The 72,089-nt window shown below is 41.2% G+C and overlaps 1 protein-coding gene across 1 annotated transcript; it reads left to right on the top strand.

Moving 5' to 3' along the window:
* The first annotated feature begins 39,345 nt into the window (after window positions 1–39,345).
* On the top strand, window positions 39,346–70,081 carry LOC140274045 (retinoic acid receptor alpha-B-like). Its single transcript, XM_072369739.1, has 9 exons — window positions 39,346–40,465; window positions 52,292–52,446; window positions 52,835–52,976; window positions 55,662–55,822; window positions 55,982–56,158; window positions 56,308–56,512; window positions 56,665–56,732; window positions 67,055–67,145; window positions 67,341–70,081. Exons 1-9 carry the CDS (start codon window positions 40,267–40,269, stop codon window positions 67,592–67,594), a joined length of 1,452 nt encoding a protein of 483 aa, XP_072225840.1. The 5' UTR covers window positions 39,346–40,266; the 3' UTR covers window positions 67,595–70,081.
* Window positions 70,082–72,089: the final 2,008 nt, after the last annotated feature.

The raw sequence follows: 72,089 nt of genomic DNA, 5'->3' as shown, positions 1-72,089 counted from the left end.
TGCTTAATGATGCTGGTTTTATGGATTAGGGCAAACTCATCAACCAGTGTTGCAGCCTGCTGGAGTGAAGAGACCTTCTGCTCATTTAGATATACTATGAGGCGCTCTGCAACGCATTTCTTAAATTCTTCAGGCTTTATCTTCGGGCCTGCAGCGACCATATTCGGGGAGCTACTGTATCCCCAGAAGGTACCCACCCGCCCCACTCCTCCTCACCCTTCCTCAGCCCAGAGGACCTCTACAAAAAACAAACAAAAAAAACCCCAAACAAACAAACCATGCAGTCACACCAGTCGCAGCAGCCCGGGCCTGATTTTTCATTTTCATTTTGGGGTGCAGATGCTTAGAAATTCTGCTACACTAGTCAGGAGTTGTAAGTCTGGTTGGTGGAGGATATATTTCTTTGTTATTATAGACTTAAGTTGTTGATATTTTAGGAATTTATTGCTGCCTATCTCATGTTGTGTTATGAGCTCATCAAATGAAATAAAATTTCCATTTTGGATAATATGTTCCAGATGTTTGATTCCTTTGATCTTCCACAGAGTAAAGTTTAGCATTTTTTTGTTTTGCAGGATGTCAGGATTGTTCCAGATGGGTGTAAGCTTACATGGGACAAGTGAGGACTTTGATATTTTAAGAAATTCCCACCAGGCTGTCAGAGAGGTGCTGATGTTAATTCAATTCAATTCAATTCAATTTTATTTATATAGCGCCAGATTACAACAATCGTCATCTCAAGGCACTTAAGTAATATAGTCCAATTCAAGCCAATTGGAAATCAATTCATTGTAATCATAATCCAATTAATTCATATAGAGCCAATTCAAAAATTAATATCCTAGCTAAGGAAACCAACAGATTGCACCGAAACTTGTCTTCAGTCCAATCTCCCGTCCTGAGCGTCCCTGTGGCGACTGTGGAAAGGAACGACTCCCTTTTAACAGGAAGAAACCTCTGGCAGAACCAGAACCAGGAAGAAACCTCTGGCAGAACCAGAACCAGGAAGGGTGGCCATCCGCCTCGACCAGCTGGGGTTTGAGAAGACAGAAAAGAGGGAAAAGAGGGGGGGAAAACACCATAACGCCATTCAAAGGATATCTGTTGGAACAGAGAAACACAAGTTAATAACCACAATAATGTCACATGTACATAATATCATTTGATAAATTAAACAGGGGGAAAAAGAGAGCAAAGTGAGGAAAGGTGTAACAGATGAGGTCCCCCAGCAGTCTAAGCCTACAGCAGCTTAACTATGGGATGTTTCAGGATTACCTGAGCCATCCCTAACTATAAGCTTTATCAAAAAGGAAAGTTTTAAGCCTAATCTTAAAAGTGGAAAGGGTGTCTGCTTCCCGGACATTTACTGGCAGCTTATTCCACAAGAGAGGGGCCTGATAACTGAAGGCTCTACCTCCCATTCTACTTTTAGAGACTCTGGGAACAACAAGTAAACCTGCAGTTTGGGAGCGAAGTGCTCTGTTAGGAAAATACCTTACAATTAAATCTTTAAGATATGATGGAGCTCGGTCATTAAGAGCTTTATATGTGAGGAGAAGAGTCTTAAATTCTATTCTGAATTTAACAGGGAGCCAATGAAGAGAAGCTAAAACTGGAGAAACATGATCTCTCCTGTTAGTTCTCATCAGAACTCTGGCTGCAGCATTTTGGATCAGCTGGAGGCTTTTCAGAGAATATGTGGGACAGCCCAATAATAAGGAATTACAGTAGTCCAATCTTGAAGTAACAAATGCATGAACTAGTTTCTCTGCATCACCCTGAGACAGGATGTTCCTGATTTTAGCAATATTACGAAGGTGAAAGAAGGCAGTCCTAGAAATCAGTTTTATATGTGCGTCAAATGATAAATTCTGGTCAAAAATAACTCCAAGGTTCCTCACTGTAGAACTAGAAGCCAAGGAAATACCATCTAGAGTAACTATATAACTAGACAATTTCTCCCTGAAGCGCTCAGGTCCAAAGATAATGACTTCAGTTTTGTCTGAATTTAAAAGCAGACAGTTCTGAGTCATCCAGGTCTTTATGTCTTTAAGACAGGCTTGTAGTCTGACCAACCTGTAGGTTTCATCTGGTTTCATAGATAAGTACAGCTGAGTATCATCAGCATAACAATGGAAATTTATGCCATGCTGTCTGATAATGTTACCTAATGGAAGCATGTATAAAGTAAAAAGAATCGATCCAAGCACAGAACCCTGAGGAACTCCATGACTTACTCCAACGTGTGAGGAAGATTCTTCATTTACAAGAACAAACTGGAATCTATCAGATAAATATGACTTAAACCAGCCTAATGCATTTCCTTTAATCCCAATAACATGTTCAAGTCTCTGTAACAGCATGCTGTGATCGATCGTATCAAATGCAGCACTGAGATCCAACAGGACAAGCACAGAAACAAGTCCGCTATCAGAAGCTAACAGGAGATCATTGGTAACTTTCACCAGTGCTGTTTCTGTGCTATGGTGCAGTCTGAAAAAACTCTTCAAACAGATTATTTCTATGTAAATGATCACAAAGTTGAACTGCAACTATTTTTTCAAGAACTTTAGACAAAAAAGGGAGATTGGATATAGGTCGATAATTAGCCAACATTTCTGAATCAAGAGTAGGTTTTTTAAATGGTAAATGGACTTGTATAGCGCTTTTCTAGTCTAGCTGACCACTCAAAGCGCTTCACTACATGCCACATTCACCCCACTCACACACATTCATACAGCACGTCTTAGGATATAACTACGTGCTTTCTAAGAATTCACACACATTCATACCCCCAATGATACACTGGGGGAGCAACGTGGGGTTCAGTGTCTTGCCCAAGGACGCTTCAACATGTATCCTGGGGAAGCCGGAGTCGAACCACTGACCTTCTGATTGGTGGGCGACTGCTCTTCCTCCTGAGCTACAGCCGCCACTGAGCTACAGCGCTAAGTAAAGGTTTAATTACGGCAACCTTAAAAGTCTGAGGTACATATCCTATCAACGAAGACCGATTGATCAAATCCAATATGGAAGTGTCAATTAAGGGGAAAACCTCCTTGAACAGTCTGGTTGGGATTGGGTCTAACATACAAGTTGATGGTTTAGAAGAGACTATTGCTGTTGTTAGCTCAGAAAGACCAACTGGACAGAAGCTGTCTAAATACAATTCAGGTTCGAAAGATACTTCTAAAGCTGCTCTACTTGATGATACATCAGTGATAATAGTGGGAAGGATTCCATTAATCTTCTCTCTGATAGAAACAATTTTATTGATGAAGAATCTCATGAAATCATCACTGCTGAGAGTTAAAGGAATACATGGCTCAACAGAGCTCGGACTCTTTGTCAGCCTGGCAACAGTGCTGAAAAGAAACCTGGGATTATTCTTATTCTCTTCTATCAATAATGAATAATAAGCAGTTCTAGCTTTACGAAGTGCTTTCTTATACGTTATTAAACTATCTTTCCAGACTAATTGAGACTCTTCTAAATTAGAAGAACGCCACTGTCTCTCCAGCTTTCTTGCAGTCTGCTTTAACGCACGCAACTGTGAATTATAACAAGGAGCCAACCTCCTCTGACTTGTTACCTTCCTTTTCAGAGGGGCAACATTGTCCAGTGTTGTACGCATTGAAGCTGTAGTGCTGTCAACAAGAGAGTCAAGTTCTACTGGAGTAAAATTTAGGTAGCCGTCCTCTGTCATATCAGCACATGGCAGTGAAGAAAAGGATGATGAAATCAACTCTTTAAATCTGGTTACAGCATTCTCTGACAGACACCTTCTATATGTAGAATTCTTCTCAGAAACCGTGTAGTCAAGTAATGTAAATTCAAAAGTTATAAAAAAATGGTCAGACAAGACAGAGTTATGAGGGAACACTGTTAACTGTTCACTCTCAATGCCATAAGTCAGCACAAGGTCAAGGGTATGATTAAGGCAGTGAGTAGGTCTGTGGACACTTTGAGAAAATCCAATAGAGTCTAATATAGAATTAAAGTTAATATTTAGGCTGTCATTTTCAACATCTACATGAATATTAAAGTCACCTACTACAATGACTTTATCTGTACTCAGCACTAACTGGGATAAAAACTCTGAGAATTCAGACAGAAACTCAGAATAAGGGCCAGGTGGACGATACACAACAACAAACACAAGAGGTTTTTGTGATTTCCACTTTGGGTGGGAAAAACTGAGAATCAGAGATTCAAAAGAGCTAAAACTAATCTTGGGTCTAGGACTGATTAGTAACCCTGATCTGAAGATAGCTGCCACTCCTCCTCCTCTGCCTGTGGTTGGAGGAACGTGAACATTTAAATAGTCAGAGGGAGTTGATTCATTAATGCTAACATGATCCTCCTGCTACAGCCAGGTTTCTGTAAGACAAAATATATCAATATGATGATCACAGATCAAATCATTCACTAACAGAGACTTCGAAAGGAGAGATCTAATATTCAGCAAACCACATTTAATAGTTTGATGTTTTTGTTCAGTTAAAGTTTTTGTTTTAAATTTTTTTTGCACAAGAGGATTTGCTCCTTTTGTGTTTTTTGATTGAGGGGGGGGGGGGGGGGGGGGCAGCATCAGGTGGGAAGCCGCAGAGAAGTGTGTAAGACTACAACTCTGCATCCTGGTCTCAACCCTGGGTTGTCATGTTTTTGGATGACTAATAAATTCGTCCATACTTCTAGAAATGAGAGCCGCTCCTTCCAAAGTGGGATGGATGCCGTCTCTCCTCATCAGACCAGGTTTTCTCCAGAAAGATTGCCAATTATCTATGTAGCCCACGTTGTTTGCTGGACACCATCTAGACAACCAGCGATTGAATAAGGACATGCGGCTAAACATGTCATCACTGGTCAGATTTAGCAGGGGTCCAGAGAAAACTACGGAGTCCGACATTGTTTTGGCAAAATTACACACCGATGCAACATTCATTTTAGTGACCTCCGATTGGCGTAACCGGGTGTCATTACCGCCGACATGAATAACTATTTTACCGTATTTACGCTTATCCTTAGCCAGCAGTTTTAAATAGGATTCTATGTCGCCCGCTCTGGCCCCTGGAATGCATTTGACTATGGTCGCTGGTGTCTCTAATGCCACGTTTCTGACTATAGAGCTGCCAATTACCAGGGTTTTCTCCTCAGCGGGTGTGTCGCTGAGTGGAGAAAATCTATTAGAAACGTGGACAGGTTGATGGTGAACCACGGGCTTGACTTTAGGACTATGACTCCTCTTCCTGACAGTCACCCAGCCACTCTTAAGTCCCGGCTGCTCGGGATCTGCTCGGGGACGACTAACAGAGCTAGCTACGCTAGGTGGCTCCGCACTGACTAAAGGGGCCTGGCTCGCTATCGGGTGGTTTTCAACAGTGCAGAGCCGAGCTTCCAATTCAGATAACCTTGCCTCCAAAACTACAAAAAGACTACATTTGTTACATGTACCATTACCACTAAAGGAGGCAGGTGAAAGCAGGAGATAGAGGAAGAGAACTGGTAGCCATACTAAGCTAGAGAACCCGACACACTGCTAAAAAGTGAAAAATAAAAACTAAAGATCTGTAAGAGTGAGCGTTAGAATATAACAAGTATGAGATAGAGTTAACTATGCAAGATGTGTAAATTATAGGGAGAAATAAGGTGATTTTTAGTAGTTCAAGAGGAGTGAGAACTGTCACAGTGCACACACAAAGCAACAGGAAGTGATGCAATACGTCTTACCGCAAAGCAAAGCCGTCACTCTTTGAACATTTGGGATTTTTTACGTTTTGACTAATGAGTGGCAGGTCAGAGATTTCCAGATTATCACACAATGCTTGTTCTATATTTATCTATGGTTCATCTATTGAGCTAGGTTTAATCCATTTTGATATATACTGTAACCTATTGGCTAAGGAATAGTACTGAAAATGAGGTAAATCTAATCCACCACAGTCCTTGGTCTTCTGTTGGGTTTTTAAACTAATACGTGGTGGTTTGTTTTTCCACAGAAATTTGGAGATACATGAATCTAGTGACTTAAACGAAGTATCAGATGATTTTATGGGGATCATTGAGAACAACTAGTTAACTTTTGGTATTATTGTCATTTTAATGGTTGCAACTCTCCCCATAAGTGATATAGGTAATGACTTCCAACGAGAGAGATCGTCCTCTACTGTCTTTAATAGTTGCACATAATTTAGCTTTGTTAGCTCTGAGAGCCTGGAGGAAATGTTTATGCCTAAATATCTAATGTTTCCTGACTGTAAAGTGATCACAGGTATATTCTGGACCCTACAGTTAATGGGCAGAACTGTGGTCTTAGAACAGTTGATAGAGTAGTCAGAAAGTGCTGAGAATTTATTTATGAGTGTGATCGTGTGAGTCAGAGACGTTTGAGAGTTCTGAAAGAAAAGTAATACATCATCAGCATAAAGACTTATTTTATGCTCAATATGTTGGGGTTGGATGCCTTTAATATTTCTATCTTGTCTGATAGCAGCTGCTAAAGGTTCGATGAAAATAGCAAAAAGTGAGGGAGAAAGTGGGCAACCCTGTCTTGTACCTCTCTGCAGACTGCAGCTTGAAGAGGTTTGATCATTTGTCCTGATACACGCATTTGGGGAGCTATATAATATCCTTATCCAGTTGATGAAGTGTGACCCAAACCCAAATTTGTTTAATGCTGCGAATAAAAATGTCCAGTTCACTCGATCAAATGCTTTTTCTGCATCGAGAGAGACTATTGTGGTTTCCAGGTTGTTGATGGTAGAATAGTCTATGAGATTAATTAGCCTGCGAGTGTTAGTGGATGAGTGTCTACCCTTTATAAAACCTGTCTGGTCGGGATGTATTATAAGAGGATTTATTTTTTCTATTATTGTCGAGGGCTTTACAAATTATTTTGAGGTCTGCATTTATTAGAGATATTGGGTGGTATCTGGATGGAAGTACGGGGTCTTTTTCTGGTTTCTGATTTCATGTGTGGGGATAATCTGCCATTCTACTTAACTTGTAATACCATTTTGTGAAATGCAGGTGCCAAAACAGTCCAAAATTCTTTGTAGAACTCTGCTGGAAAACCATCTGGTCCCGGGGCTTTGTTACTAGGCATATGTTGAAGGGCTTCATGGAGTTCTCCTATTGAAAGAGGTGAATCCAGAGCCATTGCCTGTTCGGTTGGTAATTTTGGAAGGTTGATATTACTAAGAAACTGATCTATGTTACTGTCTGATGGATCATTTTGTGATGAATATAAGGTTTTATAGAAGTCCCTAAAAGCATTGTTGATTTCATGGGTGAAATTTCCTTTTGAGTCTTTAACAGAAGTGATTGTTGTTTTCTCTTTGTTTCTCTTTAGTTGGTTAGCTAGGAACCTTCCAGATTTATTGCCGTGCTCAAAGTTCTCCAAGCGAAGTCTTTGTATCAGAAACTGTGTTTGTTTATCAATAATTTTGTTTAATTCAAGTTTAGCTTTTCTTAGTTCATTCAGTATGTGTTCCTCTTTGGAGGTACTGTAGACAACTTCTCACGATTTAATCCTGAGTTCTAAACCTGATATCCTTGAACTTTCCCTCTTTTTCTTATTTGATGAAAAAGAGATTATTTTGCCTCTCATAACTGCTTTTCCGGCTTCCCAGAGAGTACAAGCTGACATTCCTGGCAGGTCATTATTTTCTAAATATACAGACCATTCCCTTTTGAAATAATGAATAAAATCAGGGTCTTTTAGTAATGATGTATTAAATCTCCAATTCCTAGCTGGTGGTATAACTCTTTTATTCTTCAGTGTGATAGAAACTGGGGCGTAATCACTGATAGTGATGGGGTGGATTTTGGAGTCTGAAATATCACTCATCAAGGAACTGCTAACTAAGAAATAATCTATTCTTGAATATGAGTGGTGTACCGTTGAGAAGAAGGTGTATTCTCTAAGAGTGGGGTGGTGGGAGCGCCAAGCATCACAAAGACCAAAATCATTAATTTACTGTTTAACAATATTTGTGGATTGCCAGTTCCGCTGACTTCCTGAAGTACTGAGTCTGTCTACTCCTGAGTCAGAAACCATGTTAAAGTCCCCTCCTATGATGAGTGTGTTATCTGAGTGATCAGAGAGTGAAGTGAAAAAGGAGTGAAAAAATGAGGGGTCATCCACATTTGGACCATATATATTTGCAATGCATAAATTCATATTTTGAATAGATAAATTAACTATTAGAAATCTACCTTCTGGATCTATAACTGTGTTGTTTACAGTGAAATTTACTCTTCTATTTATCAGAATGGCTACACCTCTTTGTCTGGAGCTGTAACAGGCTGAGTACACATGAGGAAACTGTGCTGTGGTGAGAACATCAGCTGCAGTCTCTGATAAATGAATCTCCTGTAATAAAACAATGTCTGCCTGTAAATCCTTCAACTTATTGGAGATTTTTAATCTCTTCTCCCTGGACCCAGCTCCATGCACATTCCATGAAATAAACCTTAGCGTGGACATGCTCAGACTAACGCAGTGAGTGCTGGATGCTTGCTAAAAGCATCCCGTGCGTGTGTGTACATATATGCTTGCATGAACCTGCCATTGTTTGTGTTTCTGTTCGTCAGTATGGGCTTGCTACAATATGTACACGCGCTGTCAATGATGAGTGGTATTTGATTGCGTGCTCTGCTCAAATCTCTATGTGCGCCGTGCTCGTTAGCATTACTTATTAAGGTGGAAAAGCAGCGGGTTGGGGAAGAAAGACAGAATAGAAAAAGTGGAAATGTGAGATAGAAAAAAAAACAAGACAAACCCAAATAAACAAATATGACCTGCATACATCCTATGCTGGTGAGACTGGCAGTGATCTGTATATTTTGCTTTGACAGATAACTGTGAATTGGATAGACTATTTCAGAGTTACTTATGTACCATCTACAGTGAAATGATTCATACAAGTTAATGAATTCTGATCACCTGGGGCCTCATGTACAAAGACTTGCGTGAATTTCCTACTGAAACATGGCGTACGCTCAAACCAAAATGCCCTCCAACGTACAAAAATATCCGGATGTATCAATGTTTGCGCACGCATGAATCCAAGCACATTTCTTTGGTACATCCCAATCAACGTGGAATTGAGCGCACATGTCGGAGTACCCGACTCCTCCCTGTCCACAACCCTACTTAAATATGCAAATCATATTTAAATGAGCCCTGCACCTGCGATTCCTGTCTCTGCACATCAGAAAATATAGAAAAAACGAATGACTAAGATGGGAAAAAAGAAGAACTTCAAAACCGAGATGGAAGTGCTACTATCCGAGGTGGAGGCGCGCAAAACGGTGCTCTTTGGCACCCTGTCCTCCGGCATCAGCAGCAAACGGAAGAGGAGTGGGTGGGAGAGAGTTTGCGAGGCTGTGAATGCGGTGGGGTCGGAGAACCGCACACAAGCGGAGGTCAAAAAGAAGTGTTCCGACATCAAGGTAGATGTGAAGCGGAGACTGGCTGCCCACCGTCGAAGTGTGGTTAAAACAGGCGGTGGGACAGGAGAAGTGGGGCCCACTCTGTTTGAACAGCGAGTCGGTGCAATTATGGGTGACACTGCTCTCTCAAGGGTGGTGGGAGCACGTGTGGGTGACTCCGACAATCCCCAAGGTAATACCTATGTATTTGTGTAACTCACAACAAATGTGTTCATACAGTAGCCTGCTCACAGCCCTATAAGCTAGAGTTTCATGCGTAAATGCTGTATGTGGTTTCAAATTTGTTCAATTAAGGACTTTAACTCATGTTTGATTGCACAATTTATTTTATTGTTACACAGGAGAGGACATGGAGTTGCAGCCACGTGCCACGGGCTCCACCGATTCCTCTGACATTCCCAGTGCCTCCAGCGCCAGTATGCTGTGACCACCAGCTGCTGCCGTTGTCCCTACTGGTCGAGTCCTCACCCGTGCTGTGCTGGAGTCACAGGAGGAGATCGTGAGGGCAATAGGCGGCATAAATGATTACCTCGATCAACTAATAAATGTCCTCACAAATATTGGGGAATCAATAAATGCATTGGTGAATAAGTGAATTCTGCGTGCTTGCCTCTTTTACATAGTTGAAATCAACTGTTGCCGGGCCCGAATGGCCTCCAGGGTAGGACACACATTAATGGGTCCAGCTTCTGGTTCATCTGGTTGGAGATGCGGATAATCCCGTCCCACACGGCTGGCATGGCTCGGCTCAGGGTCGACTGGCACAGTCCCGATCGGTTGGCCAGCTCCCTTTGAAATGCCCCGGTTGCCAGGAACCCCAACGTGGTCATCACCTGTATGGGAACAGGCAACGCATGGCTCCTCACTGTGTTGCGCTCCAACGCCGGCCGCAGCTCTGTGCATAGCTCCATGAGGATTGCCTTCGGGAACCTAAAGCGGCTGATGAGCCACTTGTCCTCATGTGCCAACAAATCATGTCTGTCTCTGAATACACGTTCTCTCCTTATTGCACCATTTGCTATGTCTTCTAACACCGCTAAAGCAGCCATTGTTTTTAATAGTATGCATTGCACCACTTTGCGCATACTTTTATATCCACTCGTGTAATTGCAGACACATGGGTGTGTTAATTGTTAATCAGTGTTAATTGTTCATGTGTCTCAGATGTGCACGTCGCTCATTCTGAGGACAAATTGTGTTTAAATTTATTCATTATAACAGTTTCCCAACATCACCTGTAAGTGTCGCCAAAGAAACAACCGCTGTAGAAAAGTGCGTACGACAGCCCTGACATTTGCATGAGGCACCGCACATTTCCACGGTCATTTCGCTCTTGATACATCTGATCGTTGACGTGAAAAAGTGTGTACGCCACTTTTTTGTGCGTACGTACCCTTTGTACACGAGGCCCCTGGGGTTTAGAAGAGCCAAGTAGTGGTTTCCTGGTCGCGGTACAGCTGCCCGTTGATGAATAATTTATCCACCGCGATGACAGTTCGGGAGCCTCCTTCCATGAACTTTCTCCGGATGGGGAACAGGACCCTACGTCTTTCATGCTGATTTTTCTGATTTTGGATAAAGTTTTTTACTTTAAGTTCAGGATCCTCGTCTGCCTGCTCCGGGATTCCAGAAAACACCAGGTTGTCCCTCATATTGCGAGCCTGGAGATCAATAATTGATTCTTTCATTCTCTTGTTATCGTTAGAGACCTGGCTCATTTCTTCGGTGAGTGATTTCACAGATCCTCTGAGGGCTGTGTTTTGTGCAGCCAGCTTTTGCACCTGTTGCTGGCTAAACTCCAACGACTCCTGTAATGCCTGAAACTCTCTGTGTAGAATCTCTAACAGAGACATACGGGCGTCGAAACTGGTTAATTTCTTATCGATCGATGTTATAATGTCCGCAGAATCATTACCCACAAAATATAAATTTCCCACAACCAAAAGATTCTTGCTGTGTCAGGTTGTGTTAACTCTGGAAACTCCAGACCTTCTTTATCCAAGATTATGCCTTGTGGGGAACACCAAATCTTAATTTTTAGTGAACACAAAGCCTCTCTCCCCAGCAAGTTAAGGGGAGTCTGACAAGATACCCTAATTGGTATTCTAATTTCACTTCTTCCTATGGACATACGCACTGGGGCAGTCATTTGTACTTGCTGCTTAATTCCCAAGGATCCGATGGTCTCAACATATTTCTTTGACATGGGGAGGTGAGTGGCATATTGTTGACTTACACAAGTGTATGTGACTCCAGCGTCTACCAGCATTGGAGTTGGCTCATCCTCAATTAGAACCTGCAGCATCGGTTCTTCATCAGCTCCCATGATACTCAGCACGCAGTGCTTCCCACAATGCAGCTCGATTTGCATTAAACTCAGTTCCATCTGCTCGGTGACTCAACATCCAATCACTCTTACTGTATCTCAAAATGTCCTCCATGGAAGAGGCTCCAAAACACACACTACTTTCTCCCACAGCTAACAGTTTGCTTACAGTTTCTTCTTCAAAAGCTCTTATCCATTTTCTTGCACCTTCGTGAATGTCAGACAATCTACTAACTAGCCCTGCAAGGTCGAGCATCTGCCATGACACTTAATGTCCCTGGATTCCTTTTATCAAAATTGGGTACTGTTCTGGTTCAGTATATTTATGTGGTGGGTGAATATTGGGTCTGTATCTCAGATCATAACTTTTATCTTTACTGGCTTTGACATCTTCATCTTGTGTCTCTGATTTTTGTTTCGAATTATGCTTCTCTGCTTGGTTTTTTTCTTGCTGCAAATCAATCGTAGGATGCTCAAGCTCTACCCTGTATGATTCTCCAAATAGTTTTTTGTTGAATCCTGTATAGCAGTCTAAAACTTTGGATGTCTTTCTGCCTGTACAACAATATCTGGGAGTCATGTCTTGTAGTATAGTTTTGCCTACAGGAGGAGTAGTGGTCCGATCCTGATGTGACTTTTGGTGATCTGAGAAATATGCTGTTGCTGAAGCTGTAGCCCTCTCAGGATCTTCAAAAGATGCCTTTTGAACTGGTGATTTTTGATACTGTGGGGGCTGTATCTCTGCCCCCTGATCTGAGTTAGGGACAGCATCTGGCTGCTTGATGTAGCTATTTGTGGTTCTGGATGTGAAGTGGTTGGACGTTCATGAGGTGTTATGTGATCTTTCATTTCAAATTCTCCTTGCATGTTTACTACTGCAGGATCATGCTGCTTGATAAAGCAGTGTTGTAGTTTTGGGAAGTTCGACTCTTTTTACTGACTCGAATATTTTACTCTCGAACAGTAAATTGAACAAATCTTTTTGTGAGTCATTTCGTTCATTTTTCCAGCAGGTGGCCTATTGTAGGCGTTGCATGAAAAAAGGCCACAGTTCTAAACACTGAACACTGAAGGCAACATAGTTTGCATTTAAAAATAAATGAATTAATTAATAATAATAATGACTTCTATTATCATTGTAAACTCATCTACTAAATAACTATATGTACCTCTGGTGCTCTTAAAGGGGAACTCCGGAATTTTTAAACCTAGACCTTATTTCTGGCAATAACTACGTTTATCTACTCACCGAGAACAGTTTGGCGAAAGTCGGTGTCCTTCGGAAGCAATTTAGATAACTCGCGATCGGCGTATATCCATATAACGGAGTGAACAGGGCAGGGGACTGTCTTTATTTCACCAATACTTTAAGACGAATGAATGAACGAACGTGTACTATTGCTCTGTTAGCTCATAGGTACTAGCTCACAGGCACTCCACTGGGACGAATTCATCCACACGCCACCCTGGAGCACAGTTTATTTACTCCTTGCTCTGTGACAGTCAGCTAACTTCACATGGAGTTTGCTACTGGTGGTTTTATGCAACATGTCAGGATATTTATCAAATTTTGACGATGTGAACATTGACTTTGAGTAAGATTGACGTTTTTACCGGAGTGAATGAGCTGTGCTGAAGTCGCCCCAGTAGAGAGACTAGGTTTAAAAATACCGGAGTTCCCCTTTAAAGTACAGGCCAATGATCAACCAGCCAATGATCAATGATCAACCAGCAGAATCTGTACATAAACGTATTGTTTGAACTGTCCTCACTCTCAGGGCTGAATGGGGGAAGAAGGAAGCAGGGTTGAGATGAGATAATCTTAGGGTGAGAGCATTTATGACAAAGCTAAGGATAGCTAACCTTTTCTTTTCCAGTGACACATGTCCACATGTACAGCCTAAGCTGCGTAAGTTGAATCTGTATAAATTGTCACAGTTTTTTCTTTTGCTAAATGGCATGCTTCTGTTATTGAGCATGCGTGCTTCAGGCAGCGCTGTGGGCTTCTCCTTGGTTGCAGTTATGTTGGGCGGAGATGTCTTATCTTCCAGTGTAGTAGGATGTGTCTCTGGAGAAGATAACGTCTTGACTGGCATTTGATGTGGTAGTCATGCCTGTGTCTGAATAGAGAATTTAACTTATCCTAAAAACACTGAGAATTTACCAGAAATATTTCTACCTTTTTCTGCCACCTAGTAAAGGTGTCAAATAATACAGACCCCAATGAGTCATGTTTTCCACTTATCAGCAATTGTTTGTGACATATTTAGATATCATTACACGTGTCAGTTAGAGTGGGTGAATGGCACCATGCCCAAGTGGGGACCCGACCAAGAAGCTTCTACGTGGAGCCTTTTACTCTGTCTGCTTGATCGCTGGGGGTTCTCCCACTCGTTTTAATTCACCAATCTCTGTAACACTCTAACTAAACTTCCCCTTTTTTCTATTCCAATCCCCCCTTTTACAGAACCACTTGAGATCTGTGTCTGTGTAGGAATTCTTAGTCAGTCTCAACTGCTCGATACACTTCCAGGAACACAGTAAAATATTAACCAAGTAGCAAACTTGGCCTCGTGTCCTTATTCAGAGATAAACATTTAAACTCTAAAAAAGCAGTACTGCATCGCCTTTCACGTATTATGTACAATTTATTATTCATTTATATTATGAAATTATCTTTTATTTATCCAAATTGACTCGATTCCCATTGTTTGGAACCATTGTTGGGTCCTCCCCTGGCTTACCACCACAATTCAGTAGCCTCACAGCTTCAGGAAATAAATTGGCTCTGATGTATCATTTGTCAGAAAACCACAGATGAAGGCCTTGCGGTGGGTTTTGTGTTTATCAATAGAACAATTCTCATTTTTTCCTTCAAAAAATATTTTCTTTCTTATCTATGTAGCATTTTACAAAGAGCTAAAATAGTTTACTAATACTGTGATGTACAAGAAGTTACACATCTGTTCTTTAATACTTTGTGCAGACAAAAGGTGGAAAACAGAAACAAAAAAAACCCTACAAGTTAGAAATTCTTCTCAGGTGTGACCTGAACTCATCAAATGAAAGACTAGGCTCTGCACAATATGATATTTTTATTACATGGTTGATGTGGCCAAAATCATTCAGAGTACAAAATTTTTTACAGTAGTACGAATGGACTATTAGAATAAAAGTCTTTTATTTGTGTATTATGTCCATTTTTTTTACAGTTCCACACACAAAACTCTAACCAAACTGTCAAAAAGGTAAAAACAAGCAAAAGTGAACAAAAAAACCCAGATCACATGATAAATAAAAGCTCCATGTGTCAACTGAAAGCATTAAAGCTGCAGTGCATAACTTTTACATGTCATGATCACAAAGTTGAGCTGCAACTATTTTTTCAAGAACTTTAGACAAAAAACGGAGATTGGATATAGGTTGATAATTAGCCAACATTTCTGAATCAAGAGTAGGTTTTTTAAGTAAAGGTTTAATTACAGCAACCTTAAAAGTCTGAGGTACATATCCTGTCAACAAAGACAGATTGATCAAATCCAAAATGGAAGTGTCAGTTAAAGGGAAAACCTTCTTGAACAGTCTGGTTGGGATTGGGTCTAAAATACAAGTTGATGGTTTAGAAGAGACTATTGCTGTTGTTAGCTCAGAGAGATCAACTGGGCAGAAGCTGTCTAAATACAATTCAGGTTCAAAAGATACTTCTAAAGCTGCTCTACTTGATGATACATCAGTGATAATAATGGGAAGGATTCCATTAATCTTCTCTCTGATAGAAACAATTTTATTGATGAAGAATCTCATGAAATCATCACTGCTGAGAGTTAAAGGAATACATGGCTCAACAGAGCTCGGACTCTTTGTCAGCCTGGCAACAGTGCTGAAAAGAAACCTGGGATTGTTCTTCTTCTCTTCTATCAATGATGAATAATAAGCAGTTCTAGCTTTACGAAGGGCTTTCTTATACGTTATTAAACTATCTTTCCAGACTAATTGAGACTCTTCTAAATTAGAGGAACGCCACTGTCTCTCCAGCTTTCTTGCAGTCTGCTTTAACGCACGCAGCTGTGAAGTAGAGGGGCAACATAGTGCTGTCAACAAGAGAGTCAAGTTCTACTGGAGTAAAATTTAGGTAGCCGTCCTCTGTCATATCTGCACACGGCAGTGAAGAAAAGGATGGAATCAACTCTTTAAATCTGGTTACAGCATTCTCTGACAGACACCTTATATATGTAGAATTCTTCTCAGAAGCTTTATAGTCAGGTAATCTAAATTCATAAGTTATTTTTAAAAAATGGTCAGACTTTTGGTGAACACTTGATTTTGGATTTTGAGTGAACACTGTTAACTGTTCACTCTCAATGCCATAAGTCAGCACAAGGTCAAGGGTATGATTAAGGCAGTGAGTAGGTCTGTGAACACTTTGAGAAAATCCAATAGAGTCTAATATAGAATTAAAGTTAATATTTAGGCTGTCATTTTCAACATCTACATGAATATTAAACTCACCCACTACAATGACTTTATCTGTACTCAGCACTAATTGGGATAAAAACTCTGAGAATTCAGACAGAAAAGGGCCAGGTGGACGATACACAACCCTTCATGCCACAGCCATTGAAAGGTAAGTTTGGTAAGTCAGATGGGTCCAAAGAACAGGAGATAACTGTTGTGTTAAAAGTTAGGAAATGGATTTTTCAATTTTGACTTTGTTCGCCCGCTACAGCCAATCAAAATCAGTGGCGAATGGGCCGATTTCGATGTGAGCTCATATCTAAGGAACGCTTTGAAAAAACAAATTTAATGGCATTCTGAGGCTCTTTCCCAAGTGCAGGAAAGAAATCTGGTGTCATTTGGTCCCTCGGGGTGCGCTGTAATGAGCAAAACATTGTTTTTTTGTAACATCTTTTGATGCATTTTTATTTCAAATGAAATAGTGAAAACGCTTCCAGACTCCTTCCGAAGCATGCGGAAAAATTTGTGTCATTCGGCCGCTAGGGGGCGCTGTAATGAGCAAAAATGCATTTTTTCTTCTTTCTCTTGATGTTTTTTGGAAACAAAATTTTCATGTCTGCTGATAATGTTGAATGTCCCATTTATGGACCTGACAAAACTTTTCACGTAATCTTAAGAATTCGAGAGCAATCTTGGATTTTGTTGAAAGGGGGGAAAAAAAGTTTCAGCAGCCCCAAATTTTGACTGATGCCCACGAAAAGAATGTCCCATTTATGGACCTTACAAAACTTTTCTCATCATCATAAGAATGCGACCAGCATATTGAATTTTAGCAAACTATCACTCAAGCAAAGTTTTCACTATCACTATTTAGCAAAGTTATCACTCAAGAATGACAGTGACAATGAAGCAGTGTAATTGTAACAAAACAGTTTGTCCAAATGTTGTGTGAAATATGTCATAAGATAAGAAGACATAACATATTCCTTTAGTGTCCCACGTCATTGCGGTCTATTACCATTGAAAATGTCGACATAACAGAGTTAGCCAGGAAATTATGTATATGATAAAAGTATGGTATCAGTTTATGGTATATAGTTATGCATAGTAATTGCACATAATTTTAAAAATGGGAAAGTTGTAAGTTCAGGATAAGGGATGTGAAACCATGATCCTTCTTGTAAAAATGATGTTTTTTTTCATTTTACTTGTAAAATTGACCAGCTCTTGTTCCTCTAAATTTGTCTCAACAAGCTAGTATCTAACTCTTATCTCAAATGCAGACCAAAAGAAATGCTACACGTTTTCTTACAATAAAAAAAAAAAAAAAAGTTGATGCAATTTCACAAATTTTACTCAGAAGTTTACCATACTGACAAATATTTATTTATCGCAAATCCACATGGTAAAACCTGGTCTCCGGCTGTCTGTGTGAATGGCAGCTCCGAGCTTTAGCTTTGTAGTTGCAGACAGTCCAACAGTTTGTGGCCATTAAGCCAGATGTCTTACTCAGTGGCTAAAAATAACCTGAATACAGTCACATGTTTGATAACATTACATGCATTCCTTCAATACTTGGGAGTTGACTCTCTATTCCCCTCCCCTCCTTGACGTTAAATAACAAAAATACTGTCAAGTCATTCAGAGAGGTTGTTGATGTTACCCATTGGTTTGTCAATTGCCTGTCTTGAAACCTTCAATAATGCATATTTTGGTTTTGATGTTTGATTTTTAGAAAGTGGCCATATTTGGACAAGAACATGCTTTTAAACCTGACTGAAAAAAAAAACAAAAACATATATATATATATATATGTAACAGAGTGGATTTATGCCTATTAGATTAAGGCAAAAGAAGTGCAACATGCCATCTATTGGCGCAGTGGTTGGTTTGGGTACTGCACAGAGAATAGAGGAATTCACTCTTGTAAGATGTCCTCTTGCATGGTCAGGGATAAATAATTATTTTATATTATGTTTCAAATGTTTATACTTTATATTTTACTGTGTCATGTACTCACTGTAACCTATGCCAACTGCGCTTACTGTGAGTTGTTAGATCATAAAAGACCATAAAAGTGAAATAGTGAATTATGTGTAGGACTGGATAGTGTAGTGGTATGATTGCCATCTTCCATGTGGGAGACCTGTGTTCAAATCCCCTACATTCAAGGTACTAACTTCAGAAGGGTTCCTTAGGCAAGACCCCTTACCCCAACTGTAAGTCACCTTGGATAAAAGTGTCTGCCAAATGCATAAACATAGAGAGTTGTTAGTGTTGCTAAATTAGCTTAAATGTTTTCCCTCGTGTCAGGTGTTATTTGGATTGTCCAGAGACTGTGGCGTTTATTTTCCCACACTGCTGTGGTGTTGTGTGCTGTGTTGCAGGTAATATTTTGTATACTGTAACATTTTTATGATGTTTTGTTCTGTGTGTTGGTCTACGTGAGCAGCCTTTTTGGTTGTCCAGATAAATAGCTCACATTTGTTAATCTAGTTTTGAATTTAATGTAAGATGATTTATGGAGTAACAAATGTGCTATATGATCACACTAGGACATGTTTTCATTTTATATGAACGGGTTTCTGTATTTAATTTGTTTGTTAAATGCACAGAGAATAGAGGAATTCACTGTGGTGTTGTTTGGATTGTCCTGAGACTGTGGCGCTTATTTTCCCACACCGCTGTGGTGTTGTATGCTGTGTTACAGAGTCTAATAAACACCCAATAATCCACCTGGTCGCCATCTGTAGAAGCAGTAGTGTGGAGCTGCAGCTCACAGATAGCTGTGATCCGTAACATAAATATATATCTTTGAGGACGAATATCTAACCCTGGAGCAAATCTATATAAAGACGGCATGATTTCTGGGAGATAAAGTGTATTTACAAGAATTTTAAAGGAGAAATTAATGTTTTGTGAACTGCAGTCTTTTGGACTTTTGGACAACCTTAACCCCAACACCTACTCCCCATAGCATGAAATGATTGTAGCAACATGGCTTGGCATGCACTAACTATGCCTTTCTATGAGACCATGCTGGTCAGGGTATTGCTCCTTCACCCAGTCAAACCTAATCCAGCATATAGATATACCTAAGTCTATGCTTAAGAGGGTTCCGCAGGCTTGAATGGGTTATGGCACTTTTATATTAGTTTATTATCAGATAACAGATTACTACATCCATTTTTAATCCAGTCTAAGCCACTTCTCTTTGTCTGAACTAAATCTGAAGATAAACTTTGGTTTTGGATTTTCACCTGTCTGTGTGGTGCTTCGAGTCCAACTGTTGATGTGTCTGAGATGCTTTATAGGACCAACATTATCATAGGACGAGATGCTCTTGATGCTTTGAGTTGTCATTGTACAAAGATTATATGTAAAAACATTTTTCACCAAAACACACTAAACAATGTGAGAAAAAGTATATGTGATTAATGACATGGAAACATTTTGTGTGTTGACATGACTTTGTTAAGGCTTATAACCATGCATCCATCCAGCCATCCATTTTCTATACTCAATTAGGCCAATGCAGGGCTGTGGAGATGAGCCTATCCCAGCTGCCATTGGGCAAGAGGCGGGATACAGCCTGGATGGGTCACCATTCCATCACAGTGCCACACAGAGACAAACAACTAAGCATACTCACGCTCACTCCTTGGGTCAATTTAGAATCTGTTATCAAATTTAACAAGCAATTTTTGGATAGTGGGAGGAAGTCAGAGTACTAAGAGTAAACCCACGAATGCATGGGGAGAACATGCAACACTCCACACAGAAAGGCCCCACATGGAATTCAAACCATCCATCCATTTTTTCCATTGTCATCTATACCTGTTTAATCTGTCAGTCAGGTTGCATGGGGGCTGGAGCTCATCCCAGTGGTCATTGGGTGAGAGGTGGGGTACACCACCAGTCCATCACAGGGCCACACAGAGACAAATGAGACAAACAACCACACACTCACTCCTAAAGACAATTTTAGAGAACATGTATGTTTTTGACGGTGGGAGGAAGTCTGAGTACCCGGAGAGAACCCATGTATATACGTATAAACAGGGAGAACATAAAAACTCCACACAGAAAGGCCCCAGCTGGGAGTTGAAGCCCCCCCTTTATTAAATACCTCAAATTTGAACTGATAAATACTAGAATAGAATAGACGAGAATATACTTTATTGTCATTTCACACCAGGGTACAATGAAATCAAAGCAATGTTTTAAGATTTGACATTAACAAACAAGGGACAGTTTGACAATGAAGAGAAAAAGTTAGTGTGCTTATGATGCACAAGAAAGTGAGGCTCTGTGAAAGGAGTAAAAGAGCATAGAGTGAAAAGTGATTTAGAGTGCGGCTTAGGTATGTAATATAGACAGCAAGGTGTGATTTAAGGCCAACAGGAAAAAAGAGGAGTGGGGGGTACATTCCTGGCAAAGACTGAGTGTCATTTAATGCTGATGTAAGTAGAGAAATTATTGCATGGCTGCTACACCAACTTACTATAGATGTGACACATTGCTCATAAGGTTGCTATATCAGCTGAATGGGAATTACCACATTAACACCAGCTGAATGCTAACTGCTATAGCACATATTGGCAGGCAGCAAAGAGCTGAGCTGGCTAATGACTGTATGTAACTGTAATAGTGTTTCTCCATCAAGTGGCCCTGTCTCAGAGGGACTTTTAGCACTTCTTTGGTCCCTAAGGCCACTTTGTCTTCATACTAGATGACCTTCCAACCAGAGACGAAAATGTCATCCCTGCTTGAGGTTCTCACATAGCGCATTCTACACAGTATCACATCTACCCTTTGTACTGTAAATCATTTTCTCTTTTCAAGCTACCTTTTCTGTTGGCAGACAGATGCATACACACATATACATGTATATGTGTATATAAACTGTCACAGTAAACAGAGATGCTTATACTGAGGGTTAAAAATTCTTACAATGCTCCAGACAGAATTTTCATACCACAAAGAACAAAATCTGAGCTCTTGGCTCCAGCCTTAATGTGGTTGTGGTCTTTTTTATCACGAGCAATGTCTACAGTGCTAGAATGTCTTTTTTACAGATTTTACAATATTACAAAATATACAGGCTACTAATAGCTATATATATATGTATACTAATACTACATGTCTATACAATCTTATAAGTACACAGTACATTTTTCTCTGTCACACACATTAACACGTCAGTAGGCAACATGGGGTTAAGTGTCTTGCCCAAGGAAACTTCGACACTTCTTAACCTCCCTTACTTGACCTCATGAAAAATGTCATGGGGTTGAGGAAAGACGGTAAATTTCTGAAGGGAAATGAAGATTCAATCACACCTACACTCAGCTGTGATGCAGGTCTGCAACACTGAAACTACAAATGTTCAATAAATATTCAACAAAAAGTGTTACATCTATTGCAATCTTATCACATTGTTCCATGGAAATTATGCCATATATATTATATTAGAGATGATACTGTCATGATCGATGTTTTTGTGTTTGTTTTTTTCTGTATTTTGAGTTTTCTAGTGTTTTCATGTTTTTATCGTTTAATCTTTTGGTCCTGTGTTCTTAGTTTACTTACATTATCCATGGTTTCAGTCCTGTGTTTAGATCTGGTCATTACTCCTTGTATTCTCAGTTTCCCTGTCAGGTTCTCAGCTCCATTAACTAACCTGTCTGTTATTCAATCAATTACTGCTGCAATCACTTCCTCGTTAGTTTCCCTTTGTATATATTCCCCTTTGTTTCTCGCAAGCAGTTACCAGATCTTTGCTGTATCTCTTCATGTCTTTGCAGCTGTCCGTGTCCAAGTTCCAAGTCAGGCTTCCTTGTTCTTTGGTTTTGCTTTCACAGTTTGGGTTTTGGTGTTCTGTCTGGACCACTCTTTTTGTTACAGTTTAAATAAATCAAATTTAGAACCTCTACCTTCTGAATTCTAGTCTGCATTCTGGATTCATCATATCTCCACCATCCATGACAAAAACAGGATATTACTTTATTATCAAAGTTATTTATTATGAAATGAAAAAGGTGTTTAAAAAGTCAAATATTGTATTATTACAGGATACTCCTCCTGTCCTAACATTCATCCACACAAATCACAGTTCATTCAACTGGATGAAAATAATTGAGCTATAACAATAGCGGCCGCAAGGACTTGTGGGACGGCATTATCTTGTTTTTATCATGAAGGATTGAACTCCTCCTTTTCTTAGCATTTAGCAAATTTAAACAGCTCTTATCTTGGCTGCAGTGCAGATCCATCGGGGCCTGCAGTCTAAACACAATCCTGGTACGGGTCCACCTGACCGTCTATATGTTCCTTCAACGGTCCATTCCACTGTTCTCCACTGGGCACACACCGCTAAGTTCACCTGCCATCCAGGTATCTATAGAGCCATTTATTTTCTTAAACGCTATGGTGGCCTTCATTAGACAGAGACGCGAGAGAGTATGTTTTTACCTGTAGTACTTGCTCACATAATAAAAGTTATAGACCCCCTTCTGGGCTATTGCAACCTTTAGAAATCCCTGGTAGACCGTGGTCTGACATTTCACTAGAGTTGTCATCAGCTTCCTCCGTGGAACTCGATGCTGATTCCTATAGCGGTTTAGCCCAGTCTGTTTCCCTGGTGTTACTTTCTGTAGATATAGCTGGGAGAACCTGCCTTTCATCTCTCTCAGAGATTATGACCACCCATCTGGATTGCTTCCATGACCCCCAGCTCGACCATCATTCCTCTTTCAAAATAAACCCTTTTTACTCACTAAACTGTTTCTGGTGATCTGCTTCAGAGTCCACCTTGTATTGGCTCACACAAGCCGTGACACCCGGGCATCATGAAGATAAGTGCAGGGTGTCAATTAGTTCACTTAGCAACTTTGGTCTATTCTGCCACATATCAAATGCTGAAAGTGAGATCTTTCTGATGGTATTGGTAGATGGGAAGAAGGGTTGGTGGTAGTGGATTATTATACTTATTATTATTATTATGAAATGTCGTGTTGCCATCAATTTCAAACTAAACAAGTATTTTTCATGGAAGAGTCAAATGTCTCGCATTCAACATTTTAAACATTGCTATATTCTATAATGTCTAAGATATTGGACTTAGCAGATCTTTGCACTACATTTTCAGTTCTAATTTTCAACATCTGAACTATTTGGAAATAGGGATGTACACCCAGAAATGGTCTTTTCAATGGTCCCTCTCAGTAGCCACCTTCAAATATTATAGGTCATAGTTTCAGTAAAAATAAAGCAATATAGCTCTTTAACCAATCACTCACTAATTTAGGTAAATTACATAATTCTTATACATATGAATATTGGCTACATATATGGATCTTGAAAAAGATAGATTTTTAATTTTGATGTAAACATATGTATCATTATCTTGAAAAATGTGCTTGGTTAGCTGCTGTGCATACTCATGACACACAGATGCTGAGCGCATGATTTCTGCCTTGCAAATGTCTGTACAGTTTGCCCGGTTGTGTCAGCCACATATTCATATTGATTTACAATAAAGATACCTCCTCTGGGAATTTCTGCCTGATTCAGGGGGACTAACTTGCTCGTTGTTCCCTTTAGGTCATCCATCTGTTCTTTATACAAAGCACAAGTCTGAGAGCAATAGGCTATCTAGCATTCATGCCATCAGGCCAAGGCCATTAGCTCAAAGACATTAACAGCAGCCATCACCGAAGCCAATAACTCCATTCCCTGCTAAAAGGCTACTGTCCCTTAAAAACACTCATTAGAGATAGAGAAAGATGAGCATGAGAGCAGGTGATGAGCAGGTGAGAGCATGAGTGATGGTGAAACGGAAGGAAAAAAAGAGGAAAGCAGAGGTTAGTGTGAAAAATTTTGACAGTAAGAAGGAAGAGGAGAAAATGGAGAACTTGATCAATTCTAAGTGTTCATTGTGTCGTTTCCCCCCACTCGCAATAAAGAGTTAGTGCAGAAAACGCACACATAGTCTAACTTTGGTGCTTTTTACAATCTCCTGCACTGAATCAGCATAGTTGCAAAGGGAAAAGATGAAGGGGTTCATCTTTTAAAATGAGAGCTACAACTGAAAATGTCTCTCATGTCTAAATTTTGATCATTCAGTGGGTTGTATATCATTAATGTACTCATCAGTTATTGTTTTATCCTTTTCTCTACCTGCTTAATTGAACTGTTGTCAGTTTCATCTCATCACTTTCAGAAACTACCCACTGTGTCAAAAACATTATGTATTAAAATTTTATTAAATTAAATGACAACATTTTTAATGTATCCCAAAGGGAAATTATATGATGAAGTTATGATGAAGACTCATATGGGCTTGTTCCTGTTTTGAAAGGTGCTGAGTTTAAAATGCTGTAATGATTCTATTTTTGGGGATTAACCCAGCCATTATTCAGACCTGGATTCTTGTGGTTGTGGCTTTGAAAGTAGAGGGGGATGTCCACAAATTGATTGACTGACTTATTAGGCGCATTCCCACTGTAGGAACCTTTTGCAGTTCCTATAACCTTTTCATGAACTAGGCCATTTTTTTTTGCGCATTCAGACATACAGGAACTCAGAACCACGGCCCTCAGCTACATTTTAGCTCCTTCTCCGAGGCAGGGTCTTTTCTAGGTTCCATAGGAACACATATGACGTAGGTGTTTGGTGGTTGGTAGCTCCGCCCCTTGTCTGAAATATTTACTCATACGACATGGACACAACCGGCGCATGTTTAATAAGTCAAACTTACACGTCGTCTCCTTTGTCTGCGGCGCTCTGCTCTCCTTCTTTCCTTCATGAAACGAAGAAGTATCGCCTGCTGCTCGATTCTTCGTCTCCTGACTCTTGCTGTGTGCTCTTCCAGCCTCGACTTTAGACGCCTGATGTGATCGTCCATGATTAATATCACCGTCATGCAGACCATAAACACTGTGGCCTCTTTGCTCTCCATGTTAGCTTCTTGATGGTGTTGTTTTCTTCTCCCCTTACTTTTCACGGGTTTTGTTGTTGAGTGTGGCGCTAAGGTAACACGTTACTGTTGCAGACGGTTGCGTCACATCAGTCCCGACCAAGGTCCCCGACTTATGTGCGAATGCAAAATTAAACAGTTCCCCTGGGGAAGGGCAGTTCTTATAACTAAATTTGAGGTGGACAGTTCTTAGAACTGCGTTCTTAGAACTCTCTGTCCAATTGTGCCTATTTACTAGCTAATTCACTCCAATTGCGCATTTATATACTTCAGAAAAAAAGCCCATTGGCTGTGGTAGCTGCACTGTGGAGACACAGGTGTTACATAGCATTGACTAGAGGAGAGAGTGGGATGTTTTACAAAGTCCTAGTCAGAAATTAATGAAAAGATCATTAAAGAAATTATATTTACTGTTTTTTCTAACAGTGTGTCCAGCTTCTTTCTAAAGCTAATAGCTCTGCGTGCTTCACAGGGCAGCCATGACTTTGCTGGTAGAATGGATATCTTCTACCTGGGAGGCCAGTGTTACATGTCGAAGTATTCTTGGGCAAGACACTAAACTCCACATTGACTCTGAAAAGTTCAACAATGGGATTCTGGAATACTGCATACTGTACATAGAGTGCATATAATAAGAGGTGCTGTATGCCAAACAGAAGTAAAGTGCTTTGTAAAACCTTGACAACGTTGAAAAAGATGCTGTATAAGTGGAAAATTACCCTTTTACAGAAATGCTCTCTTTTTCCGATACTTCCTCCCCAGACTCGTCTCTATCATGATGACTGAATGTCTCCTACAAATTCTGAAGTGCAGACTTAGTTTTCCAGTCCATTTTACCACGTTTAAATCTCAAAAACACTGAATATTACCCAGGACAAACTATACGCTACTTACATGAGATACACATGGCTCACAGAGGACAAGCTCTTTTATGCAGAGCTTTTCTTGCTGGACATTTAAAATTCCACAGCAAATGGTATCCTTGTTTTCAGAATTTCATTGACTATTTGGTGAATCAGTCCTCAACAAGCTAATTTAAAACTGACTCAGTTCATACACAGCAGAATAGGAGCATGCAGAATTATATACACTCATCTGACTATTGCAGCCTTTGGGCATGACATAAAAGCTCCTGTAGCTTCAAATGACATGTCAGTAATAAGCTATGAAGGGTGGCTGGTCAGATATCCATCAAGAATGATGATAATGGATGGCAACCAAACTTCGTAGAGATACGTACAAGATGAGGCCCAACGGTTGACTTGTTGGAAGTGACGCAACAGGCTTTTTTTTTTCTTGTATTTCATTTCAAGAAGAGCAAGAAAAATTTGATTTCTAACATCTGGTACAGAGCATACTAAAGGTATGCTGTATGAATTAAATGCTCAAAAACATGCCATTTGTACACAAAGATGGCATTTGGTTTAAGCAATATTGGTTGCTTTCTGTTTATTAGAATTCATTATTAGAATGAATGATGAGGGCCTTCTTAGCCTACTAGCAGCTGGTAAAGGATGAAAACCCACTACAAACAGAGCTGAAAATAATTTCTAGCTGATTTATAACATAAATATAATGTTTGCTTCAGTTTATCTCAATCTTATTCCAACATCTCAAGATGTGCATTGCCATCCATCATCTGCCGCTTCTCTTGGGATCGGGTCATGAGGGCAGCAGCTTGAGCAGAAAAACCCAGACGTCCTTGTCCCCGGCCACTTCGTCAAGCTCTTCCGGGCGGCCCCCTAGGCATTCCCAGGTTAGCTGAGAGACATAGTCTCTTCAACTTGTCCTGGGTCTCCTCCCTATGAGACGTGCCCGGAACACCTCACCAGGGAGGCGTCCAGTAGGCATCCTAACCAGATGCCCGAGCCATCTCATCTGACTCCTCTCGATGCGGAGAAGCAGCGGCTCTACTCCGAGCCTCTCCCGGATGACCAAGCTTCTCACTCATTCTCTAAGGGAGAGCTCAGATACCCTGCGGAAGAAGCCCATTTCGGCTGCTTGTGTCCGCAATCTCGTTCTTTCGGTCACTACCCAAAGCCCGTTGCCATAAGTGAGGGTAGGAACGTAGATTAACCGGTAAATGGACAGCTTCGCCTTCTGGCCCAGCTCCTTCTTCACCATGATGGGCCGGTGCAGAACCCGCATCACTGCTGACACCGCACTCGTGAACAAGACCTCGAGATACTTGAACTCCTCCACTTGGGGAAGGATCTCATTCCCAACCCGAAGAGAGCATTCCACCCTTTTCCGGCTGAGAACCATAGTCTCGGATTTAGAGGTGCTGATTCTCATCCCAGCCGCTTCACTCTCGGCTGCGAATCGCTCCAGTGAGAGCTGAAGGTCACGGCCTGACGACGCTAACAGAACCACATCATCTGCAAAAAGCAGAGACCCGATTCTGAGGTCGCCAAATCGGACACCCTCAACACCCTGGCTGCGCCTAGAAATTCTGTCCATAAAAGTTAGGAACAGAATCGTGACAAAGGGCAGCCCTGACGGAGTCCAACTCTCACCGGAAACGTATCCGACTTACTGCCGGCAATGCGGACCAAACTCTGGCACCGGTCATACAGAGACCGAACGGCCCCTATCAAGGGGTCCGGCACTCCATATTCCCGGAGCACCCCCCACAGGACTCCACGAGGGACACGGTCGAACGCTTTCTCCAAATCCACAAAACACATGTAGACTGGTTGGGCGAACTCCCATGCACCCTCCAGGATCTTGCCGAGGGTATAGAGCTGGTCCACTGTTCCACGGCCAGGACGAAAGCCACACTGCATCTCCTGAATCCGGGGCTCGATTATCCGACTGATCCTCCTCTCCAATACCCCCGAATAGACCTTACCAGGGAGGCTGAGGAGTGTGATACCCCTATAGTTGGAACACACCCTCCGGTCCCCCTTTTAAAGAGGGGGACCACCACCCCAATCTGCCAGTCCAGAGGCACTGTCCCCGATGTCCACGCGATGCTGCAGAGGTGTGTCAGCCAAGACAGCCCTACAACATCCAGAGCCTTGAGAAACTCAGGACGGACCTCATCCACCCCCGGGGCCTTGCCACCGAGGAGCTTTTTGACCACCTCGGCAACCTCAGCCCCAGAAATGGGAGGCCCCGTCTCCGAGCTCTCCGACTCTGCCTCTTCCGAGCATGTGTTGGTAGGATTGAGGAGGTCCTCGAAGTACTCCACCCACCGACTCACAACATCCCTAGTTGAGGTCAGCAAAGCCCCGTCCCCACTGCAAACAGTGTTGACTGTGAGCCGCTTCCCCCCCCCTGAGACCGTCCGGAAATCGTTCTCCATGGTCTCACCGAACTCCTCCCAGGCCCGAGTTTTTGCCTCAGCAACCGCCGAAGCCGCGGCCCGTCTGGCCTGTCGGTACCTATCAGCTGCGTCCAGGGTCCCACTGGCCAAAAAGGCCCGATAGGACTCCTTCTTCAGTTTGACGGCCTCCCTCACCACTGGTGTCCACCAGTAGGTTCGAGGGTTGCCTCATGGTCCATTCGGACTCAATGTCCCCCACCTCCCCCGGGATATGGTTGAAGCTCTGCCGGAGGTGGGAGTTAAAGCTCCTTCTGACGGGGGATTCTGACAAAAGCTCCCAGCAGATCCTCACAATACGTTTGGGCCTGCCAGGTCTGATCGGTATCCTCCCCCACCAGCGGAGCCCACTCACCACCAGGTGGTGATCAGTTGACAGCTCCGCCCCTCTCTTCACCCGAGTGTCCAGGACATACGGCCGCAAGTCCGATGATACAACCACAAAGTCGATCATCGAACTGCGGCCAAGGGTGTCCTGGTGCCAAGTGCACATATGGACACCCTTATGCCTGAACATGGTGTTCGTTATGGACAGTCCATGACTGGCACAGAAGTCCAACAACATAACACCACTCTGATTCAGATCGGGGGGGCCGTTCCTCCCAATCACACCCCTCCAGGTCTCACTGTCATTGCCCACGTGAGCATTGAAGTCCCCCAGCAGAACGAGGGAGTCTCCGGTAGGAGCATTCTCCAGTGCCTCCCCCAGAGACTCCAAAAAGGGTGGGTACTCTGAACTGCTGTTTGGCGCATAGGCACAAACAACAGTCAGGACTCGTCCCCCCACCCGAAGGCGGAGGGGGGCTACCCTCTCGTTCACTGGGGTAAACCCCAATGTACTGGCACACAGCCGGGGGGCAATAAGTATGCCCACACCTGCTCTGCGCCTCTCACCACGGGCAACTCCAGAGTAGAAGAGAGTCCAACCCCTCTCAAGAGGACTGGTTCCAGAGCCCAAGCCGTGCGTCGAGGTGAGTCCGACTATATCTAGCCGGAACCGCTCAGCCTCGCGCACCAGCTCCGGCTCCTTCCCCAACAGAGAGGTGACATTCCACGTCCCAAGAGCTAGCTTCAGTAGCCGAGGATCAGACCGCCAAGGCCTCCGCCTTCGGCTGCTACCCAGCTCACATAGCACCCGACCCCCTTGGCCCCTCCCACGGGTGGTGAGCCCGTCGGAAGGGGGACCCACGTCATCATTTCGGGCTATGCCCGACCGAGCCCCATGGGCACAGGCCCGGCCACCAGGCGCCCGCTGCCGGGCCCCACCCCCGGGCCTGGCTCCGGGGGGAGGCACCGGTGTCCCATATCCGGGCAAGGGATCACGAGGTCCAAATTCTTTGTTCATCATAAGGAGTCTTTTGAGCTGTCTTGTCCCTCATCTAGGATCTGTTTGCCTTGGGTGACCCTACCAGGGGCTTGAAGCCCCGGGCAACATAGCTCCCAGACTCATTGGGGCACGCAAACTCCCCCACCACGATAAGGTGACAGCTCATTTTTTATCCGATTTTAAATATCGGATAAACATAATAATGACTGTACTGATAGACGCTAGTAAGACTGGGATCGATAACACTAACAAAATGTTATGCTCCGTCCATTCCTAGCTGTGATCCACCAGCGCTGTATATGGCATTTCTTCTGGATTGTATCAGATGAGGCTGACACACGTCAGTGATAATGTAGAATCCCACCAGTTGTTACTCACAGCTATGAGCACGATCTGCAGGAGTTGCTGTTGTTCCTATCTTACTTTATATCAGGATAAAGCCTGGTGGACTTTTCATTTTGTTGTGTTTTCAAATTCATAAACAGCTGAAACTTGACAGTTTCTGTCAAATATCTTTAGCTTTGCCTTACCTATTTACCTATTTATGACCAGTGTTGGTCATCTTACTTTTAAAAAAGTAATTAGTTACAGTTACAAATTACTTCTCCCAAAACGTAATTGAGTTAGTAATTCGGTTACCTCATTGTAAGAGTAATTAGTTACTCAGCAAAGTAACTGTGACGTTATTTTTCATGTTCTATAAGCTATTACGTTCTTATAACATCTTTAACTTCAAAGATGTTTATATTAACTGATTGGAGAATAAAAACACTCTATACAGTATTTTAGAACATTTGGTATTTATTTTATCTCAATAGATTGCAGCCAACCATATGACATGCATAGAAATATAAATATATAAAAAATAAATATTAAAAATAAAATTCAGAGTGCATCATAGCACAGAAACGGCACTGGTGAAAGTTACCAATGATCTCCTGTTAGCTTCTGATAGCGGACTTGTTTCTGTGCTTGTCCTGTTGGATCTCAGTGCTGCATTTGATACGATCGATCACAGCATTCTGTTACAGAGACTTGAACATGTTATTGGGATTAAAGGAACTGCATTAGGCTGGTTTAAGTCATATTTATCTGATAGATTCCAGTTTGTTCTTGTAAATGAGGAATCTTCCTCACACGTTGGAGTAAGTCATGGAGTTCCTCAGGGTTCTGTGCTTGGACCGATTCTTTTTACTTTATACATGCTTCCATTAGGTAACATTATCAGACAGCATGGCATAAATTTCCATTGTTATGCTGATGATACTCAGCTGTACTTATCTATGAAACCAGATGAAACCTACAGGTTGGTCAGGCTACAAGCCTGTCTTAAAGACATAAAGACCTGGATGACTCAGAACTGTCTGCTTTTAAATTCAGACAAAACTGAAGTTGTTCTCTTTGGACCTGAGCGCTTCAGGGAGAAATTGTCTAGTTATATAGTTACTCTAGATGGTATTTCCTTGGCTTCTAGTTCTACAGTGAGGAACCTTGGAGTTATTTTTGACCAGAATTTATCATTTGACGCACATATAAAACTGGTTTCTAGGACTGCCTTCTTTCACCTTCGTAATATTGCCAAAATCAGGAACATCCTGTCTCAAGGTGATGCAGAGAAACTAGTTCATGCATTTGTTACTTCAAGATTGGACTACTGTAATTCCTTATTATTGGGCTGTCCCACATATTCTCTGAAAAGCCTCCAGCTGATCCAAAATGCTGCAGCCAGAGTTCTGATGAGAACTAACAGGAGAGATCATGTTTCTCCAGTTTTAGCTTCTCTTCATTGGCTCCCTGTTAAATTCAGAATAGAATTTAAGATTCTTCTCCTCACATATAAAGCTCTTACTGACCGAACTCCATCATATCTTAAAGATCTCATTGTACAATATTTTCCTAACAGAGCACTTCGCTCCCAAACTGCAGGTTTACTTGTTGTTCCCAGAGTTTCTAAAAGTAGAATGGGAGGTAGAGCCTTCAGTTATCAGGCCCCTCTCTTGTGGAATAAGCTGCCAGTAAATGTCCGGGAAGCAGACACCCTTTCCACTTTTAAGATTAGGCTTAAAACTTTTCTTTTCGATAAAGCTTATAGTTAGGGATGGCTCAGGTAATCCTGAAACATCCCATAGTTAAGCTGCTATAGGCTTAGACTGCTGGGGGACCTCATCTGTCACACCTTTCCTCACTTTGCTCTCTTTTTCCCCCTGTTTAATTTCAAAATTGATTTTATGTACATGTGACATTATTGTGGTTATTAACCTATGTTTCCCTGTTCCAACAGATATCCTTTGAATGGCGTTATGGTGTTTTTCCCCCCTCTTTTCCCTCTTTTCTGTCTTCTCAAACCCCAGCTGGTCGAGGCGGATGGCCACCCTTCCTGAGTCTGGTTCTGCCAGAGGTTTCTTCCTGTTAAAAGGGAGTCGTTCCTTTCCACAGTTGCCACAGGCACGCTCAGGACGGGAGATTGGACTGAAGACACATTTCGGTGCAATCTGTTGGTTTCCTTAGCTAGGATATTAATTTTTTTAATTAGCTCTATATGAATTAATTGGATTATGATTACAATGAATTGAATTCCAATTGGCTTGAATTGGACTATATTACTTAAGTGCCTTGAGATGACAATTGTTGTAATCTGGCGCTATATAAATAAAATTGAATTGAATTGAAATTGAAAAATTAAGAAACACATGTAAACTTGGGTAAAGCGAAACAAAGGAAAATCTAGCCATTAAGTGGTGCAAATCTCTGTAACTGTATTTTAGGCCTACTGCACAATAAACAGAACACTATATTTATATATTTAGGCTTGGGGTTGGGTTAGCAGCAGCAACAAGTGACATGTTGACATGTGTTGATGTGAGGTGCTTCATAAGATTCGAGTTGCTTGAGGCAGATGTGGATAAAGTGTTTTTCCTGGGAACATAGCGTGCATGTTATAGAAACATTATTGCCTTTAATTTAAATGAGTGAGAAGTAGTGCCAGTACTTCCAGTTTGAGAACGCTATCTTTGAATTTCCCTGGCTCGTTGCCATTTTCGCTGTCTTGTTGTGTTTGGCAGTCAGAGCGTGCAGTGAGACAGTGAGAGCAGGGCATGATCCGCCCACCAAGCAGATCAGTAACTGCAACGGCATTGCAACGATGGGAAAATTAATAATTACATTACTCGTTACTGAAAAATATACATATACTCTAACGCCGTTATTACCAACACTGTTTATGACATTTGTCATTTATGTCATACCGTCATGAAATTACGCCCTGCCTTTTAGCTACAGTGTTGTTAATAGAAATCAGTTTCTTGGAAAGAAATAGTGGTCTTCCGTGTCTATTTTTCAACTCATCCACACAACGTCTCTGAAAGGCTTTGCCAGGATATAACCATATCACAATAACAATAGGATAAAGTTAATCTAGTGAATAAGTTTGTCATTAACTCATATATTACATATAGAGCAATTTTGTTAAGCTCCTCGCAAGGACAGTGAGAGAATTAGGGATCAGGAGAGGAGAAACGGTAGAGTTTGAGGACAAGGCAATGAAGTGTGTTTGTTATACCTGAAGTAAATAGAGAATAAAATAATGAGGAAGCTGAAACTTGATGGGATTCCCCTACAGACTGTGATTTAGTTGACACACACAGTAGCAGTAGCAATAGTGTTTTTGTTCAGAGCCTGCTTGTCATGTGCAGGAATAAAAGTCATGGGGGACATGTATTTACGCTATACACATCTATAAATTGATAAATGAAAGAAAAAGTCTTTATTGTGAAATGCAGTGATGTATGACCCTATACAACAGAAATGTTTCCACACAGTCATGCACACATATTCAGACATGTTTTTACCTACATTCCTCCCACATTAGTAATTAGGTCATGTCTCAGAAATAACAAACTCTCCAATCCACATTAACCATTTGTGTCACCCAGACACACTGATTGTTTTAAACTATTTTACTCTTAATTAACACCCAAGCAAGATAATTGTTTTAACTTAAACTCTTAATTATCATCAAGACGACATCCTGTACCCGCAATGTATCTCCCATGTGTCACCGGAACCTGACAAATCACATGAGGAAGGTTGGTTAAGGGAGAGGTTTGACAAACTCACATTGACACATTTATTGGACACAACATAAATGTGCTGTGTCAGTCTCTCTCACACCAGCTTAATGGAACATCATGGATCATTCAGTCCCACACATCCCTCTAGCAAAACACACATCGGATAGTGTGATCGGATCGTGTAAGCGCATGGCCAAAAGGCAAGAAACATCTGATAGATCCATTATCTTTTTACCTACACTACAGTGCTACTAAAAAAAAAGATGATATTTGTTGTGCACACTCAAAGAACAGTCCAGCTGGTACCCTGAAGCATTTTTAAACTTTTTGTTCTTTGTCCAAAGAACACACTGTGTCTATCACAGCCTTACAGAAAATCCCTAAGACACTGTGAGCTGTCAGTAAGTATGATGTCAACCTTATCGAAGATTGTGAAAATGTTGTAATCACTCCAAAATCTGACTTTAAACCTTGCAAGGCTCAATATTCACTTAAACAAAAGGTCATCGATGGCATAACACCATTCTTTGAGTCTCTTAAGACAGCAGGAAAAATTGTTCTGTGTAATGATTCTCCAATACGCATGCCTTTGTTTCCTGTCAAAAAATCAGAGACAACCAACAGAATGGCGCTTTGTTCAGCTTCTGCAAGCAGGCAATGCAACCAACAAATGCAAAATTCTTTTCAGTGGTCGACCTTTCAGACACCTTCCTCAGTGTTCCAGGTCACACAGGAAGCTCATTCTGGTTTGCTTTCAACTTCAATAGGCTGGGCTACACATTCACACATCTGTGACAAAGATACTGTGAAAGTCCCACCATTTGCAGTGAAGTTCTTAGACAGTCTTGAATCCTTTGTTCTCTCCCCAGACACTGCTTTGTTACAATATGTTGATGACCCTTAAAACATCTGGCTAAAACTGGTCAGAAAGCCAGCTTGCCTTAACTTTAATTTGTCCAGGACAAAGTTGTCTTCTTAGGTCATGTCATCATGTCATGTCATCGGTTGCTATGAGCTGGCCTTATAGGCCGCATTTAGCTCTCAATTTTGTTCATCATTTATATAATCATATGTCATTTTTAGTTTTTATCCAAACTTTTTAGTTATTTTTAGTGATCTGCTTTTTATTTACATTTCATTTTATTTGTGTATTTATTTATTTTTGACAATGAGCACTGCTACCAGTACTAGAGCAGTGTACACAAGAGAAGAACTGTTGGCACTGTCAAGGATTAGGCGCGGAATTAAACATCCAATTCCGACCGAGTTAAAAAAGCTGTACCGTGGATGCAGAGCTGGAGCAAAACGAAAGGCAAAGAGGCACAACAGGAGGTCGAGGTACAAGCCTTTGGTGATTATGGGAAACTCTAACTCGCTACTAAACAAGTGTGATGAGCAAGAGGCTCCTTCTGCAGAACCAACGGTTCCATAAGGAGAGCAGTTTGATCTGTCTGTCTGAGTCCTGGATGAACGACAACACACCAGACTCATGTGTGGACAAACCCAGCTTCATAGACATACGAGCGGATCGTGACCGGAGTACGAGCTGTAAGCGGAAAGGCGGGGGTATTATCCTGTTTTTTAATCAGAGGGGTTAACCCCCACAATGTGACAGTTAAGAAGAGGATATGTTGTCCAGACATTGAACTGCTGTCAGTTGGTTTCCGTGCGTTCTATGCGCCCAGAGTTCCCATATACAGTCGTCATCGTTGTATACATTTCACCGAGGGCAGCACCTCAACGGTGCGTGACGTCATCCATGACACTGTTGCTAGGATACAGACCCAGCATCCTGAGGGATTCATTTCAATCACAGGGGATTTCAACCATCTCTCTCTACCCTCTTGCCTGATTGGCTTTGTACAGTATGTGGACTGTCCAACACGAGGAGAAAGGACATTAGATCTGTTAGATCTGAAGGAGACTTACAGGGCAGCGTCTCTTCCACCACTGGGTAGATCTGATCACAGCATGGTCTATCTACAACCCACATACAGACCTTGTGTACAAAGACTTCCTGTTACTACCAGAATTTTCAGGAAGTGGTCACCAGAGGCAAGTGATGCATTGAGAGACTGCTTTGATGTCACAGACTGGGCTGTACTGGTGGAGAAAGATGAAATGGACATTGACATGTACAGGAGGGTCAGCACCATCACAGACAACAGATAACTTCTGTAGGGACACTGTGATTTCAGTGAGGACTTTAAGCTGCTATCCTAATAATAAACCACGGATCACCAGTGACATCAGAGACCTCCTGAACCAGAAAAAGAGGGCGTTCCAGACTGGGGATGGAGAAAGGTGGAGGAATGTGCAACAGGAGCTTAAAAGACATTACGTCGAGCTAAGGTGGAGTACAAGAAAACGGTAAAGAGACAGCTGGAGAACAATAACACCAAGGAGGTGTGGATGGGGCATGAGGTCACTGGATAAAGACTGAAGAACTCTCAGTCTGTGGAAGGTGATGTGGACAGAGCCAATACTTTTAACCAATATTACAACAGGTTTGATAATGTGGCTTTTTCCACCTCTGCTGCTGCTCCCTCCACCCCCACCACTTCAGCTGCTTCCTCTATACTACTTCCAGCTGTAGTTCCACCTCAATGGCAACTCGCATCGCCAAGCCTCCTCCTCCCCCTAACTGCATCTCCACCTCTGCAGCAACTCTCACCAACAGGCTTCTTCTGTCCAGCTGTACCTCCACCTCTGCATCAGCTTCCAGCACTAGGCATCCTGAGCCCAGCTGTACCTCCACCTCTGCATCAGCTTCCAGCACTAGGCATCCTGAGCCCAGCTGTACCTCCACCTCTGCATCAGCTTCCAGCACTAGGCATCCTGAGCCCAGCTGCACATCCACCTCTGCGGCAGCTTCCAGCACCAGGCCTCCTGAGCACAGAACACAAAGACACAATGATTTACTTATCTCTGGGCCCACGCCAGTGATATTCACCATTAATACCATTTCTTTTGACGTGGCAGTTTTCAAAGTAAATTCTTGTCAATGAATGAAGTCAACTATTTCTGGCATTCTAATCTACTTTCAACAATCACATCTTGTTAAAATACTTCCTTCATGAGCTGTCCTGCAGTGAAGTGTGTTCATGAATTCTTTAGTGGCAATTTATGATTAGTGAATCCATAACAGGTAATAATATGGACTACTACCACCGCATTGTGGTGGGAAAAGCGTTAGACTTGCAGTAAATCAGTTATATATAAAATAAAATGTGGTAACTTTGTGAAATTTACTGACTTATCTGTCAAAACATTTTTTCAAAGCTTATCAGGACAATTAATTTATTGCTGTTTTACAGACTAATTGTCTAAAGTAAAAAAAAAAAGTAGTAGATATGTATTTAATGTGGTAAATATGTTTTTAAGTCGTCACAATCTTGAGAAAGCCATCCATGCCCTAATAAGTTCAAGGTTAGACTACTGCAATGGACTTTATGTCTGCGTCTCCCAGACTTCTCTCGGTCACCTTCAACTTGTGCAAAATGCTGCTGCTGCCCGTCTTTTAACCAACACTAACAGACATATGCATATCACTCCTGTTCTTAACTCCCTTCATTGGCTTCCTGTCCTTTATAGAATTGATTTTAAACTTTTAATGTTTGTTTTTAAAGCTCTTAACGGCCTCACCCCATCATATTTATCTGAGCTTTTAACTGTCCGTAATCCTGGTAGAGCTCTGAGGTCAACAAATCAACTTTTGTTGGAAGTGTTCAGGTCAAAATACAAAAACTGGGGTGACCGAGCCTTTTCCGTTGCTGAACCCAGGCTCTGGAATATGCTCCCCCCGAGATGCGTCTTATTTCTGACCTGGGCCTCTTTATATCTAAGCTAAAAACATATCTATTTCAGATGGCTTTTAATACCCAGTAGTATGGTGACTCTTTTATATTATCTTATTCAATGTTGCTGTATTTCATTGCGTTTACTGTTATTTTATTGTTTGTACTTATTCTTTTCTTTATTTATTATCTGCTGTAAAGCACTTTGGTACCGAAATGGATTGTTGTAAAGGGCTGTATAAATAAATTACATTTACATTTACATTTACAAATATCAAATTGCTCATAGGGACTATTTTCATAATCATTTAACTTATCATCTCCATAGTGACCTATTGTACGCATATAATAATTGTTATTTTTCCACAGATGTCCAAGCAACAATACTGTAATTTGAAAAGAAAACATCCTCATTCAGTTCTAAAATTGTACATTTATTTAACTACAACTATACCAAAATGCAGAAGTAGCGCATCAAAAACTAACTACAACCCATGATTTAGTCATTTGTAAAACCACCATTAGTAGCAACAACTTGAAGTCATGACCTGGATGATCTGATGGTGACTGGGGAGGACTTTTGGTCCACTGCTTTTAACAGCTTCTTTGAGATTCACAGGAATTTGTTTCATGCACAGCTCACTTGAGATGTCACCACATCACTTGAAGTTCACAAATGGACTGGACCATTGCAACACCTGTGTTTAGGATCATTGCTAAGTTTCACATAGCCTCACATTTGATTCGAGAATATTTTGGTATACAGAGGACTTTGTGGTCGATTCAGTGACTGAAAGGAGTCCAAATCATCAGCCCTACACCACGGTGCTTGACAGTTGGTATGAATTGCTTGGGCTGTGTTTGGGTTTTTACCAAACTTGGTGCAGAACATTTTGACCAAACATCTTTGTTTGTTCTAGAATTCTCATAGTTTGCTAAGATACAAGCATAACAAACATAAGTCGTGCTGCCACGTTGTTTTTAGATAGAAGAGACTTTCTCCTGCCCCATAAGAGATACTTGTTCAGTGTTTTTCTAATTGTATCGTCATTTTAGATTTAAAATACTAACTGAAGGCCATAGAGTCTGAGATGTAGCTCTTGTGTTTATTTATAATTTCTCTGAACAACATGTGGTCTGACATTGGGGTGAACTTGCTGGAATGTCCACTCCTGGGAAGATTGGCGTCTTGAATGTTTTCCACTTGTCAGTGATCACTGTTGCTGTAGAATGATGGACTCCAAATAGTTGAAAATTGCCTTTTAACCCCTTCGCTTCTCTCAAGATTGTTGCTGATTTATTTCCTCCTTGGCATTGTGTTAACACACACTTGAATGCTGCAGACCAGAAAACTCACAAATTTTTGTTTTTAATTGAGGTGTTCACACCTGCTGATGACCAATTAATCGAGTGCATTTGATTAGCAACACCTGGCTGCTGTTTACCTCTTATTTTTTTGTTTTCTACGTTCTACTTCTGCATTTTAACTTTGAAAAAAATAATCGAACCTCGTTTAAGTGCATATTTGCCTACAGGTAGGTGGAGCTCGTGTGCAGCTGGTGTCGCTCATCAACCAGAGAGAGAATAAGAGTGAGAGAGGCCGCCGGGTACAGAGCAGAGGTTAATACAGGACACTCCTGCTCGAACCGATGCTGGACTTCAACAACGAGCAACAAGCGGTGCCCACAAATTGCCCCCAGTTGTGTCGGATATCTCCCCGACCCGCCGCCGCCGGATATTCGTGTACTTGGACATGTAGTGTCGGGTCTAAGTCATATGACAGCGCCTACCCTGCATTAATATGCCAGGACTGTGGTTTTCTTCTTGCGGCTGTGAGCTGTTGGACTCTGTGAACCGGGGCGAGCAGAGCCATAACCGACCAGACCTTTTTACTTTTCGGTGCAGGCTATACTGCATCCATTGACATTATTCTGGCATTTAAGGACAAACGGCACTGGCAGTGGCATGAAGGAGCCGACTGTCTAGAAAATGGACTTCACCTTACTTGCAACAGGAATTGTCAAGTTATCTGACATGCCTACATTTTCTGCCCTCTTTTGCGGCGGTCGATAGCGAATTGTAAGCTACTAATCGGGGGAAGCTACACTTCCACGCCGCGATCATTGAACTAGAAGATGACACACCGTGATGGTGTAGTTTCTTTGGTTGCCCTCTCTGTAATATGATATATGATATGAAGTCTCAAAATCCAGCAGCACAGTAGTTAGGTTGGTAGCACTTGTAGCATTTGGACTGTAATTATAAGACGGGGGTGTTTAATTCGCAGTGGAAGCCCGCTCCGGCTGTGAGAGACGATACAAAAGACGACAAAGTTTGACGGGAAACTGCTCTCTAAGGACTGAGAGGTCACCGGGACCCGTCGCCTCCTCCTCTCTCCTCCCCCTCCTATCACTCCGTTATGAAGATGTGAACGCTTCCCTCCCGTCCTTTCTCTCCTCACCCTCCCATACGCTTTTATTTTTTAATCTCCGTGTACAAAGACATCAAACGCGACTGCCGCCTCTCGGGGATGTACGAAAGCGTGGAAGTTGTGGGTTTGACCCCTAGCCCCAGTAGCCCAAACACGAGCTCTTTTCTTAGCATGGACTACTACCATAGACCCCCAGGGCTAGGGCCGGAGAAGGGGCTCCTTTACGGTGTGGGAGGACTCCAACGTCCGTTCGGGGTATCACTGGTGACCGGCAGGCACTGGAGTGGGTCCAGCCACTGTGAGTCCCATTTAAAGAAATGATTTTCAACTCATTTACAGACACTAAAAAATTGCACTCAGGGTGTCAGAAGGAACATGCATCCTGCCTTTACTTAGATGTTCCTAATTTAGATTTAAGACCATTTTGTAAAAGTATTTTTTCTAAGGAACTGCTTAGATTGCAGCTCTTAATACAGATTTTTTTGTTTGCTTTGAAACCAAATACTGTTGGGCAGCTGGTTGGACAAACCAAGTTGTTTTAGAATGTCACAGACAAATTTTAATTTGTAATACCGGCAAATATTAGACAAAAAACTTTGTGATTTACTCAGTGAAGTAATCTGCTTGATCAGCGGTTGAAACGGGTGCGACCCCAGGAGGGTTAGCCGTCTTTCACGCCACTGTTCAAACTCTGAACTCTACTTCAGAACAGCACTGCAAATGTACTCTGTTCACAGATTTAGTCATAACGGCACTTGTAATACCGCTCTGTGCAGCGAAATGGCATATTAATTAATTAAAAAGCTGGAAAATGTGAAAATTAAAAAAACTAAAAGATTTCCTTTGTCCAGAAAAAAAAACCCCACATTCACTAGAACCGTTTACCGTTCATATTGAAAAGCAAAACCCAACAGAACAACACAAGCAAGCAACACATTTTTCCCAGAACATTTATGAGAGTTCATTGCCCTACACTGCATGGCATATAGTTCATTGTACAACTTTTCTGACAGCACAGACAAGCTGTGCTGTATCCTGTGGCATACTTTTTTTTCATGTTTTATCTCAATGTGCAGGGGAATCAGCCACTTAATTCCCACAGTTATTTCCACACTCTGGATTGTCGGGTGGTGTGGAGAGTCGCTGTGTGGAGTTTCCATGTTCACCTCTGGATACTCTGGCATCCTCTCACATCTGAAAACATAGGCTGATTGGTGACTCTAAATTGACCCTGGGAGTGAGTGTAAGCATGTATGATTGGTTATATCATTTTGTGTGACCCTGTGATGAACTGGCACCCCGTTCACCAGGGTGTACCGTGCCTCCTGCCTGGTGACAGCTGGGAAATGCTCCAAACAATCCCCCCTGTTTATTTATTAATTTTTATTTTTTTTTATTGTTCTCTCTTAAATAAACAAACAACACAGAAGACACAACATTTTAGTTGGTCTAAATGGGTCTACAAAAATCCTGGAGCCAGAGCTCTGGCTGTGGAAACAGATAGAACAAGCTCTAATTTTGGTACTGGCTTAGAACCGGCACTGAAACCTCTGGTAGAAAAAAAAAATTAAAAAGCCCATCAAGCTAGTATATGACTAGCTTCTACAAGTTTTAGGGGACTTGACAGTCAACAGATTTAAGAGCACATTACAAACTTGTACATAGTTCCAGAGACAGACTTTTTTTTTTTTTGTTACGTCTGCTCTGTCGGATAATAGAGAATATATCAAACTCAGTACACAGAAGATGACATGGAAATGTTTAATGTAAGTACACTAATACAGAACATTATTTCCAGGATGTGACAGTGCTACCCCACCCCAGATTCACATGCTAGACACTCTTAGCTCAAAGGAAGACAGTAACCCAACGGGGATGACATGGTATGGTATGGACCCTGGTGCAACTGGCTAAGAGTCAGAAAGATGAAGGTGCAAAGTGGACTTTGGTCAGCTGGTAGAAAAGAAAAAAAGGGGGAAGGGAGACAAATAGAAGCAAGAGTATTCATAAATTCAAACAGTACAGACTGGGAGGATTGCCATCTGTGTGTGTGTGTGTGTGCGTTTGAAAGAGTGGAATAAAGAGTATCAAACAGGTTCAAAGGTCAAAGGTCTTGCATAGGGACAGGGTTGCACGCCTATTCAGCAGCCGCATGTACACAGTGTGTGAGGGTGTACGCGTTTGTGTGCATGTCTGTGTGTGTATGCCATGTTTGTTTGGTTGTGAGCCAGAGCAATGACTCACTGACAATTGGGAAGTGACCTACATCTGTGACTCTCCTCTATCTGCCTCTTTTCTTTCCTGTGTCAGCTGCCCAGTCATCACTTCTCCACGCTGAATAACCTTCCTCTCTGTTTAGTTGAGACACACACACACGTGTCTGGGAATGTGAGTTTGAGCTGAGTGTGTGAAAAGAGGAGGCAGATGGTTGCATGTCAGTGTTTTCTTTTTCTTTGTATTTCTGTATATTGTAACGGGTGGTGTTTGGACCCAATTGCAGTACAAAGGAGTCAGAAGACAGTGGTAAAAAGTTCAAGGCTTTACTGAAACTCTGGCAGACAGACAAACGGTTTAGAAACCGGCAAACAGGAATCAGGAGAGGAGAGGCAAAGTTCTTGGTCAGTGACAGAAGGCTGGGTCGAATTACCAGGAGGCAGACGAAGCAGGGAATCAGGGACAGGCGAGGTCGGTACCGGTAAAGCTGGCAGGAGAACGCTGGAAAGACTTGCATGGCAAAGAACAATCTGGCAAAGGATAGAGTGTGGAGCTGGTGACTATATGCTGGGCTGATTGCATGTGATGAGAGGCAGCTGTGTGCACAGGTGAGTGGAGTGAACTGATGAGGTGTGTGTAGCTGACAGGCTGAGTGGGGCAGAAGCAGGATCAATGGAAAATTACTGATGGTTGGATGACTGAACTGTGACATATATATGTGTGTGTGTGTGTGTGTGTGTGAGACCGCATTGTTTTAAGAAAAATATCAGAAAAAAACCCTAAACAGTTGTTACTATTTGAATTGAGGTTACCTGTTCCACTGACAGTGCTGTGGCTTCTCACTTTTCTTCTTTGTTGCTTCTCCTGTGTTGCATCTCAGAACAGCTTTTAGCAGAATAAATATCAACTCAACTAGTATTAAGTTGTGATAGTTTTTTGCCAATTTAACCAGCAAAAATGTAGTGCCTCTCAGCGGATGTTTTTCTTGCTGCTAAGAATGATGGAAGAGTGACGGAAATAAAAGAAGTCAGTAATGTGCTGCGCTGCATAAACCCCAGTTCATGGACAAACACGACTGAGTGTAACAATGAAAAGACTGACAGGTTATGACACAATGAAGATTGTGTTTATCTGGACACATTCCATTTCTTGGTGGTGTAATTTGGCATCGAGTCGATCAATCCCCTAAAAGAGGCAGTGTTGTTGTTTGGAAATCACCTTCTAACCCTTCCCAGACTGATGGGCAGCAACAGCTGCTTCTCTGAGATCATTGCTGGTGTCTTTCCTCCATGGCATTGTGTTAACACACACCTGAATGCTACAAAGCCACAAACTGACAAACCTTCTGCTTTTATGGAGGTGCTCACACTGAGAATGGACAGTTAATCAGGTGTATTTGATTATTATTGCATTTACTTATTTTCTGTGGAAGCAGTAAGCATGGACTTTAACTCTTCTGTGTTTTGGCTTTGTTTTTGTTAAATAAGTGATGACACATTGTAATACATCATGTACTGTTCATCTGAGACTGTATTCACCTCATTTTAAAACATGATAAGGACCAACTGATTTTATATTATGTCCTGACATGTAAAACCTTTTTCGTGTTTGTTTGCCATGATGTCAGCTAGACACAGCAGAAAATGTGTGAAAAATGTTTCAGAATTTCCAGCTGTGTCTTGTTCCCTGTCTGAGGGTAAGGATGGTCTCTTATATAGGAGAGATGCTCACTTATCAAGGACAGTTTTCTGGCTTTCAACCAGGATCACTCTAGGCAACTCTAGGCTGTTTTCCATCAGATTTGGTGAACCGCTTACTTCAGCCTTGGCTAACATTTGTGTCACTGTTGGATTTGAACTAAGTGACCTGAGAACACAAACAGTCTGCCATGCCTTGGAGTGAAAAATGGACCAGACTATGACAGGTTCTAACCATTTATTGAGCTGCGTAAACCCTGAGGCTCGAATTAATCCACTCTTTTACCCCGTTTTTGAAATTTTCTGGCTCTGCAATAAACCTTTTTCTACATTCTCAGTATATTTGTGTTTGGCTACATTCACTGGCTCTTATATTGATTTTTGTGTAGTTATCATCTGGTCAGTGATCGGTGTCATTAGACTGTGCACAGTGCTGCAACAAAAGTAGACGATTTGATCCAGTCTTTCACTGCAGTTTTTGTTCACACAAGCACAGGCACAGAACGGGTGCCGAGAGTCCACTTTCTTTTCTGTAACCCTGTACACAAATCGATGGCTATGTCCAAATGTCTTCCATTACATATAAGAGCTGAAATGTACAATCTGTACATTACTTGTTTGACCAAACAAAACATGAAGTGCTGAAAAAAATGTAGTCAGATTACAACCTCAATTCCAAAAGATTTTGTATAATGTAAATTAAAAAACAAATGCAATGATTTGCAAATCTCATGTAACAATATTATAGACAACTTATGAAATGTTGAAAGTGAGACATTTTACAATTTCATGAAAAATTATAGCTGTTAAAGTAATTATGGGATAACTATGTTACTTGACAACAGACCAGTGACATGATTGGGTGTAAAAAGAGCACTGTAGAGAGGCAGAGTCTCTTCAAGGTAAAGACTGACCTGCCAAACCATTCACCAATAAAAAGAACATTTGGCTCATTGTCACACACAAAATAGGACATACCCAGGAGTGTAGAGAAGCTAGAATGAGACAATATTAAAAGAAGGGCAGATGCTACACAGTGGGTAACGTGGACCTGTCCCAAATTATTTCAGACATGTTGCTGCCATCATATTGAAGATGAGCTAAAATTTTTCATAAAATATTAAAATCTCTCACTTTCAGCATCTGATGTTTTCTATGTTTGATTGTGAATAAAATATTGACTTATGAGATTTCAAATCATTGCATTGCATGTACATTGCATTGCATGGATTTTTTAAATTCTAAATGGGGTTGTGTGAAGTATTAAATATTCAGTGTCTTACCAGCAGCACAAAGCAGCCTCAGCACTCTCAGTTTGGAGAATTAGGTTTCCTGGCGTGGGAGCTAAAGCTAAAAGCTACTCAGAACAGGGCCATGACAAGAGTACATTTTTCCCCATCTAAAACAACTCAAACCTCATAAAATGTCATAGCAAGACAAACAAGAGCTATTGTATAGATTTTTACACTTCTTCATGTCTGCGTCAGGCAGTTGTTTATACTGCTAGTGCACTTTCTCAACCTCAGAACATCCATGCAGCAACACGGTCTGCAGCGTGTTCCAAAACGTCTGCATTTCAACACCGTGTCGCAATGTGGACCGTGTCACACTGACCAAGACAGTGTAACCTTCTGCTGCAGACCAGATGTGGTGTAAAAAATCCACAGTATAGCATTTGTTTGAACATCAATGACAATTTTAAAGGGGAACTCCGGTATTTTTAAACCTAGACCGTTAGCTCTACTATAGCTGCAAGTAGTCACATAACAGCAGCTCTGAGCTAACAGAGCTATAGCACACATTCATTCATCCATTCTTCTTAAAGTATTGGTGAAATAAAGACAGATAATGCCTTATTTAGAGGCTGTATCATCCCTGCCCCATTAACTCCGTTTTATGGATATACGCTGATGGTGAGTTTTCTAAATAGCTTTCGAAGGATGCCGACTTTCGCTAAACTGTTCTCGATGAGTAAATAAACGTATTTCATGCCAGAATTCTAGGTTTTAAAATACCGGAGTCTCCTTTAAGATTGGTGTCCTTCTAAGTAGGTGTTAGCCTCAGCTCGCCTGTAAGGTAACCCCCTGCCTCTCCAAACTGAGAGTGTTCTGACTGCTGTCTGATGTAGTTAAGACACTGAGCACTCACAAGTACACGCAACCACTCTTAAAAATAAATTGGGGTTGTGAACTTATGACTAGTGTGAACTGGTCTTCAGTCAAATGTAAATCAGCCAGTATATTGTACATCTGAGGCTGCTTTGAGTGCCATTACCTTTGCCTTATCTAAACCAGGGATGTCCACATCCTGTCCTTGAGAGCCACTCTCCTGCAAGTTTTAGATGTTTTCTTGTTTCAGCACACCTCATTCAGATCAAGGCATCATTAGCAGGCTTGTGCAGAACATAACAATCTGTTGAAGAGATCATTTCATCGGAATCAGGTGTGTTGAAGCAGGGAAACATCTAAAACCTGCAGGACAGCGGCCCTCCAGGACCGGACTTTGACATCCCTGATCTAAGCTATCACTATCTAAAACAAATAGTGATTTTCTGAAGCAAGCTATTACATGTTTGTGAAATGATTACACATGTTAAGTGAACTTCCATAAATGCAATCCTTATCTTCCTCTTATGATGACCATCTGTATCCCTCTGCAGGAGGGACTGACACCGTCAGTGTGGGAAAAGTGGGCAGCAGTAGGAAGGGATTCATAAACAGATATATGAAAACGGAGGCACTGGGAAACACGTGGGGAGCAGAGAGGGGGAGAAGAACAGAGTTTAAAAGAGGTCAGACTGTGCTTTAGGGAACTGTTGGCTAGTGAGTCAGTGAGAAGAGAGCAAAGGCAAATAGAGGAGAGGGAAAGATGGAGGGGTGTGACGGCTAAGGAGGAGAAGGAAGATATCTCCACTGTATTTCTCTGTGTCTCTCCCTCTCTGTGTAAATAAAGCAGAGCAGTGGAGGGGAGAGGAATTGCCTTCTTAGTGGAATGTCTGGTATGGCTTCTAAAGCAGGAGGCGGGGACGTTTGTGTCTGTCTGTGTTAGATTGGAGGTTAAATGAGGCAGTGAAAGAGCGAGTAGGGTAGGAGTTGTGGAGGCTCGTGGTTTTTATTCTGACATGGGAGCCTGGAAGCAGAATTTGGTGTGGGATGTGACGGTTCACTTGCTCTACAACATGTCTGATCATCGAGGTCAGACCTCTAGGCAGCTTGTTTAACGTATACCAATTAATGACATTTGAAATGAGTAATCTGAACGCAGTTGTGTGCTGCATTGTGCCATCTTTACAAGCTAACCTTTCCCTTTCCAACACTGGACTTTTCTGTAAATTGACATTTAACATCTGTGTTAAAGGGACAGACTGGTGTGAGGCTGGGAGTATCCTTGCATTTGATTCTGTGGATGCTTTATTATGACTACTTCACATATCCTGCATTTGTTTTAGAGTTGTAGTAAACGATTATTTAGATAATCTAGTATTCTTTTGATCATTCCACCGATTATTCAAGTAATCAGATAAGAAATACTAGTCAAAGGAGAAACATTTGCATTGTGAACTAGCATTTATATAAAGTCACAAGTTGGTTTTATGACCAAAAATTTACTTTTCCAAAAGCATCTTTCATTATGATATTGATAACATTACAATAGAACACTAGGTATTTTCTGTCTACCTAATGTCAAGCTGTGTCAACATGTAACATGTATCTGTTTGCTTCTCTCCTACTGTCTCTGTTTTCATATATTGTATTTTAATGCAGCTGAAATCCTGACAAAGCCTCTTCTTTACTTTGGAGTAAAGTAAATTTACATTTTTTTCATCTTTTCTCTGCTTATACTCTCTGTTTTCTCCGATTTCCTCCGTCACCCTATAAATCAAACTTGCCACAAACGCAGCACATGCACACATTAACTGACCATGTGAAAGAGGGTGTCCACTGAGCAGAACATATTTGTGTGGGTTAAATGATGATTTACCGCAAATAATTAGAATAGAGGATTTCTTGAATTTATGAGTTACTCAAGGAATCTTTTCAGCCCTAGAGCGCCAATGCACGTTGGTGTGGTGGGTACCACTGTTGCCTCACAGGTCCCAGGTTCAACTTCCAACTGGGGCTTTTGTGTGTGGAGTCTGCATGTTCTTCCTGTGCATGTATGGGTTCTCTCCAGGTACTCTGGCTTCCTCCCACTGTCCAAAAACATGCATGTTAGGTTAATTGGTGTCTCTAAAAAGTGTCCCTAGGAGTGAGTGTGAGCATGTGTGGTTGTTTGTCTAATTTGTATCTGTGATGGACTGGCAACCTGTCCAGGGTGTACCCCGTCTCTTGCCCGATGACCACTGGGATAGGCTCCAGCCCCCCCGCAACCAGACCGACGAATTAAGCGAGTGTAGAAAATGGATGGATGTTCTTTCTGCAAGATGCTAAATAGAGATGTCCAGTTGATCATGTGGTGAGGGTTATCATATGTCCATTTGCCTTAAATATCATCTACAATGCCACAGATCTCCCTTTTTCTTTTCTTTTTTTTGCTGTCACCTTAACATAAGCCAAATACTGACCTCAGCTCCAGGTTCTTTGTTTACCACCAACAAGTTCTGTATGGTTTGCGCTTACTAGTGCGCCCCCTGGTGGAATCCTCTGGTGTTCAATTAATTCGTAGTTTCCAGCTACGTTTATAGGAGTACACGATTTTAGGAAAAACTTGTAATATGCAGTATCATTTTTGAATGACACAATACTTGCGACATATAAACAAATAGAAGAGTGTTTAGTGTACAAAAAGGCTGCATTCATCTTCAATGTTTTTGAATGCTGATTAGTTGTAGAACATGTATAAAAGCCTAACTTGCTCTAAGCAGGATACAACCCTCATACATACACCTTTGCTTGTCCTACTGTTTCAAGTCAAAATGCCTGCTATCAAAAAAGTTTACAGTTTACCGTTTATAGCAGTCAAAGCCATTTTTGTTTATGATATTGAACTCGTTGCTATTGTAATGACAACAGAATTTTTAATGTGGTGCAGCCATAATATTCATGTATTTACAGGTATATTTACGTTGCACATGTCCTTGTCAGGTATCGGCTGCTCTACCCACTGAACAGACTGCACTTTAGTTTGTTGCAGCTCCTTTTTTAATGAAATTTTTAACACACCCACAATAATAAAGGGTCCATAAAAGCTTAAATATTTCAACAATAGTGCTCAGGTGGCACAGTGTAACACAAAGCCTAGCTTCTGTGCACATTGATTTTGTGTGTTTGTGTATATAGTGGAGCTGGGCCAGTGAAATGGGAGTGTGTATGGGCCATTCACTAAAGACAGCGGTACATATGGAGAATGGATGCACTGAACTATTTTGGGTAGTAAAAAATGACAAAATTAATATCTACAGAAATAGTATGGGAGGTTAACACACGTTCACTCTCAGTTCAGTCTCACTCATGCTTTCATGCTTTAAATTAATGTGTATTTTGATGTGAACAGTTGTTTTTCTCCTATGTAGCCCTGCTCTGCTCACCTTTGCAGTTGTGATGATGGTTTACGCATACATAACTGATGTGTTACTTTCCTTCTCCTGAATGTTATTCAGGTTTGCTTTGGTCTGCTTTGGACTATTTGCTCTTAGTGTGATCTTTATTTGTGGACTACTTCCAGAGAGAGTAACAATGGTCTTTAATTTCCTTAATTTTCACACATCTCTGACTTTGAATTAAAAAAAAAATAAATTTAAGCATTCTTTTCAAAATTGATAAGCATCAACTGTTATTTCCTCAGACATTTTCGTTCAACAAATGGAATCAGACGTTCCGATTTTTTAAACAAAAGATGGACAAGTTCAGAATCACCTACATCATAGAACTTAAGCTGCTCTGTGGAGAGGAATGGCTTAAAGTTCCGCACCACAGGTCACTGCAGTTATGAAAAAGAAAAAGTTACATACTCATAATCATTTACTTTCTGAGAAAAATGATCCAGTATTACATATCTGCAAGCGTTTGCCATCCAGAATAACATTTTTGTCTAAAATTGTTACTCGTACGACTTATGTGCAAATAATTTGCATTTGGTTATGATAAGGCAAAAATTAATAGCTCACAACAAAAGATTTTAGGTATCAGGACATGATTTTGAAAAGATAATCTGGTCCTAAATGGATCATAAAGTTAGCTAAATACAACAGCACTTAGTTGTTTAATTGGTTTAAGAAAAATTTAAACAAAGTATAGAAGCAGTGTGTCATAAAGTTAGTATAATCTATATAATCTATGGTAAACTGATCATCAGCTAATATGAGCACTCCTGTAAAAGTAGAGGTTTTGTCAGTTTGCTGTTCTGGAGCATTCGGGTGTGTGTTAACATGAGGCCAAGGAGGAAAGACATCAGCAATAATCACAGAGAAGCAATTGTTGCTCCCCGTCAACCATCAATTGTACCAACAGTACAATTAGAAAAAGACAGAACAAATATGGCTTGTATTGAAGGGTCGCAGGAGAAAGCCTGTTCTCTCTAAAAAAGAGATGCCTTTGGTGTGAAAAATTGCATCTGAAACAAAGGAGCTCTGAAACAATGTCCTTTGGACAGACAAGACCAAAGGGAGGATGTTTGTTTGTTTGTGATACAGAGCACCACATATGGAGTAAATCAAACACAGTATATCAGCACAGACACCTCATACCAACTGTTAAGCACGGAGGGCTGATGATTTGGGCTTCATATAAAGCAATATTATAAAGAAGAGTCCATTCTGGCTTATTTTTTAAAAACTTAATAATGATATGATATAATATATCAGTTGTTATTTATTGAAGGTTGTGTGTTATTTAAGACGTTTTATAATGTCATGATACATAAAAGCAGGGTATGATTTGCCAGTGCGGAGGGGGGATCCCCCCCAGTTTACACTCCTACCCTCTGCTGAATTATTTTTTATCCTCGGTGGGGACAACCCCCCCACCCCACACACACATAACAAAAGTATTTTCACCATTACATCGTAAGTCTTAACAACCAAAATACAAAGGGTCCGTGTTAATTTTGATTGTGCTGTGATTTTAATCTACCGGAAGCGAGTCAGAGGCGTCACTGTCGCAGAAAGCAGTTTTATTTTGAAAAGTTTTCTTGCGTTTCACAAGTTCAACTTCCTGTCTGCGTCATCCGCACCAAAACAAAAGCTTAAATCAAATGGAGAAAAAAATTAAAAGAATCCAGAGCAGCATATTGTCATATTTTATAGAACCACAACAAAAAATATATACTGTTTTCATAGTCTGACCTATAATCTACCTGATTAACCATTAAAAAAAAAAAATTTAAAACATCTTGACAGCACATTGTGGTATTTCATGTTTTCTGTTGAACTGATATCGGGAAAGAATTAAAATTTTATTTCTATTTGACAATTTAAAAAAAAAATTTGAGAAAATATTTCTACAAATGCCGTGGTTAAGTTCCCGTTCAAAATAGGCCTACTGCCTACGTTATGTAACCTAAGTGTAAGGTTTATCTACAAAAGAATCAACATTTTTCATGTTTTCACACTGTTGTTTACCCCCCCCCCCCCCCCTTTTTTTTTTTCACAAATCACACCCTGCATGAAAGCATAGATTTCAGCAGATACATTCTTTCGCTACAGATTCAATGCCAGATTCATGCACAAGCATGCAAATTGCGCTCTTATTAGGCTGTCAGATGGAGAAATGCTCAGTTACACTAATTGATGATCACAGAAGGACAAGTTTTAAAGATGTCGTTCCCTGTTTTTATACTTTTTAGAGAGTTGAGACAATGCGATTAGTATGTCAAACAATGAGATTATTATGTTAATCACTGAGCTGGAGGCGCTAGTTGTCAGAGTTTGACACCTTGGCTAACTCCGATCTCTGATTGCAATATTTATTTTTAAGTTAACATGACCAGGTTGCTTCATATTTATCCTATAGACTTGAGGGTGGGATTGATGGTTTCATCTAACTTTTAGTTAGTGCAGAGTTTTAGTGTATGGAAATTATTTTCACCAATCGACAACCTTTGATACAGAATTGTGAAGTCAGAATTGGTGCAAAGTGGAATTATTCATATCTGCTCTTTCCAGGAAATAGATCAAATAAAACTGAAGCTAAAAACAAACAGAAAGATGTGGATTCCCTCGCAGAAACACACATTTTTTTCAGCCTGACTTAATGTAAATGTCTTTCCTCTAACAGCTATAGAAACTGAGAGCACAAGCTCTGTGGAGGACCTGCTTGTTCCCAGCCCCCCGTCACCCCCACCGCCGCCCCGTATCTACAAGCCTTGCTTTGTGTGCCAGGACAAGTCTTCCGGATATCACTATGGAGTCAGTGCCTGTGAAGGCTGCAAGGTGGCTAAACTTACATATAAAAACACACTCAAACACATTCAGTTTATTTGTGGACTACTGTCAGGAATGAGGTCACAACCTTTATACAGGATCGATAAGCCTCTTTGCTTAATCTAATCCGAAACTCACACACACACAATTAATATGCATTCATTTAGCATCTGTTGTGATATTAGAGTGTTTGTTATTATTTGTTTGTGGTCAAACTCTTGTCTTATTAGAAAGTGACCCCCTACCAGCTGTGCATCAACAAAATTGATTACACCTCATACGTTTCAGTGGTGGTGCGAAGTTCAGCTCAGTTTCAATCTCAAGATTATGTCTGTTTTCGGTGCAGTTTTTTGTGTTACATCATCTTCTAGCCACTGCCTCCATTCCTCTCTGGCAGGGTTTCTTTCGTCGGAGCATCCAGAAGAACATGGTGTACACGTGCCACAGAGATAAAGTGTGTGTCATAAATAAAGTGACGAGGAACCGGTGTCAGTCCTGTCGACTGCAGAAATGCCTTGATGTCGGAATGTCTAAAGAGTGTGAGTAATTTGTGTAAATCCACTTCCATTGTGTGTGTGTGTGTGTGTTGGTGTGCATGTTTTTTTTATCATGATGAGGACAAAATCTTTACGGGACACCAGCTTTATGGGGATGTCCTGTGAAAGTGGGAACCCAGTTGCGGTCCCCATGGGTATAAAGGGATTTCTGAGTGTTAAGACTTGGATTTAGAGTTAGAATTATGTTATGGTTCATATTTAGGGTAAGAGTAAGTGTTCTACATTTGGTTATGATGATTAAGATAAGAGGCCAGGGAATGCAATTTATCAAATGAAGTGTAGACCACCTATGGGGACATGTGTGTAGAAAAGAAGGAGCCTCTTTTGAACCACTTACTGCAAAATGATCATGTTCAATCATGTTTAATTTGCTTTCATGATCATATAGTCTGGTTTAAAAAAAAGGGGGAGCAAGGTACATGTCACCTCTATGTTGAGAGCACAGAAATGTGTCAATCTTGGTATTTGTCACCCTCTGGTGGTTGGAAATAATTAACATATTCACGTTCAATAAATAAACATTCACTTTGGTCAATGGCGTTCCATGTTATCATGAGACAGTATTTGAGTTAAACTCTTATGAGCTCACAGGTTTAGGAGCTTTATGTTCTTCTATCTGTCATGACATAAACAGCAGGCATGTATAATTTGCACTACTAAAAAGTTCCTGACTGCAGTCCTCTTTGATCATATTTGCAGCTCCTGCGTGTTTTCCTTAATGATTTTTATTAATTTTTCTCACCTCTCCCTTCTCTTGTTATGACTGAAGCATCAGGGGAAGAGTCAGGCATACGTTCAGTAGCAGAAGTGTCAAATGATGTATAAAACAACTTCCATCCCTGAGAGGAGGTTTAGTTTTTATTGAGCCAGCTAAACACAAAGAGTCTGACGGTGTTGACTTTCCTCTGGCCAAAGCAGGCCCTCTTTATCACATGGCACCCTTTAAAAGCTATTGAAAAGGTAGTGACCATGGTTCATAGACCAACGTTGTATTGACTAATTTATTAAGTTTTTTGCAGAAAAGTTGAAGTCACACCATTCAAACTCCCCCAGTTCAGTAAATTCCAGACATAGCTAAGTTTAATATAAAGTCAGGAAAACAAGGGGAAAGAGCCAGCTATGCTCCGTTTAAAGGTAAATCAAATGTCACCTCGAAAACAGCCTTGTTTGTCTGATATAGTTGTCATAACAATGATGCTGCACAGCAACTGGCTGAGACTTCAGGAAGTTTTCAGACATAGAATATTTCCTCACATTACCACATAGGAGAAAAAAAGGATCCTGTCCTTTTTCTGTTTCTATTAAATAAGTGTGATATATTATGTTACTTAATGATCTTTACAGCTGCTGTTTGCTGCAATTTATTCCTATCATTTATTTGTCTGTTTATTTTGCCTAATTTCATGAAGGGGATAAACACATATAGTCTTGCAAAACAGAAAGTCCACTTTTTTTCAATTCTGAGGTTTTATGGATCTGAACAGAGTAGACAATCATCTGATCCTTTGGAGGTCTTAAAATGAGGTACTACAACCTCAGCTGAACAACAACAATATTTCATTATTTAAATTATTATTTATAAAAAGCAATGTGTGAAAAACTAAGTACATGCTTACTGTCTCCATACAAATCAAGAGGGTAAATGGCAGAAAGATCCTTGGTGTTACTACAATGCCATGGAGAGAAGACATCAGCAATGACCTTAGAGAAGGAATTGTTGCTGCTAGTCAATCTAGGAAGGATTACAAGGCCATTTTCCAAACAATTTGGAGTCCATCGTTCTACAGAAAGAAAGATTATTCACAAGTGGAAAACATTAAAAACAGCTGTCAATCTTATGGACGTCCCAGAAAGGTCACCCTAAGGTCAGACTGCAAGACACCCAAAACCCAAGCATGTTAAATGTTAAAAATCATGACAGCACAATTAGAAAAAGACACAGAAAATAAGACAAGCCATATGCTTGCCAAGAGAAAGCCTCTTCTAATTTTAAAGCCTAGTTTAGACATCAAGATTTATAGACTGATTTTGACATCACTGACAAATGTTGCAGGTGTGGGACAGATGAGTAAACACTCCAAAGACACTCAAAGAGAGACATGCTAGTCCCTGACTAAATATCTTCTATGTTTGATATTTCTTTGAATGGAGTTGGAATGGGTGAAGTTGCGCCATTATTAAGGAGCTACAACCAATAGCAGAGCAAGAGATAGGTCAGGGGATACGAACCTGAAAAAGGAAAATAGCAAAAAAAAACCATGCAACACAAATGACAGACAGCATGGTGAGTAATGGACTGTCTGCCGGAGAACCTCTTTTATGTTTCCAAAACGCATTATCATAACAGACCCTTGAGTGAGAGAAAAACAGACTGAATCACCAGGAGCTGCTTCTCTAATTTTAATGATAAGAAAGAGAAATTTATCTGCATGACATCTGGATCTACATGAGTCAGGGGTTATCTGGTGAAAAATGTGTGTGACCCCTGTCGCAGACCAGTGCTGGAGGGTGAGGGGAGGGTCATGTGTTGTTGTATTAACCTCATTTTAGGACTTCTTAAGGACCAAATAATTTTTTCCAATATGTGAAACCTCAGAATTCAGATGAGGTTGAGAAAAAGTTTGAAACGTCTGAGCATGATCTTTTCATCTTTATTTCCGTCGACAGTGGTGCGAAATGACAGAACAAAGAAGAAGAAGGAGGAGAAGCGGCTGGCGGATTCAGAGATCTACATGCTGTCAGCTGACACAAAGCAGATGATTGAACGGGTTCGCAGGGCCCATCAGGACACATTCCCCTCCCTTTGCCAGCTGGGAAAATACACCACGGTACTCACACACACAGCAGCACTCTGCTCGCACAGATAAGCATATTTCAATCCAGAAATTCAGATGAAAATAACTAAAATAATTCTGATGAATTCAGTTTGTTTTGTTTTTTTTGAGAAAGAAACAGAATTCTCTGTGTTCTCCCTCCTGAACCTGCAGAACAACAGCTCTGAGCACCGTGTTGCTCTGGATGTCAGTCTGTGGGACAAGTTCAGCGAGCTGTCCACCAAATGTATCATTAAGACAGTGGAGTTTGCCAAGCAGCTTCCTGGCTTCACAACACTAACCATTGCTGATCAGATCACCCTGCTCAAGGCTGCTTGCCTCGACATACTGGTGAGTTGTTTATGCACACACAAGTTAAATTAAATAATTCTGTCCAGATAAATATACTCTGCGAGAGAACCTAGTCGTAACAGAGCTGCGACGTTAGGATGAATAATTCATCTCAAGTTATTTGTGACTTCTCTGCTTCCTTTGCCTAGATTCTGAGGATCTGCACACGCTACACCCCAGACCAGGACACCATGACGTTCTCCGACGGCCTAACCCTGAACCGCACCCAGATGCACAACGCAGGGTTTGGACCTCTTACAGACCTGGTTTTTTCCTTCGCCAACCAACTGCTTTTGCTGGAAATGGACGATGCAGAAACAGGATTACTGAGCGCCATCTGCCTGCTCTGTGGAGGTACTGCAATCTGTCTCAGGAATTTTAGTAAAACATTTGCATAGAGTTGATGCTTTGTTCAGTGGCCTGTAGAGATTTCTGTCCTGTTGAGTGTTATTATATATATGTTTATGCGTGTGTGTGTGTGTGTGTGTGGGTGTGTGCATGTGTAGACCGTCTGGACCTGGAGGAATCAGAGAAGGTGGATGTTCTTCAGGAGCCAATGCTAGAAGCATTAAAGGTTGGTATCAAATATTTATTCTAGTATTACAAAGACACCTCCAGTTCATTATTATTATTATTAAAATGAATTATTAAGTAAACTACATTAATGTACATTAAAAAATCCCAAATGGGAAACAAAATCAATGGGCCTCATATGCAAGAACATTTTCTTATTCTTGTTCTAAATTTCTCTCAATTTTTTCTCGTACCAAGGTCTCGTACGAACACGTCACGTCAGATTCAACTCTTAACTTCTGAAAAGTGTGTAAATGACCTGCGTAAACATGATAAATGCCACCTATGCATATTTGGTAAATGGACTTGTACTTGTATAGCGCTTTTCTAGTCTAACTGACCACTCAAAGCGCTTCACTACATGCCGCATTCACCCCAATCACACACATACACACTCACACACACATAACTACGTGCTTTTTTTTTTCTTTCTATTCATTCATACCCCAGTGATACACTGTGAGGCAACGTGGGGTTCAGTGTCTTGCCCAAGGACGCTTCGCCAGAGTCGAACCACCAACCTTCTGATTGGTGGGCGACTGCTCTTCCTCCTGAGCTACAGCCGCACTATTTAAGTGCACATGCACGAAGATAGTAAATTTGCATACTCCACACCCAAAGTAATACCATATAAGGCTACTTTTCCTATCTCCAATGCCAGGAAAGTATTGAGTGTTGAGTCATGAGAATGGCATCAAGGTGCAAAACTAGCTCTGAAATCGAGATTTCAATCTCATAGATAATTGGCAATCTTTCTGGAGAAAACCTGCTCTGAATAGGAGAGACATCATCCATCCCACTTTGGAAGGAGCATCCCTCTTACCTAGAAATATGGACGAATTTATTAGTCATCCAAAAACATGACAACCCAGGGTTGAGACCAGGATGCAGAGTTGTAGTCTTACACACTTCTCTGCGACTTCCCACCTGATGCTGCCCCCCCCTCAATCAAAAAACACAAAAGGAGCAAATCCTCTTGTGCAAAAAAAATTTAAAACAAAAACTTTAACTGAACAAAAACATCAAACTATTAAATGTGGTTTGCTGAATATTAGATCTCTCCCTTCGAAGTCTCTGTTAGTGAATGATTTGATCTGTGATCATCATATTGATATATTTTGTCTTACAGAAACCTGGCTGTAGCAGGAGGATCATGTTAGCATTAATGAATCAACTCCCTCTGACTATTTAAATGTTCACGTTCCTCCAACCACAGGCAGAGGAGGAGGAGTGGCAGCTATCTTCAGATCAGGGTTACTAATCAGTCCTAGACCCAAGATTAGTTTTAGCTCTTTTGAATCTCTGATTCTCAGTTTTTCCCACCCAATGTGGAAATCACAAAAACCTCTTGGGTTTGTTGTTGTGTATCGTCCACCTGGCCCTTATTCTGAGTTTCTGTCTGAATTCTCAGAGTTTTTATCCCAGTTAGTGCTGAGTACAGATAAAGTCATTGTAGTGGGTGACTTTAATATTCATGTAGATGTTGAAAATGACAGCCTAAATATTAACTTTAATTCTATATTAGACTCTATTGGATTTTCTCAAAGTGTCCACAGACCTACTCACTGCCTTAATCATGCCCTTGACCTTGTGCTGACTTATGGCATTGAGAGTGAACAGTTAACAGTGTTCCCTCATAACCCTGTCTTGTCTGACCATTTTTTAATAACTTTTGAATTTACATTACTTGACTACACGGTTTCTGAGAAGAATTCTACATATAGAAGGTGTCTGTCAGAGAATGCTGTAACCAGATTTAAAGAGTTGATTTCATCATCCTTTTCTTCACTGCCATGTGCTGATATGACAGAGGACGGCTACCTAAATTTTACTCCAGTAGAACTTGACTCTCTTGTTGACAGCAGTATAGTTTCAATGCGTACAACACTGGACAATGTTGCCCCTCTGAAAAGGAAGGTAATCAGTCAGAAGAGGTTGGCTCCTTGGTATAATTCACAGCTGCGTGCGTTAAAGCAGACTGCAAGAAAGCTGGAGAGACAGTGGCGTTCCTCTAATTTAGAAGAGTCTCAATTAGTCTGGAAAGATAGTTTAATAACGTATAAGAAAGCACTTCGTAAAGCTAGAACTGCTTATTATTCATTATTGATAGAAGAGAATAAGAATAATCCCAGGTTTCTTTTCAGCACTGTTGCCAGGCTGACAAAGAGTCCGAGCTCTGTTGAGCCATGTATTCCTTTAACTCTCAGCAGTGATGATTTCATGAGATTCTTCATCAATAAAATTTAATTGAATTGAATTGAAATTGAAGTCCTGCTTTCAGTGATCCAAAACGGAAAATCTGATTCAGGTAATGTAGACCCTCGTTCATGACAATACTGTGCAAAATGCAGCATACCTGAATAATCTGCTTTGATTCAATTCAATTTTATTTATATAGCACCAGATTACAACAATTGTTATCTCAAGGCACTTAAATAATATAGTCCAATTCAAGCCAATTGGAATTCAAATCATTGTAATCATAATCCAATTAATTCATATCGAGCCAATTCAAAAAATAATATCCTATCTAAGGAAACCAACAGATTGCACTGAAACTTGTCTTCAGTCCAATCTCCCATCCTGAGCGTGCCTGAGGCGACTGTGGAAAGGAACGACTCCCTTTTAACAGGAAGAAACCTCTGGCAGAACCAGACTCAGGAAGGGTGGCCATCCGCCTCGACCAGCTGGGGTTTGAGAAGACAGAAAAGAGGGAAAAGAGGGGGGAAAAACACCATAACACCATTCAAAGGATACCTGTTGGAACAGGGAAACACAAGTTAATAACCACAATAATGTCACAGGTACATAATATCATTTGAGAAATTAAATGGGGGAAAAAGAGAGCAAAGTGAGGAAAGGTGTGACAGATGAGGTCCCCCAGCAGTCTAAGCCTATAGCAGCTTAACTATGTCTTTAAGACAGGCTTGTAGTCTGACCAACCTATTGGTTTCATCTGGTTTCATAGATAAGTACAGCTGAGTATCATCAGCATAACAATGGAAATTTATGCCATGCTGTCTGATAATGTTACCTAATGGAAGCATGTATAAAGTAAAAAGAATCGGTCCAAGCACAGAACCCTGTGGAACTCCATGACTTACTCCAACGTGTGAGGAAGATTCTTCATTTACAAGAACAAATTGGAATCTATCAGATAAATATGACTTAAACCAGCCTAATGCAGTTCCTTTAATCCCAATAACATGTTCAAGTCTCTGTAACAGAATGCTGTGATCGATCGTATCAAATGCAGCACTGAGATCCAACAGGACAAGTACAGAAACAAGTCCGCTATCAAAGGCTAAGAGGACATCATTGGCTGATGTTGAAATGACTTTGATTCCAACAGTTTTTGTGCCATGGTTGGTTTTAAAACCCAACTGGTACTTGTCATTAGTTTACTTCAGTTGAGGTGTGACCACACAACAGTCTTCATATCAAGCCAGGATCTTATCTGAGAAACTTGTTTTTTTGTATGAAAAGTGGCAAATTTATCACAGTCAGTCGGTGTGACTTTGAAGTGAATTAGAATTAGAATTAAAGCTGCAAGCAGTGATGATCGGGCCCGAGCGTGTGTGCACATTGGGGTAGGCGTTGGACGGCGGCCGACGCGAATCGCACAGCACAGCTGTCCGTCAAGTGGAGAGCAGGCTGTGATATGTATATGAAGATGTTGTGGTGAAAAGAGTAGTCAGACTCGTCGTGGTCAGCCTCTTATGGGGAATTTATTGAACAGACCATTACAGAGACATGCACATTTCAGCATACACGGAACTTCCCAATGACCTCAGTTTGTGATCTATTTATACCTTTCTATATCATTCAGTGTGTACGTGGCCCAAACCCAATCTCTATTCGGCGCCTGCTGTCTGAGGACGCTACTGCATCTTTGTCATTATCTAAGCAGGGTTCATTGTGACCTCAACAACATGTTATTCGAGCAGTGTCAAGATATAATATGTGGATTGAGCAGTGTCAAGGCACAATATGTGGAGCAGTGTCAAGGCTCTGCTCTCCCACATAATCACTAATAATCACTTATTAGTGAAATAACACAAAAATAAGCTAAATTAGCTTAACCTACTAAATCAGGAGTGTTTATTATGCTGGGAACAGAACCTCTTTCCCAGAATAGTTTACCTTCATTACTCAACTGATTGTTAACTCCGCAATGAGCAGATCTCTTAAAAAACTATAAGTATCTCAAAATTTTAACAAAATTCTTCTAATAATCCAAAAATTATCAATTGAAACTTATCTACCATAACAGACTAAAATAGAATCTACCGCATAAATTAAAGTATTGCACAAAGGAAATATATGTGTGTAGCAAAAGCAATGCTAAAACAAGGAAATCACACTAATAATGACTGAATAATAAAATGAATGAATAATTAAATGTCGGCTGCTACTTTTGTAACTCATGTTCTTATTTACGGCACCATCCCCATCTTATTTACTTGGCGACCGACCACTTAATTACTCTTTTAGTATCAAAGGCTGCGCTTCTAACAGTTGACTGACACGAATGGCAATGGACATATGTGTGATCAGTTATGACTGACGATAAACATGAAATTAATACACAAACAATATCAAATGAATAACTCAATAAATCACAGTTTTGTACCATGTACAATACAGAAAGTCAGAAATAATCAACAAATAAAAAATAATAATACACTGTAATGTAGCTCATCCAGTCCAGTCCCGTCACAAACTCTGGAGTCGTCTGCTTCTGGCTGAACATCAGTCCGGCTGATTCTGGAACTGCTAAGCTATCTTGGAAGGAGAGGTTACTAGCACTTCCATTAAACAGGTCTTTACCACCTCCTCTCCCTGTCAGGCTATCTTCGGTTCTACACATAAGGAAAGAATTTTACGTATAACTCCGTTCGCTGACCAGTTCTTCCATGCGTTGGTCCTCAGACAAGGCCTCGCAAGGTCAGCTGTAGTCTGGCTGCTTCCACTCTTTGTCTGAACATCAATTGTAGCAACCACCTCATCAGAATGGGTATAATGCAACACACCAATAGGGAGATTATTGTCAGTATTACCAATACAGTCATTCCCATCTCAAATGCCCTCGTTCCCCAAATCCCCAAAATCCTATCCAGACCACTCTACCTGTCTGAGTGTGTATTGTTGCATCATACTCATCTGACCCAGGTTGACCCAGGTTGGCCACCCCTCTGGGGTGGCTTCAACACGAGACCCTTTCCAGACCCTCCTGTTTGTGGGATCGTATCCATCATCTCCAGACTCTGCTCTCTTGGATGAATGCTGTTTGCCAACACCCACACCTGGATGCTCATCAGTGTCAGAGATCTTAACACATTCATTATATTCATCCTTTCCCTCAGACTTAACCTTGTCTGTGTTTTTAGTCCGAACCTTAGTGCAGTGATTCAAGTGGTACCATGTGTTGCCTCCTTCCACTTGAACTGCCGTTGGCGTTGCTCACACCACTGTGTACGGTCCTTCTCGTCTTAGCTCGTGCCACTTCCTCCGGAACACTTTGATGTACACCTGCTCGCCTGGTACCACTGTTCGAGATCCAAGTCTCTGGTCTTCTCCTGCAGATAGGTTGTTCTATGGATAGCAGTTAGTTGTTTCATATAAGCTTTCAACTCTATTTGCAACTGCTCAAGTGGGGGCCCTTTAAAGGGACCCCTCAACTGAGGTGCTGCCATGGGTCGAACCGTTCGCATTTCATGCGGATGTTAGGTACGTGACCCTATGGGTCTGCATACGATAGCTCATTAGTGCAAGCGGCAAAGTATCCACCCAGTTTAGTTGAGTTGAAGCACAGATTTTATTCAGTTTTACTTTCAAGGTTCCATTGATTCTCTCAACCATCCCCTGACTCTGTGGATGATACACAGACCCACAGCGCTGCTTGATCCACAGCTGCTGCAAAATGCCCATTGCAACTTTCTGCACAAACGCTGAGCCATTATCTGAGCTAATCTCTGATGAAATGCCAAACTGGGGAATCACTTCCCTTACCAAACACTTTACCACTGTGTCAGTTCCCAAATCCTTTGGAGTTGCTTCGACCCATCGGCTGAAACGATCAATCACCACTAGCATATATCTTTTCCCATTTACTGTTTTAATCATGTCTACATAGTCTATGACCAATGATTTAAAGGGTCCTTCTGGCACTGGAATATATCCCACTGGTGTCTTCACACCCTTTCGCACATTGTTCTGTGCACAGATTTCACACTGACCCAACACTTCATCAACCATTGCATGCATGTACGGTGACCAATATCCTTGTTGTTTTACCTTTTTCAGTACCTCTCCCCTGGCACATTGTGAACATCAGAAATCAGCATTGTCAACAGAGCCACAGGTGCCACCAGGATGCCATCATGTGATCTCCACAATCCCTTCTCGTTCTCTTTGCGTCCAGACATTGTGCTCTCTCACACCTGCCTCCTGTTGCATTAAAATTATATCTTCTGGAGTCACCTCAATGCTACTTTTGCTGCTTCATCAACAGCGTTGTTACCTTGACTGACCATCTCGTTTCCTTTACGATGAGCTTGACACTTTCACTGCCAGCTTCGAGGGGAGCATCATGGCTGCAATCAACTCCTTTATTTGGTCCTCATGTCGCACTGGACTGATGTAGTGCACTTCTGTATTCTCACTTCTGGATACATCAAAAGATGTATAAACTGCAAACATCTTGTTTGAGTCGCAACATACTTTCCCTGATTTATTAGTTCTGAGATCTTATGATGAGTTAAGATGATGACTGGGTATCCCCTTGTTATTGTGGATATTCTCTCATAAGCACACTGCACTGCTGCCAACCCCGATGGCCAGCCTTGTATAACATTATCCAATTTTGTACTGTAGTAAGCAATAGCTCGTTTTCTGCGACCACTACACGTTTCCTGCATCAGCACTGCAGAAGCATACATGTTGTGTCTATTGGAGACGTACAAGAAAAATGGTTTCTCATAGTCTGGTTTTGCCAGTGTTGGTGCTTTCTGCAAATCTTGTCTCAAACTTTCAAAGGCTAACTTAGCTTTGTTCGTCCACTTCAGTGGTGCTTTCAACCTTTGAGAGAAATAATGAAACACTCCAAAGACCAGAGGAGCACACTTGATTGCGTAATCCTCTATCCAATCTGCGCTAAATCCTGTCTCACTAGGTATTCTACCTTCGGCTGACAATACTGAAGTTTAGATTTTGAAACTTTGTATCCTCCCTCTGCCAGCCTCTGGAGGATCTTTATGGAATCTTGGTGGCAATCCTCCAGAGTTGGTGAGCACAGTAAAAGATCATCCACATAGCGTAGTGGTGGGCCGTTCAATGCGAGGCCCTCTAGGTCTTTTCCAGGGACCTGTTAAACACATGAAGGCTATGTTTAAAACCTTGAGGAAGTCAAGTGTAAGTGTACTTCTTACCTCTATAATAAATTATAATAATAATAAATTCAATTTCTAATGCACGTTTCATCGAGAAGCTCTCAAAGTGCTACAAGTTAGGACTAAAAGGACTAAAAGGTTAAAAATCAGTTAGATCATATGCCTTTCTGTATGTAAGGTTTTAGTTTTAAAAGAGTCTAGGCTCTGAATAGCCCTCAGCTGGGTAGGGAGGCTGTTCCAGAGTCGTGGTGCGGCCGAGCAGAAGGCTCTGTCCCCCATAGTGGAAAGCCTGGTACTGGGGACCTGGAGGAGCATGGTGTTTGTAGATCTGAGGGTGCGGGTGGTGGACTGTAGGGTGATGAGTTCTTGGAGGTATGCGGGTGCATGTCCATGGATGCATTTATGGGTGAGTAGCAGAAGTTTGTAGTTGATCCGGGATGAGACGGGGAGCCAGTGCAGTGATTGAAGGATGGGGGTGATGTGCTCGTGCTTACGGGCTATCATTAGGACCCTTGCAGCGCTGTTTTGAATATATTGCAGCTTCTGGTTTTGCCAGGTATCCTGATGAAGAGCCCGTTACAGTAGTCCAGTCTTGAGGAAATGAAGGCATGGACCAGTTGTTCTGCTGCCTCGAGGGATAGAGTGGAACGGAGTCTTGAAATGTTGCAGAGATGGTAGAATTAGGTTTTGCACAGGTGTTTTATATGGTCGTTGATGGTCAGGTGGGAGTCCAGCTGAACTCCCAGGTTTGTTGCTGAGGAGGAGAGACGAATGATCTGTCTGTTGAAAGTAAGTTGGGATATGGGTGAGGAGTGAACCTGATGTGGGGTACCAATGAGAAGTGCTTCTGTTTTATTGCTGTTCAGCTGAAGGGAGTTATTGTTCATCCATATCTTGATTTCCTCAAGGCAGGAGGTAAGGGATGACAGGGCTGTGGAGGGCTTTGGGGCGGTTTTGATATATAGTTGTGTGTCATCAGCATAACAGTGGAAGAGGAGTTTTCTGATTACTTGACTGAGGGGAGGCATGTAGATGGTGAAAAAAATGTCCAAAATGTCCTCTGTGAAGATTGGACAATGTATGCTAAAGTCATGAGTAAATTTGTGTTTTATGGTGAGCAAAAACACACTTTTGTGTAAACAAAGTGACATTTCCAACCACCAGCAGGTGGCGCTATAGGTGAGTGTCAGTATGTGCATATGTATGCACTCAGGGCAGAGACCCCGGCAAGCCTATGAAGTGAATCTGTAGGAGGAGTTCGATCAAATGTGAGGTGTGGAAAAAGGCAAAATGGCACCAATTTGCATTTTCAACTCAAAATGGTTGACTTCCTCTGGACCCGGCGCTATGTCAAGAGGCTTTTTTTATGCGTCTGGCCTTGACAATGGCGTGTCAAGAATTTCGCAGGCCTACGCAAAACTAAGCCCAATGGCAGGGGTATTTAGAAAATTTGTAGGGGGCGCTACAGAGCCATTTTCCTCCAACCACTTACAATATTCTTTACATATGTATAAGGTCGTCAGCATGGACGTGTGTGCCAAGTTTCCTGACCTTGCGATGATGATATCGCTTTTAATCCACAAACACCAAAACACGATCTTCGCTGCCCCGCCACGGCCACACCCTTCAGACTTTGGAAGAAATTCTCCCAACTTTTATTCCCCCATGGCTTAAGAGTAACCTGACCAAGTGAGAAGCCGGTAGCATTAAATATCTAGTAGCAGTTCGATCATATGTGAGGTGTGGAAACTTTCCAGCCACCAGCAGGTGGCGCTATAGGTGAGTGTCACTATGCGTATATGTACGCAGTCAGAACAGAGACCCCAGCAAGCCTATGAAGTTTGGTGAAGATCGGACAATGTATGCAAAAGTTATGAGTGACTTTGTGTTTTGTGGTGAGCAGAGGCGACTCGTCGAAGTTTGAGGGTCTGCCACCGACACACCTTTTAGAAATTGGAAAATCTGATCACAACTTTTAATCCCCCCCATGACTGAAGAGTAAGCACACCAAGTTTGAAGCCGTTACCATTAAATCTGTAGTTGGAGTTCAATCATATGTGAGGTGTGGAAACACAGTAACATTTCCAACCACCAGCAGGTGGTGCTATGGTGAGTGTCAGTATGTGCATATGTATGCACTCAGGGCAGAGCCCCCAGCAAGCCTATGACGTTTGGTGAAGATCATACAATGTATGCAAAGTCATGAATGACTTTGCGTTTAGTGGCGAGCAGTGGCAAGTTGTCAAACTTTGAGGCGTTGCCACAGCCACACCCTTTAAGGTTTGAGAAAGCTGATCAATTTTCATCCCCCATGGCTTAAGAGTAACCTGGCCAAGGTTAAAGCGTGTAACATGAAATGTGTAGGAGGAGTTCGATCATATGCGAGGTGTGGAAACAGGCAAAAATGGCGCCAAAATGCATGTTCCACTCAAAATGGCCGACATCCTGTGGACCTTTTTTTTGCATCTGGGCATGAAGAAGGCGTGTACCGAGTTTCATCAGGGTACGGCAAAATCACTCCATTCGTTTGGCGTTATTGCAATGTTGTACGTGGCGCGACAGAGCCATTTTGTGCCGCCAATGTTCGCGAAGGTCTTCGCAGTTCACAGCTCTGGCCCTAAATAATAACGCCTTCAAGAACAATAGGGCCTTCGCAGTTCACTGCTCTGGCCCTAATAACACCTTCAGGAACAATAGGCCTCGGGCCCTAATAATAATAAAAACGCCTTGAATTACAGCTCGGGCCCTTATAATAACATCTTGAAGAACAAGAGGGCTTCGCTGCCTTGCAGCTTGGGCCCTTATAATAATGATAATAATAACGCCTTGAAGAACAATAGGATTTTCGCTGTTTAGTTTCTCAAAGCAGTGAATGAAATGAAAAGGTAGAATTATACATTATTTTAAATTCCATCATTCACTGTTTGTTCAGATCTATGTGAGAAGAAGGAGGCCCGATAAACCCTGCATGTTCCCCAAAATACTGATGAAGATCACTGACCTGAGGAGCATCAGTGTGAAGGGTGAGACACACACACACCATGTCTCATTCATACATACAATGAAAGGCACAAAGACGTGTGTTCCTTATTTGGAGTGCTTCACTCTTAATGGGAGCCTTTTAAAAGCATTCTAAGACGTACGCTGCTATTCTTTTTTTTTTTTACTTAATTACACGAACTTGTCCTGTATTCCTGACTCTCCTCTTCCTCTCCCAGGAGCAGAACGAGTGATCACACTGAAGATGGAGATCCCCGGCTCCATGCCTCCTCTTATCCAGGAGATGCTGGAGAACTCTGAGGGGCTGGAGGGGCACGGATCAGGAGGGAAAGGAGGTGGAAAAGGAAGAAGTGAAGGCAGAGAAGAGGACAAAACGGAACCTGAACACTGCCATCAGAGTCCGTCACCCAAATCTGTCGCCGCTCACAGAAGGAGCCCCCTGCCCCATTCTCCTCGTTCCCCTCTCAGCTGAATCTGTTCTCAGAGGCTCATTACAAAAGAACTGGATGATAAAACAGAGCATCTCCTGGACAACAGTGACTCATCTGTGGAGTGTAGATGTCCGAACTAACAACAGAATATTGGTGACATGTTTTGTCAGCGTACAACAATGCTGTGAGGACTGAATTGTGCTCAGATGTCATGGTTCAGATGCAAAACACATTACGTTCAACCCCAAACCAGTCAAAGCTGGGACAGGAGTTTTTATTTAATGACAGACAGTATAAACCCAACATATTTCATGTTTCTTCTTGTCATTTTCCTTTAATTGGGGGTCTGGAAGCGAAGCTGCAGACACCCATTGTTTTACTAGCTTTTCCTATTATTATTTGAGGGTCTACACCCATTGTGTTAGTTGCTTTTCCTATTATTGGGGGTCTAGCAGTGAAGCGTTTGCCCGTTGCAGCCAATCAAATTCGGCACCGACACGCCAAACTTCTTTAAGAGGCCCAAAAATTTGGGTGATTTTTGGCCTTTAGGGGGTGCTGTAAGTAGCAAAAATGAGTAGCACAAATGAGGTACCGTTGGAATCCCTGGATCAAGACGTCATTTGCGCCATCTTGGATTTTCCGCCATTTTGAATTATATCAAATACCTTCAAAAAGCATTTCAGGTCACCCAGATTGTCTGATTTCCACAGGACTTCACACATAGAATCTTCAGACCAAGTCTCACAAAAGTTATCAATAATCATTTGGATTATTGAAATTCGCTTCCGTTTGCCCTTAGCAGCCAATCAAATTTGGTGCCGACACTCCAAACAGGAAGTGAGGCCATATCTCTTCGATGCATTGGTGTATTGATGCCAAACTTGGTGTATTGACTCATGATGGGGGGGTCTGCTATGTTGCTAGACCCTCCCATCGCTGCTTGCAGCTACATTTTCGTCCTGGTTTTGCATTTCAGGTCTGCAAACAGTTGGGACAGTAAAGCTTTTCCCACTTTGTAATGTTGTCTTTCCTTCTCACAACTCTGAAAAGACGTTCAGGCGTCGAGGATACCAAGTTATGAATCCGAATGAGTCCCGGTGTCCCGGGTGTCTTTTTGTTCTGTTCATCCTGCAAACACAGCATCATCTTTCTGAATGTACCACACATTCTCCACTGGGGACAGGTCCGGACTACCGACACATCTTTATAGGTACTTGTAGGTACTTTATAGGGTACTTGTGCCCTATTCTTCCTAAGAGGGATCGGAGATGATTCTCATCATTTAATGAGATTCTGCAAATCCCTTCCAATCTTTTTGTTTTTATATATTTTTCACTTAGCTCAATGATTCTCTCACACGTGACAAGCTGGAGATCCTCTACCCATCTTTGTTCCTCAAAGCCTTTCATGGATACTGCTTTTGTACCAATTCATGATTAAAGTCACCTGTTTTAAAAAAAAAGAAGAAGAAAAAAAGTATTTATTAAATTTATTTTTTAACTCACCACTAACACTGTCCTAGGTTTTGTGCTGCAGACCTGACATGCAAAAAATGGATGTATATGAATTAATCGAATGACACTGATGAGGCAAAACATAAAATATCTTGGGTTTGTTCTGTCTACAGTGACAAATCAAATCAAATAAAAGTAGGAATCATTCGATTTAATTTTTTGTTGGGTTTTCCATACAGTCTCAATTTTTACAATTTGGGGCTGATGAAAAAGTTGATCAGAAGCAGTTGATTATGAGCAAACCTACAGAATGAATGAATGATCTTAAATAGCAGATGTGTGTAAAGACAATTCCTCACATTTCATGTAAAAAAGCGTTTCATATGAACAACCCTTCCATGTAATATAGCTGTATATAACAAAGGCTGTGAAACTAAGACAGAAACAAAGTTATTTTCCTAAATGTACATGTTTATACCATACTGTTTCCCAAATGCAGCTACCCGTGCCATTTACATCCCACCAAACACGCACACACATACACAACTCTCTCAGCTTCCCACTTTCTCTCCCCTGACAGAGACAGGACCGAGGAGAAATAATAATCCTTTATCAAGTTTCCATCACTGGAATCAATTTAATGAACACCTGAAGAGTTTTTAAAGCTTTAGGCAGGTGTATTTCTGTATGTTATGTTGCAGCATTATTTATGGGATGATGTGGATTTCTGGTACAGCTCCTGCTGCTCAAATACGATACAATGTCTGCCTGTCGTTGGGTACATCCAACCAAAGTCAAATCCTGGTTTGAAGGAGGTTGTATTAAAATGTCATGATGCATCATCAGGGATTTCTTCCATTGCCAAAACTCTAGTATTTTTTTTTATAACCCACGCCACTTCGTGTCAAAGTTAGTCTACACAGCTTCCATGCTTCACTGCAACATCCCCTTTTTGTCAGGTACAAGTTGTCTGTAAGTATTTTATGGTTGTCCCTTTAATGTTTGGCGAGGTAAAGTTCACTGAACAGTATATAAATACAGGGATTTCAATAAAAATGTGTGATTTTCTTCTTACGGCTGCAGTTTGTTTAAAGCAGTGTTCACTGTGACATGCTTCATGTATATTGATGACTTCTTCAAGTCAGAGAGAAAACATCACAAAACCGTATTTTAATGTGTATTCGTACTCAACAATGTATTCTGTGATATTTCACAACACAAAATTCAGTTATTCTTTTTACAAAACAGTAATTTAGTAGAGCAGTCTGAATCCCACTGCAACGCTGCTAACTATCTGTGTACTGCATTTTGGTACAGTACATTAATGACAACCTCATTATCAGTAGAGGCTGCTCATGACTCAACATTGAACATCAAAGCATAGACCTTATTTCTGTGTTCATTAGTCCACACACATTGTGTCAGTCTTGTGCATTCTGCTTCTTCTCGATCATCTTAAAAATGTGCTACTTTCTCAAAAGGTGCATTTCAATAAATGGATTCAAGTAAAGACTTAAAACATAGTTTTCTTTTTGTTTTGTTTTTTTTATGAGAAAAGTTTTGAAATGAAACTTGTTTAAGTCACACATGGATATTCTAATGGCAAACAGCGCCTTGAATTTTTCTGTAACATTAAGAAACTTGTACAATCGGAATGACTGTAACTGTAAGTAAAATCTAATATTCAGTTCTAGTGCCATGTAGCAGGAGATGCTGATGTTCATATTATGAACTTATGGTAGATAAAATAGAAGAAAACTGACAAGTTACAAGAACAACTTATGCTCATGGATCACCTGCTTTAAAAAAAAACTTCTGGAAAAAACTAAATGTCAGCTTCTGTAATTAGGCTTATCTTGTAAAAAAGAAAGAAAAAAATTTACATCTTAGCCAGTTGATTGTGTCTTGGTGGGTGATTTGGATGGCTAGATTATTTCAACTTCTTGATCTCCTAACAACAAGAGGCCCCTTACTTTTTTTGCGTTACCAGCAATAAAAATCACCTCAAATTAGAGTTTACATGAATAATTCATCAGGTTCAGCAATCCCTGCCCTAAATGCTCATTCTTTAGTTCCTCAATTTCATGCTCTGAATGGTGGATCATTTCTTTGTGTCGATTAACGTCCAGAACAAGGTGTTCCAAAATGGAGGAAAGATTCTCAATTTGCTTTGAAGTTGCCTCCTTTTGTAGCTTCTGTTACCCTAAATTTGCAATATTTGTATTTCATTTATGCCTTACAGTATTATTTATGTCATGGTCAGTTACTTTTGCAATACTATTTATTTATATCATGGTCACTTACTTCTGCAATATTACTTATATTATGGACACTTTACATTACAATACTTTTTATATCATGCCACTTCTCAGTACTTGTTTTATTGTTTATTGTGTAGATTATAGATAGTTCTTTCTGTTTTTTGTGTCCCTGGCCTTTTTACAGAATTAAAGTAAAAAGGGCATGAATTCTGTCAATTCTGTAAACTACACTTTCTTTTATGCTACTGTAACAAGTAAATTTCCCCGTGTGGGATGAATAAAGTATATCTATCATGTTTACTAAAAAGTTATTGGAGTGCTTCCAACACGTCAAGATTACCGCCACCACCATCAGCATTCCCAATACCCTCCGGTTTCCTCTCTTTGATAACACAGGGGTGTTCCGCAAAACTGGATTATGGGAAAGCCTCACTTATCTCGATAAGTCTTGCTCATTTAAGAGAGAGTTCCGTTCCACCAACGTGGCTTATTTGAATGCTCGCTGAGTAACCATGGTAGTTTATGCCGCTAAACTAGCCTGCTCCTGGGCAGGCTAACGTTCAAGCTTAGCTTAGCTGTGTCTCAAAGAATGTCTGACCGGCTGTAACAGACTCCCGAAAGAATGTTCCACCTGTTAAAATTCCATGCTCCTGTAACTCACGTCTTGTATAAAAAACAAAACAAAACAAAAAATGATGGTTATCATATCACCACTTTCACTGTCTCAAAAAATCAATCAGTCAGTGCCAGTGCAACTAAAGAAATGCAACTATACAAGTACTGAACATGAAATGAAATGAAAAAGAATATGGTATTCATTT

The sequence above is a fragment of the Leuresthes tenuis genome, unplaced genomic scaffold, assembly GCF_036924035.1.
Source record: "Leuresthes tenuis unplaced genomic scaffold, fLeuTen1.0.hap1 SCAF_17, whole genome shotgun sequence".
NCBI classification, from domain to species: domain Eukaryota; kingdom Metazoa; phylum Chordata; class Actinopteri; order Atheriniformes; family Atherinopsidae; genus Leuresthes; species Leuresthes tenuis.
The sequence above is the reverse complement of the archived record's forward strand: the minus strand, read 5'-3'. Positions and strand labels throughout refer to the sequence as shown.

Coding starts and splice junctions, on each gene's coding strand:
- LOC140274045 (XM_072369739.1), top strand. CDS start 40,267: ATGTACGAAAGCGTGGAAGTTGTGGGTTTGACCCCTAGCCCCAGTAGC. Junction 52,977..55,661: donor TGTCGGAATGTCTAAAGAGT/GTGAGTAATTTG, acceptor TTCCGTCGACAG/TGGTGCGAAATGACAGAACA. Junction 67,146..67,340: donor GAGGAGCATCAGTGTGAAGG/GTGAGACACACA, acceptor TTCCTCTCCCAG/GAGCAGAACGAGTGATCACA.